The following is a 72,089-nucleotide window of genomic DNA, read 5'->3' as shown; positions in this document are numbered from 1 at the left end:
CGATTGTGCCTGCTCTCAATCGATTGTCACGTCAGATCCCAGCGATCACAATCGTCCAAAGCTAGCAACCTCCATAATAGTCATATCTCAATCGATTGATAAATTGATTGGGGAGGCTTTAATCGATCAACTAATCGATTCATAGCACCTCTATGCTCTTGCAGAAGACTCGGAATCGATTTCGGCTACCTCACAATCTTGCGAGAAATTGGGAGTAGCCCAATTAATCAGCTGATCAATTGGGAACCTTTCCGTGCTCATGAGAATGACTGCCAATCAATCGATTGTCATAGCCTCAATTGATCAACTGATCGATTGAGCCTCCTTTGTTCACAACACTCTCCCAATCGATCGACTGATCAATCGGGCTCTGGCTCAATCGATTACCTGATCGATTGATCAATCATAACTTGCTTAGCTCAAGTTAAGGATTTCCATATCCAATTAACTGTGACCAGTTGGGACTCCTCATTGCCTAACACCTGGTCAACCTTGATCTACTGGGACTTCGCCACCAAGTGTTTGATCAACCTTGATCTATTGAAACTTCGTCACCAAATGACCAGTCAACCCTTTGACCTACATGAAATTTTTTTCTCGTCCCAAGTATCCGGTCAACCTTGATTCACTTGGACTTACCATCTTGTTCCAAATGCTCAGTTCTCTATAACCCACTTAGACTTTTAAACACTAGGTGTTCGGTCAACCTTGACCCACCTGGACTTTTCTTTGTCTGGTTTCACTTACTAGGACTTCTCATCACCTGGCTTCACTCATCAGTATTTTCTTACTGCCTAGCTTTACTCACTAGGGCTTTTCACCTAGCTTCACTTACTAGGATTTCCACACCACCTAGTTTCACTCACTAGTGCTTGTCACCTAGCTTTACTCACCAGGATTTCCATTTTCCTAGCTTTACTCACTAGGATTTTCACTTGGGTTCATTCACTAAGATTTTCCAACTACCTATCTTTACTCACTGGGGCTTTTCACACTGTCCGACTTCATTCACCGAGACTTCCCAACTGTCTCGCTTTGCTCACCAGGACTTTTCATACTAAGTGTCTGGTCAACACTAACCCAGTTGGACTTTCATCTTCTACAAACTTTTCATTGGACTTGTCCTTGTCTAACCTTCAATTAGGACTTCCCAGTCAAGTATTCGGTCAACCTTGATCTACTTGACTTCTAGTAAACCTTTGACCATTAATCTCTATTGAATAATTACATTTGCAATCTCTATATATTGTCAAACATCAAAATACAAACATTAAGACTCAAGCTTAAGCCAACTCAAGCTTAGTCAACTTGGCCAACCTTGATCTATGGGAAATTACACCAGCAATTTCTCCCTTCTTGATGTTTGACAATACGTTTAAGTTAGGCTCACACTAGCCTCAACTTCTTCTTCATGCCAAAGTATGAATGAGAGTTTCCTTCATTCTCCCCTTTTCTAAGATGATAATTTACCTCTTTGGGTAATGAAGGTCTAACTTAAACCTTACATTCTCCCCCTTTAGCATATATCAAAAACTCTTCTCCTAAAGAGTTATCCACATGTTATTTACAACCTCACTTATTGTTCAAAACATTATAATGAAGGTCTCATACTCTTAATTGTCTCCAAATGTTCATCCTAGAGCATATTTTCATCATCCAATGCTCATCTTAGAGCATTCATAACAATGAAGGTTTTCAACCTTCCATTATTTCGCTGTTTGAGGAAAAAATATTCATATCTTTAAGGAGTGGTCCCCCTTAAAATATGCTCTAACTTTCTATCATTGCACTAATAATGACTTAGAATTTCTAAATCTTTAAGAAACCTAAAATTTAAAGTTGAGGTTCAAAATTCAACTTTAAAACTAAACCTCATCATAAACTTCAAATTAGTCTCTTTAACCATTCTATTCTTATTTTCATCAAGAAAACTATCCTTAAATATTTATAAATAAATTTCCTAGGATTAAGGATGGTTAACATGACTAATCATGGCTTAATGGACTAAAATCAGACAACACAGCCAAAATCAACTTTTCTAATCAATTGAAGTTGGGACTTAATCAATTGAAGTCTTTCAATCAATCAACTAATCGATTCAGCGAAGCTCTATTTGCTGAAAAGCACTTGAATCGATCAATCGATCGATCAAGTCACCGGCTAGTCAATCAACGGATCGATTCCTGGAGCTTCTGCTGGTGAAAAACGTAGTTCAATCGATCAATTGATCGATTGAACTCCCTCAATTGATTGACTAATCAATTAGGTTTCTGATTTTTCTGAAATAAGCTTTTGGCCGAATTTCAAAAATACCTAAATAATTCTATAATTTTCTAAAAATCATAAAATTTTGCGTAGACATTATTTGAGTCATATACTTTTATGAAAAAATAGTTTTCTAAGAAAATAATTCCTATTTTCAAAGATTTACACAAAACTTGAAACCATTAAAAACTTCAATGTTTTGCTCTATTTTGTGTCTAACTATATAATGGTGATTCCTATCAAAAGATGGCCTTTACCGAGGTTTTGCAAAAGTATTTTGAAATTATTTTCAAAATGATTTCCAACCATGTTCCTTGGGCTAAATGCACATGACTTGTATACTAACTTTCCCAATGATTGGATGACACATAACTATGTGTTTTAATGAAATTAAAACATAAAAAGATGTACTAAATCGACATCTTGAGTTTTGTTCATCCTCCTAACATCTCACTTGTATTTAATGAAGGATCGAAAAGAATTTATATATCTCCATAATGACATAATATTGTCCACTTTGGGCCTAAGCTATCATGATTTTTCTCTTGGGCTCTATCCAAAAGGTCTCATGCCAATGAAGATATATTTTTCTTATAAACTCATGATCTTTCCCATGTGTTTTCAATGTGGGACTATATTTGTAACCTTACAACTTCAACAATCCCCCCTCAAACAAAGGACCACAGGGTTCCCCTCGAGCATCGAATCACTCTTGACTTGTTCAAGGTCTCCCCTCAAGCATCGGGTCACTCTTGACCTGCTCAGGGCCTCCCCTCAAGTATCGGGTTACTCTTGACCTACTCAGGGCCTCCCCTACTATTAGAATGTATACTAAAAGTCTAGCTTTTTATATAAACAATCATTTTGAAATAAGAATCACATTGGTCAAATGTATACATTTATGCTAAGTGTAGTTGTCCATTTAATTTATATTGTAGATAACATGGTGTGAGGAGACACGCAGAAGATCATGTTATCAGTTCCATATAAATTATAAATAGTTGCTCACAATCAAGATGAAATTGGGCAAACCATTGGAATGGTTGTAGTGTAATTTGGTATGAGTTTATCTTGACTATAAATTATACTAGTACACTCTGAGTGTGTTGAGCAGGACCATTTGAGGTTGTTTATTTTATACTGACTGTTAAAAAGAACAAGACCTCAATTATTATGGAAGTGTGCACTCTTAATCATGATATAATAACAAGCACGTATACTTAATATTTATTTCTTTAATTTATCAAAGGGTGTGATTTAGTTCGTTAAATCAATATGCCCAATAAGTTGGGAAATGATATTATTTATATGGTGTGTTGTTGATTATAGAATGAAACTGTGTCCTAGTAATCTAGGTTGACAATGTCCCCTTGAGGAGCTCATAAGGATTGTTATGTAAACCCTGCAGGTGGACTTAGTCCGACATGATAATAAGGTTGAGTGGTACTACTCTTGGAGCTAAGATATTAATTAAGTGAGTTGTCAGTGACTCATTTAATTAGTGGGCATTCGATATCTTAAACACAGGGAGACTAACACACTTATGATAAGAAGGAGTCCATATTGTAATATGGGATTTGTACGGTAGTGCAATAATAACTCTTTAGTGGTATGAGTTATTATTGATGAACTTGAGTTGGGTGTTCAGGGCGAACATGGGAAGCTCAAGCTCATCGGGAGACCAAAACCAATTCCTCCTCTAGGTGCCTATTGTATCCTCTTATTTATAAAGTCTTATATTCACCTAAAGCCCAACTTCTTACCCATCTTGAAGTGGCCGGCCAAGGCTAGCTTCAAGATCAAGCTAGGGTCGACCAAACCAAACCAAGATGGGAGGTATGTTGTGGCCGACCTAGTTTGGATCCCAAGCAAGGGTGGCCGGCCACATTGAAATTTAGAGGGATTTTTAAATTTTAAAATCTTTCCTTTTGTGGAAGCCATGGTTTTAAAAGAGAGTTTTAAAAATTTAAATCTTTTCTTTTATAGCTTTCTACAAAGGATTAAGAGAAAAGTTTGATATCTTTCCTTATTTATAGTTAAAAGAAAGATTTTAATTTTTGATAAAACTTTTCTTTCTTGTAACCATCCACATGTTTTAAAAGAGAGATTTTAATTTATAAAATTTTCCTTTTATAACCAACAAGCGATTTTAAAAGAGAAATTTTTAATTAAAATTTCTTATCGAAAATAAATAATGAAGTTTAAATTTTGTGTTTAAAACTTTCCTTGTTTGGAGCACAAGGAGATGGCCGGCCATGACAAGAAGAAAAGAAAGTTTTAATTTTTTGTTTTAAAGCTTTCTTTTTTGGTCATTGGCAAGGAATATAAGGAAATTTTAATTATGTTTAAAACTTTCTTTTTTTGCCAAGACCAAGGATTATAAAAGAGATGGAGGGGTGCCTCATGACATAAGACATCTTCTATTCCTCCCCTCTTATTCCTTGTGGCCGACCCTTCCTCTTGCCATATTCTTCTTCTTAGTGGCCGGCGGCATCAACTTCTTGGAGAGACTTTGGTGGTCGGATTTTGCAAGGAGAAGAAGAAGAGAAAGGAGACATTGTTTCCTAGCATCCCTTGGAGATTGGTTAGTGGCCGAAACTCATCATCCTTTGGAGGTTGTTGGTGGCCGAAACTTGGAAGCAAGAAGAGAAGGATTGGGTGGTTTTCATCTTAGTAGATCGTCGCCCACACGACATCCAAGAGAAGGAGAGGAATACAATAGAAGATCAAGAGGTCTATAAGCTAAAAAAGGTATAACTAGTTTTTGTTTCCGCATCATGACTAGTTCATCCTTTTATATAGATCTTGGAAAACCAAACACAAGAGGTTAACAGTTTTAGGTTATCATTTTTGTTATCAATTTTTATTGTTTGATTTCATGTTTCGATATTGTGTTTCTATTGAGGTCTCTATAGTTAAACCTAGTTTACTGTAAGAAGTTAAATATCCAATTTCTTTGAAAGGCTTTGTCTAGGAAGTGGTGGATGATCCCATACCCAAGAAGGCCTAGTGCATCGCCATGTTTAACCTGGAAGTAGATCTTTGAAATAGATATTTGATAACTTCTGTAATATGGTTTAACTTAGGAAGATCACATCGGTTAAACTTGGAGTAAAAATGTTAAGTATCATTTCCAATCCAAGATTAATTTCTGAAGGACAATTTGGATTAATAATGTTAAGCATTGTTTTGTTGGAGTGTATACTGAAAGCCTAAGCTTTGTAAACATTCATTATGAATAAAGAATCACATTTGGTCAAATTATCTACATTTAGTTGTAGTTGTTCAATTAATTTATATTGTAGATAACATAGTATGTGGTGTCACATGTAGAAGATAATATTATCAGTACCTTATAAATTATAAACAGTAACTCACGACCAAAATGGAAAGGAACAAACCATTAGAAGGTCGTAGTGTAATTAGGTGTTAGTTTATCTTGACTATATAATTACACTAGTACACTCAGAGTGTATTGAGTATGACCATTTGAGGTCGTTTCTTTATACTGACTTTATAAAAGAACAAAGACCTCAGTTATTATGGAAGTGTGTGCTCTTAATCCTAATATAATAACAAGCACATATATTTGATATTTATTTCTTTAATTTATCAATGGGTGAGATTTAGTTCGATGAATCAATAAACCCGATAAGTTGGGAAATGGTATCACTTATAGTGTGTGTTGTTGATTATAGAAGGAAAATGTGTCCTAGAGATACTAGGTTGATAATGTCCTCAAGAAGAGCTCATAAGGATTGTCATGTTAAACCCTGCAGGTGGACTTAGTCCGACATGATGATAAGGTTGAGTGGTATTACTCTTGGACTAAGATATTAATTAAATGAGTTGTCAGTAACTCACTTAATTAGTGGGCATTTGATATCTTAAACACGGGGAGACTAACACACTCATAATAAGAAGGAGCCCAAAAATGTAATTTGGGATTGGTGCGGTAGTTCAATAATAGTTCTCTACTGGAATGAATTATTATTGATAAAATTAAGTTGTGTGTTCGGGGCGAACACGGGATGCTTAATTTTATCGGGAGACCAAAACCAATTCCTCCTCTCGGTCCCTATCGTAGCCTCTTATTTATAGAGTACTATACCCACCTATACCCACCTTCTATACCCACCAATAGGGGGCCGGCCAAGCTAGCTTGGGAACCAAGCTAGGGTCGGCCTAGGTATAAATTGGGGTGGCCGACCCTAGCTTGAACCCAAGCTAGAGGGGCCGGCCATATTAAATTAAAAGGGATTTTAATTTTAATTTTTATGTGGAAGATATAATTTATTAAAGAGAATTAAAATTAAAATATTTCTCTTGTAAAAAGATCTACAAAAGATTAAAGAAAGAGATTAAATCTCTTTCCTTATTTGTAGATTGGTGAGATATTTTATTTTCTCTTTAAAAATTATTCACATGTTGTTAAATTAAAATTATAGAAATTTCCTTTTATCAACCATGAAGAGATTTTTGAAGAGAAATTTTATTTTTAAAATTTCCGGAAACAAATTAGGAAGTTTTAATTTGTTGATTAAAACTTGTCTAATTTATTTTTTTGATGTGGCCGACCAATGTAGTTTAATTGGGGAAATTTTATTTTATTTTTCTCAATTAAATCATGTCAAGGAAATTAAGGAAATTTTATTGTAATTAAATTTCCTAATTTGCCTAGGCCAAGGAATATAAAAGAAGAGGTGAGGGTGTCTTCATGATACACAACCTCTATTATTTCTCTCCCTCTTTTATTCCTTGGAGTGGCCGGCCATCCTATTCCTCTCTCCCTCTTTGTGGTGGCCGAAACTCTCAAAGGCTTGGAGCTCTTGTGGCGGCCGGATACTACTTGGAGAAGAAGAAGAAGAAGAAGGAGAGAAAGCTAGCATCTCTTGGAGCTTGGTTAGTGTTTTGTTCTTCATCCTTGGTTAAGCTTTTTGTGGCCGAACCTAGCTAGGAGAAGAAGAAGGTGGTTGGTGGTTTCTCATCTCGGAAGATCGTTGCCCACACAACGTCCGAGGTTAGAAGAGGAATACGGTAGAAGATCAAGAGGTATTTCTAAAAGGTATAACTAGTAATTTTTCTTTCCGCATCATACTAGTTATTTTTGGAAATAATACCAAATACAAGAGGCTTACGATTCTAGAATTTCGAATATGTTTTTTGATGTTGTGTTCTTTTGTTTTTTCTTTTCCTTGTGATTTGATTGTTCTTTTTGGTTAACCTAAAGTTATTTTAGGAAATTAAATATTAGCTTTCTATAAAAGGTTTTGTCTAGTCGGTGGTGGTTGCTCCCATATCCAAGAAGGTCATGTGCCTCGCCACGTCAGTACTGGGAACCGATTATGGAAATTAATATTTAATGGAATTAATAACTTAAGGTGATTTGGGTCGAACGTGTTAAGTTCCGCAGGAGATCCAAGTCAAAACCTAAAAGAACAAATAGATTAAGTTTTGGATCAAACGTGTTAAGTTCCGCAGGCGATCCAAAATTTAATTTAAAAGAACACATGGTAGCTAGGAAAAGGTTCAGACCTTTGTACAAAATTTTTGTACAGTGGAACCTCTAGGCTTTCCGAGTAGCAACCAACAATTGGTATCAGAGCTAGGGTTTTGCCTCTGTGTATTTGGTATTAGTTTAATTATGCACATGTCATACATAATTTAGGCAGGTTAATAGTAGGATGTGCTAACTTTGTGGATGCAGGATCCAACTATTATGACTTTTAGTTATTATGTGTGTGATTGGACCCTTGGACATATCAAGGGCATTTATCTGTGTGTGCATGATTGTATTAAAATACAGCAGGAGCTGTATTTAGTTTTATTAGGATTTTATTTTTGATCTAGATACATGTACATTCCTTTTATGGAATAGAGGATCAAAAATGTAAAATTCTATTTATGTCGCGGATCGAATCTTGCAAAGCGTGGAACCTTCTAAGGACCAGAGGCGCAGCGGAACTAGGAGCAAGATGGATGCGACAGCCAGACTCAGTGGCGTAGGCCAAATATGGCAGCAGCTTGGTATGACAACACACAGAGGACAACTAGAGATAAAAGCCATAATAGTTGAAAATTAGATTTTCTATTTATTGCTTTTATATTGTGCAGTGTGTGCATGTTAGTTTACAAGTTTAGTAGGCTAGCATAAAAAAATTCCTCATTTATAAATAACTAAGTGGGAGAGGGATTTTTAAGTAAATCCCATGGTCTCCATTACTGGTTTGTAAGTGATGCAAACAAGCTTGCGCGTTGGCTCTGAGTGCCTTCCTCCATAACGGATGAGCTTGTTCGTGGATCACTAGAACAAACTTCCATTTTTGGATGACTATAGGAAGTTAATTAAGAGCGTGTGATCTTCCCCAACGGAAGGGGCATAATCTTATTAATGGACTTAGTGTCAAGTAATGATATACACTTAGATACATCTAATAGTATCCTCCCCATCGGAGTCACTACTATTATTTGTGTGACCAAATGATACCAACTATTAATTTTATTTGTCAAAAAGTTAGGTTGACAAGATAATAAAATTAATGGGTTAAAACCCTCCTTTTACAAATGTTGAATTTGTATACGTCCACACTAACGTGGCTTACAAAATTCACGGTGTTATGAGGTGTTGGTTAATTTAAAATAGTATTGTTTGAGGAATCAATATTATTCTAAATTTAGAGTTCTGACCAAAAGTTATTTGTGATTCTTAGGATAACTTTCAACCCACTGTCCATCATACTTTAACAAAATAGACTTACTGGACCTAATTACATAGATTGGAAAAGAAACCTAGACATTGTTCTTACTGCTGAAAGCTATAAATTTGTACTGACTGAGCAGTGCCCTGAAGCACCTACTGGTGAATCTACCCAAGAGGAGATTGAATATCATAGGAAATGGGTAAAAGCAGATGAGATGGCGCGGTGTTACATTTTGGCTTCAATGTCAAATGCATTGCAACATCAGCATCAAGATTTACCAACAGCCTATGATATTATGAACAATCTCAAGGAACTCTTTGGTCATCAGGATAGGGCTTCTAGGCAAGAAGCCATGAGAAAGATAATGAAAGCCACCATGCAAGAGGGTACTCCTGTAAGGGACCATATCCTAAAGATGATGGCTTATCTGAATGAAATACAGATCCTTGGAGGAGAAATTGATGGGGAAACTCAGATCGATATGATCCTCCAAACGCTACATAGAAGTTTTAAGCAGTTTCGCCTGAACTATAATATGAATAAGAGGATTTATTCATTAGGGGAACTACTGACAGAACTTCAAGCGGCAGAAGGATTATTTCGTCACAATTCTTAAATTCACTATGCTGAAAATGGTTCTACTTCTAAACCGAGAGGAAAGAAGAAGAAGAAACAAGATGGCTCAGCAAAGAAAGTGAATAAATCTCAGAGTACAGGATTTAAAGCTGGAGTGAAGAAGCCGAAGGGCAAGTGCTTCATCTGCAAGCAGTCAGGGCATTGGAAGGCGGACTGTCCTCGTAGGAATCAGAACACAAAGGTATATCTCATGCTCTAGTTGTTGAAACATGTTTAGCGGTGTTATCTACCAGCACCTAGTGTGTAGATACGGGAGCCACTGATCATGTCTGCAATTCCCTGCAGGGGTTCCAGGAAACCCGACGACTAACTGTAGGAGAGATTACCGTCTACATGGGCAATGCTACTAAGGTGGCGGCTGTTGCAGTGGGAGACGTCTACTTATCTTTTAGTAGAAATAGAAATTTGGTTTTAAGAAATTGTCTTTATGTACCCAGTTTTAGAAAGAATTTAATTTCAGTTTCTAAACTGTTCTTAGATGGATATTCAGTTTCTTTCAGTAACGATGTAGTTATTAAAAGAAATAAAGTGATTATCTGTTCTGGTGCATTAGTTGGCAATTTGTATACTTTAAATCCAATTTCTTTCACAAAGCAAAACATGAAAATTTATAACTCATCTTCTAACTCTAATAAGAGAAAAGAACCTTCGGAAATGAACCAAGCATATCTTTGGCATCTAAGCTTGGTCATATTAACTTAAGTAGGATTCAGAGGCTTATAGCCGATGGACTTTTGAGTTCATTAGAGTTGGAAAATTTTCCAACTTGTGAATCTTGCTTAGAAGGTAAAATGACCAAGAGACCGTTCAAGGCCAAGGGGTATAGAGCCAAAGAAGTGTTAGAATTGGTTCATTCTGATTTGTGTGGTCTGTCCAGGCAAGAGGTGGTTTTGAATATTTTGTCTCTTTTATAGACGATTATTCAAGATACGGATACATTTACCTAATGCGCCGCAAGTCCGAGTGCTTTGATAAGTTCAAAGAATACAAGGCTGATGTGGAGAAACGACTAGGTAAAAGTATCAAGACACTACGATCTGATCGTGGTGGCGAATACCTCTTAGGAGAGTTTAGGAATTACTTATCAGAGGCCGGGATTCAATCCCAATTGTCTGCACCTGGAACACCCCAACAGAATTGTGTAGCAGAACGAAGGAGCAGGACTCTTATGGAGATGGTTAGATCGATGATGAGTTATTCAGAATTACCAAATTCGTTTTGGGGATATGCTCTGGAAACAGCAGTATACGTTCTGAACTTAGTACCTTCTAAATCAGTTTCTTCTACTCCCATAGAATTGTGGAATGGGCGAAAACCCAGTCTAAGACATATTCGGATTTGGGGTAGTCTAGCACATGTGCTGAAACCAGATGCTAATAAGTTAGAATCCCGTACAGAAGTTCGCGTGTTTGTAGGATATCCCAAAGGAATGAAAGGTGGTTTATTTTATAGTCCTAAAGACCAGAAGGTCATTGTTAGCACCAATGCCCAGTTTTTAGAAGAAGACTATATAATGATCACAAGCCCAGTAGCAAAGTTGTTTTAGAAGAACTTAGAGAGGACACGTCTACTTCAGTACCAACAGTACAAGATGAAGTACCACAAGAGACTGCAACACGTGTCACACATGATACACAACCACAGACAATGCCTCGTCGTAGTGGGAGGGTTGTAAGGCAGCCTGAAAGATTCATGTTTTTGGGAGAGTCTTCGGACTTGATCCCGGGTAAACATGTACCTGATCCACGAACATATGACGAAGCACTCCAAGATATAGATGCAGCATCATGGAAAAAGGCAATGAATTCTAAAATAGAGTCTATGTACTCTAATAAGGTCTGGGAGCTTGTAGAACCACCTGATGGTGTAAAAGCTGTTGGATGCAAGTGGATCTACAAAAGGAAAAGAGGGACAGACGGGAAGGTAGAAACCTTCAAAGCTAGGCTTGTTGCGAAAGGGTACACTCAGAAAGAGGGAATCGATTATGAGGAAACCTTTTCACCGGTAGCCATGCTTAAGTCTATCCGGATACTCTTATCCATTGCTGCTCATATGGATTATGAGATTTGGCAAATGGATGTCAAGACAGCTTTCCTTAATGGAAGTCTTGAAGAGAACATCCATATGAAGCAACCAGAAGGGTTCATTGAAAAAGGCAAAGAGCATCTAGTGTGCAAGCTCAATCGGTCCATTTATGGACTGAAGCAAGCTTCAAGGTCTTGGAACATCCGGTTTAATGAAGTAATTCAGTCGTATGGATTTATTCAGTGTCCGGATGAGTCTTGTGTATACAAGAAGTGTAACGGAAACGTGGTGGTATTTCTTGTACTATACGTAGATGATATTTTGTTAATTGACAACAATGTCAAGGTATTATCAGACATAAGGGTATGGTTGTCCAAACAATTTGATATGAAGGACTTAGGAGAGTGTGCACACATTCTTGGGATCAAAGTGATAAGGAATCGCAAGAAAAGAATGTTGTGTCTATCCCAAGCTTCATATATAGATACAATCCTTGCTCGTTTTAGTATGCAGGATTCCAAGAAAGGTTTCTTACCTTTTAGGCATGGAATAGCTCTATCTAAAGAGATGTCTCCGAAGACATCAAAGGAGATAGAAGACATGAAAGCAGTTCCTTATGCTTCGGCTGTAGGAAGCCTTATGTATGCAATGCTATGTACGAGACCTGATATTTGTTTTGCCGTGGGCATGGTCAGCAGATATCAGAGTAACCCTGGACAAGGACATTGAACTACGGTAAAGCATATATTAAAGTACCTGAGAAGGACTAGAGATTATATGCTAATTTACCAAGCAGACAATTTGCTCCCTGTGGGTTACACGGATTCAGATTTCCAATCAGATAGGGACAATAGTAAGTCTACATCAGGCTATGTGTTTACTTTAGGAGGTGGAGCCATTTCATGGAGGAGTGTTAAGCAGAAATACGTATCGGACTCAACCATGGAAGCTGAGTATGTAGCAGCCTCTGAGGCAGCTAAAGAAGCAGTATGGCTCAGGAACTTTCTAATGGACTTAGATGTGATTCCTGGTTTGCCCAAAATTATCACAATTAATTATGATAATAGCGGTGCAGTTGCAAACTCAAAGGAACCATGAACTCATAAGGCAAGTAAACATATAGAGCACAAGTACCACCTGATACGAGATATCGTGAAGCGAGGAGAAGTTGTCATCGCCAAGATTGCATCAGCAGATAACCTGGCAGATCCTTTCACTAAGGCCCTTCCGGCGAAAGCTTTTGATCGGCATGTGGAGGGAATGGGAATCAGATGTATGATAGAAGATATGACATCTTAGTCATTAGTATAAGTGGGAGATTGTTGAAGTGTATAATGAAAGCCTAAGCTTTGTAAACATTCATTATGAATAAAGAATCACATTTGGTCAAATTATCTACATTTAGTTGTAGTTGTTCAATTAATTTATATTGTAGATAACATAGTATGTGGTGTCACATGCAGAAGATAATGTTATCAGTACCTTATAAATTATAAACAGTAGCTCACGACCAAAATGGAAAGGAACAAACCATTAGAAGGTCGTAGTGTAATTAGGTGTTAGTTTATCTTGACTATATAATTACACTAGTACACTCAGAGTGTATTGAGTAGGACCATTTGAGGTCGTTTCTTTATACTGACTTTATAAAGGAACAAAGACCCCAGTTATTATGGAAGTGTGTGCTCTTAATCCTAATATAATAACAAGCACATATATTTGATATTTATTTCTTTAATTTATCAATGGGTGAGATTTAATTCGATGAATCAATAAACCCGATAAGTTGGGAAATGATATCACTTATAGTGTGTGTTGTTGATTATAGAAGGAAACTGTGTCCTAGAGATACTAGGTTGATAATGTCCTCAAGAGGAGCTCATAAGGATTGTCATGTTAAACCCTGCAGGTGGACTTAGTCCGACATGATGATAAGGTTGAGTGGTATTACTCTTGGACTAAGATATTAATTAAATGAGTTGTCAGTAACTCACTTAATTAGTGGACATTCGATATCTTAAACACGGGGAGACTAACACACTCATAATAAGAAGGAGCCCAAAAATGTAATTTGGGATTGGTGCGGTAGTTCAATAATAGTTCTCTACTGGAATGAATTATTATTGATAAAATTAAGTTGTGTGTTTGGGGCGAACACGGGATGCTTAATTTTATCGGGAGACCAAAACCAATTCCTCCTCTCGGTCCCTATCGTAGCCTCTTATTTATAGAGTACTATACCCACCTATACCCACCTTCTATACCCACCAATAGGGGGCCGGCCAAGCTAGCTTGGGACCCAAGCTAGGGCCGGCCTAGGTATAAATTGGGGTGGTCGGCCCTATCTTGAACCCAAGCTAGAGGGGCCGGCCATATTAAATTAAAAGGGATTTTAATTTTAATTTTTATGTGGAAGATATAATTTATTAAAGAGAATTAAAATTAAAATATCTCTCTTGTAAAAAGATCTACAAAAGATTAAAGAAAGAGATTAAATCTCTTTCCTTATTTGTAGATTGGTGAGATATTTTATTTCCTCTTTAAAAATTATTCACATGTTGTTAAATTAAAATTATAGAAATTTCCTTTTATCAACCATGAAGAGATTTTTGAAGAGAAATTTTATTTTTAAAATTTCCGGAAACAAATTAGGAAGTTTTAATTTGTTGATTAAAACTTGTCTAATTTACTTTTTTGATGTGGCCGGCCAATGTAGTTTAATTGGGGAAATTTTATTTTATTTTTCTCAATTAAATCATGTCAAGGAAATTAAGGAAATTTTATTGTAATTAAATTTTCTAATTTGCCTAGGCCAAGGAATATAAAAGAAGAGGTGAGGGTGCCTTCATGATACACAACTTCTATTATTTCTCTCCCTCTTTTATTCCTTGGAGTGGCCGACCATCCTCTTCCTCTCTCCCTCTTTGTGGTGGCCGAAACTCTCAAAGGCTTGAAGCTCTTGTAGCGGCCGGATACTACTTGGAGAAGAAGAAGAAGAAGAAGGAGAGAAAGCTAGCATCTCTTGGAGCTTGGTTGGTGCTTTGTTCTTCATCCTTGGTTAAGCTTTTTGTGGCCGAACCTAGCTAGGAGAAGAAGAAGGTGGTTGGTGGTTTCTCATCTCGGAAGATTGTTGCCCACACAACGTCCGAGGTTAGAAGAGGAATACGGTAGAAAATCAAGAGGTCTTTCTAAAAGCTATAACTAGTAATTTTTCTTTCCGCATCATACTAGTTATTTTTGGAAATAATACCAAATACAAGAGGTTTACGATTCTAGAATTTCGAATATGTTTTTCGATGTTGTGTTCTTTTGTTTTTTCTTTTCCTTGTGATTTGATTGTTCTTTTTGGTTAACCTAAATTTATTTTAGGAAATTAAATATTAGCTTTCTATAAAAGGTTTTGTCTAGTCGATGGTGGTTGCTCCCATATCCAAGAAGGCCATGTGCCTCACCATGCCAGTACTGGGAACCGATTATGGAAATTAATATTTAATGGAATTAATAACTTAAGGTGATTTGGGTCGAACGTGTTAAGTTCCGCAGGAGATCCAAGTCAAAACCTAAAAGAACAAATAGATTAAGTTTTGGATCAAACGTGTTAAGTTCCGCAGGTGATCCAAAATTTAATTTAAAAGAACACATGGTAGCTAGGAAAAGGTTCAGACCTTTGTACAAAATTTTTGTACAGTGGAACCTCTAGGCTTTCCGAGTAGCAACCAACATGTTTGCAATCCAAATTTAACTTCAGTAGAGCACATGGGTAGCTAGGATAGTTATATGCTTGTACAAATTTTTGTACAGGGGAACTAGGACGGTATTCCGAGTAGCAACCAACACCTACTTCGTTCAAGGTTTCACCCACATGGTTCAATCTTGGATTATGGATTTGGCTCATGCTTCTTCCGGTGGTTAGTCCGGTGAAGAGCAACTTCACTCTAATACCAATTGAAGGATTAAAAAGAATTTAGATATCTCCACAATGACATGAAATTATCCACTTTGGTCCTAAGTCCTCATCGTTTTGCTCTTGGGCTCTACCCAAAAAGTCTCATGACAATGAAGATATCTTTTTCTTATAAACTCATAATCTTTCTCATGTGTTTTCAATGTGAGACTATATTTGCAATCTTGCAACCCTAACATTTAATATGCATTAAGACACATGCAAGTCAACTTATGATCTTTATTAGATGTAGATACTAGCTTTCCCTAATCTAAGGGTTCATGCATATCTATCTAGGTATTTAATTATGATAATCCACCTACGATGTCATTTGATAGCTAATGTCATTGTCCTTAATTACAAGGAATTAAACTAATGTATGATGATTTATGACATACATTACAATGAATAATTTTAAAAAAAAACATATTACATTTACATGATTTATGTATGACATAACATGTGATAGTTTTCATAAAGATATGAATGCAAAATATGATGTTATGGCATATGATGATAAATAATCATGGCAATTTAGTATAAATAATATACTTAGATTATATATCTAAGCATCCATAATTTATTGCTAAATTTAAAGAATAGACCTAAGTTTACCTCTATCTCCTAAGAGAATGCCAAAATTCCAACTTGACATTTCTTTGAATTATCCTATTTATGCCAATTTTAATTAAGTCCAAATCTTTAAATTTTTGACACATTTTACTCTTCCAACAAACTAAATATTTAAACCTATATTTTAAAAGGTTAATCAAAACCTTGAAAATGCCTCCAAGTGTCAACTTCATCAAGGTTGGGTTAACTATCCTTCCATTTAGAGTTGACACTCTTTAAACCCATCTAGGTGTAGAAAACACACTTTTAGGAACCTAAAATCTATTGGTACTCTTTATGTGCTTTAGGTACTCACTTGGGATACCTTTCCTAGTTACCTTCCTAATGACGTTCCTAGGCTTCTTAGAGGCCTTGGTCATGCTAGACTCCTCTAGGTCAACTTTAAGGATACCTTCCCTTATGACATCCTTAGTGACTTTCTTAGGCTTCTTAAAAGCCTTAATCACATTGGTCTCTTCAAGATTAACTCTAAGCAGGACCTTCTTTGTAACCTTGACTTGACCCCTAAATCTAGGGATAGTTCCATAACTATATGGAACTTTATGGTATGAAGGTACATTCTTCTTAGCTCTAGATTTGTATCCTAAACCTCTATGGCTATTGAATGACTCTTTCTTATCTATTCCTAGGTTTTTGTTCTTAGACCCTTGGATACCATTTGCCATCCTCTTAAGGGTCTTTTCTAATTTATCAAGTTTTGACCTCAAGACTTGATTCTCCACCCTTAAATCCTCAAATTTTGATTTTTCATTAAAACCTTGAGTCTTCTTTTTCTTAGGCATATATTTAAAAGCCTTAGAGTTCTTTCCTAAATTGTTATCTACCTTCCTAGTCTTAGATGAGGTAGTTTCAGCATGATATACTACATTTTTTTTTTTAACTCTATCATGCTTCTTATTTTCATGATAAATTGTATTAAAATGATAAATATTAGACTTAGCATATTTTTTTATCATGACTCAAAGGAATTGGATTAATAAATGATACCTTAGGTTTGCTCTTGAGAGCTCCCCCTTGATTTGAGCTCTCTCCCTTGACTTTGATCGGTTTCTTCCCCTTAGGGTATTGACTATGATAATGACCTTTTTGGTTGCACAAGAAACACATAATGTGTTCCTTACCCTTCCTTATCATGGGGAAAACCTTCCTTGGCTTCTCCTTAGCCTTGGGTGCTACTTGACGCTTCTTCTTGGTCAACTTAGGACACTTACTATTGTAATGTCCACTTTCCCTACACTCAAAGTAAATAATGTGACTTTTATTATTTTCAATTGAAATTATTATACTTTCTTTGCTTGTAGGGGTGGCACATGATCCTTCTTTTAATCCGAATGTAGAGGCTTTTTCTTGATCAGGTGCTAAGGATTGACACCCCCCCCCCCCCTCAATTCTTAATATGGATGCCTCTTCATCTTCATCCTTGGATGTTGATAATCTTTTAACCTCCGAATCCTCTTCTACATGAAACAAAGAGTATCTCCCTTTACCTTTGTCCTTGTGTTCTCTTGAGGATGGATCTTCTTCACTCTCTTCTCCTTTGAAAGATGAGCATCTCTCAACCTCCAATTCTTCTTCACGATCCAATGAGTTTCCCTATTTGGATATTTCATGATTTGACTTCATAAATCTTTGCTGATTTACTCCAAAGCTCCTTGGTATTTTCATATTCTCCTATCTTGTTCAAGATGTTGCTAAGCAATAAATTAACCAATAGTTTGGTCACTTTATCATTGACCTCACATCTTTAAATTTGCTCCTTCCTCCATTTGCTTTTATTGATAATTTTGCCTTTGCTTTCCCTTGGAGCTTGAAAGCCTTCCATTAGAGCAAACCATTGCTCTATCTCCACCATCAAGAAATTTTTGATCCATGATTTCCAAAGATCAAAGCTTGTCAACGTGAATGGTGGAGGCATCCGAGTCCATCTCAAAACGCCATCTTGAAGTTGGTCTTGTTGATGACGTCTTGATTTTGTTGAGATTAGGGCTTCAACTTCTTCTTTCTCTAGATAATTGCCCTTTCTGGCGACGAGTATGGTAAAGAGCAGCCTCACTCTGATACCACTTGTTGGGGCACTCCGGAGCTAGAGGGGGGGGGGGGGGGGGGGATAGCTCATGTAGCTTTGTCAAAGATGATTTGAAGCGGATAACCTCAAAGTGAACTCCTCCCATGCTAACAAAAGGATTTACTTGGTATCCACCTCAAGAAGAGGTGACTAATCCAATGATTCATACCTTAGCATACTCTCCACTATGAAAATACTCCTTTTCAGAATAATCTAGAAGTGGAGAAACCTCATACAAGCTCACATACAACAAGAAGAAAAGGAGAAGCTAATACAAATGAAATCTTACAAGATTTACAATAGCAAACCCTTGCTTGCTCTCTTCTTGTTTGGAAGTACCTCTTGATGCTTGGAAATGTAGCAGCACCTTGCTCCAAGAATCTTCAAGAATCGGTGGTGAGTGTCAGAGAAGAATCGTGTGAAGAGTTGTCACATTTGAACTTGTCGTTGCCTTTATATCTATGCTTTTAGGGCTTCCAATCGATTGCCATGTTAGATCTTAGGGACCATAGCCATCCAAAGCTCATAACCTGTGTAACGATCATATCTCAATTGATTGACGAATCGATTGGGGAGACTTCAATCGATCAATTGATCAATTTAGAGCACCTCTGTGCTCTCACAGAAGACCCAGAATCAATTGACCAATCGATTCCGGCTACCTCACAATCTCACGAGAAAACCTCTATCGGTTGATTGATTGGGAACCTTTATGTGCTTGCGAGAATGGTTGCCAATCGACGACGTAAGCCCAATTGATTAGCTGATCGATTGAACAACCTTTGTTCACAGCACTCTCCCAATGAATCAACTAATCGATCGGGCTTTGGTTCATTAATCACCTGATCGATTGACCAACCCTAACTTGTTTATCTCAAGTCTAAGGTTCCCATTTTCAATATTTGGTCAATCGTGACTTGTTGGGACTCGTCATTGCCTAGCATCTAATCAACCTTGACTTTCTAGGACTTCGTCACCAAGTGTTCGGTCAACCCTTTGACCCACTTGGACTTTTCTCCTCGTGCCAAGTGTCTGATCAACCTTGAGCTACTTAGACTTACCATCTCATACCAAATGTCTGGTCCTTCATAACCCACTTGGACTTCCAAATACCATGTGTCCGATCAAGCTTAATCCACCTGGACATTCCTCTACCTAGTTTCACTTACTAGGATTGTTCACCACCTAGCTTCACTCACCAAGCTTTTCTCACTGCCTAGCTTCACTCACTAGGGATTTTTCACTTGGCTTTACTTACCAAGATTTCCACACTGCCTAGCTTCACTCACTAGCACTTTTTACCAGGCTTCACTCACCAAGATTTTTATCTACCTAACTTCACTCACTAGGGCTTTCACCTGGCTTCACTCACCATGATTTTTCAACTGCCTAGCTTCATTCACTAAGAATGTTCACACTGCCTGACTTCACTCACTAAAACTTCTCAACTGTCCATTTTTACTCATCGAGACTTTCCAACTACCTGGTTTCATTCATCAAGACTTTCCACACCAAGTGTCTGGTCAACACTGACCCAGTTAGACTTTTATCTTTTGCCAACTTTCTCATTGACTTGCTCTTGCCAAACCTCTAGTTAGAACTGTTGGATCGGATGAGTGTGATAGAGGGGGGGGGGGGGGCTGAATATCGTCCTTTTAAAACTTTCCTTTTATTTTAGAAAACGGAGTCGTGCAACGGAAAGTAGAATGAAAAACTCGTTCAGTTACTTGGTTCGAAGTCTATGTTGACTCCTACTCCAAGGCCTGCGATCCTTGACCGCACCGATGGACAATCCACTATAACTCTTCTTTCCGAAAACCTCGGAAAGAAGCAGTGCATACAAATGAGCAAGATAGTAATAACCTACTATCTTACTGATAAAGGAATACAATGCAATCTAAAATAATATATCGATAAATGTGAAAGTTGAAGCTTAGTCCAGTACTTCGGGACGGAGTAGCTTGAAGAGTTGTAGATGACTTGTAGCATGAGTAGCTTGCACAAAGGAGAGCTTTGAGATGATCAGTAAGTGTTGTACAATCTCATACTTCGAGCTTCTTTTTATAAGATCGTCGATGTTTGATATATCGATCCCTGGGTTCGATCGACCGAACCAGCTTCCTTTCTTCCTGGCTGAGATCCGATGCTGATTCGATCTTCGGCATTAATTGATCATTAAGGGTTCGGTCGACTGATCCCTTTGTTCGATCGACCGAACAGGCTCCTTCCCTGTTCGTAGAGATTTGGCATGATTTGCATTTACTGCGCCTTTAATATTGATCGTTCGGTCAACCGATCCTTTGGTTCGGTCGATCGATCAGTGTAGCTTCCTTCTGCTTTTAATCGTTGCTGATTAAACTGACCTGTGCTGAGTCATCCTGGTTTGGTCGACCGATCCCTGCATTCGGTCGACCGATCCAACCGAACCTGCAACACAGAGTTAAATAAAGTATCCCTACAATACAAAGGTTAACACAATAATATATAATGCATGAGTAATATTAGACAGTAGAACTGTCTTGATCTCAACTTGGAAACCTTCCCGATTTCTTCAGTTGAATCAGCGACCTTAGGTTGTTCCCTTTAGGAACCCGACCTCACTATCGCTCCTCCAGTTATTTACCTCAACTTACCTGCCAAACATGGTCCTCCAGATATGTTTATACTTTGTCTGCTCAGTGTCTGATCGCCTGATCCACTAAGACCTTTCCTGCAATACTATATTAGCCAACAACAATAATAATGTAGAATACAATGGTAAACCTAAATCTAAATTTATCGAGATCTGCTGGTTCAGTCGACCACGCGTGGTCGACCGGAAACCATCCGATCAACCTTGCTTGGAGTTCACTCCTCCAAGACTTCTCGTTACCTAAGGTTATCTCCCATAGGTTTTTCACCACTTGGCTTCAATTCACTCACCAAGACTCAATATTCGGCAACCCAGGGATCAGGTCCTCCAAACCTATCCACCTGGCTTCCACGATATATCGAGATTTCCCTTGCCTCAGTATTCGGCTACCCAGGGATCAAGTCCTCCTGACCTATCCACCTGGCTTCCATGATTTATCGAGACTTCCCTTGCCTAGCCTGCAACTAGGACTTCCCTTGCCTAGCCTACAACTAGGACTTCCCTAGATCAAGCTCTATTCTTAACATACTTAAACATATTTGTCTAACATTAAAACCTTGGAGGTCAATTGCACCAACAAGAACTTCCAAGTCAAGTATCCGGTCAATCTTAACCTACTTGAATTTTGGTCAACCTTTGAACATCAATCTCTATATAGACAATTGTACCTGTAATCTCCATATATTGTCGAACATCAAAACTCAAATATCAAGACTCAGCTTGAGCCAACTCAAACTTAGTCAACCTGGTCAACCTTGTTCTAGGGAAAATTGCACCAATACTATTCACCCCCTTCTAGCTCATAAGTGTCCTAACAAGCATGAGTGGAAGTCCAAGTGGATCATGGAGGATTGGATACTTAGCACGAGATGGAAACTCCAAGTGGATCAAAGGTTGACCGGACACTTGGTGAAGAAGCCTTGACAGTTCAAAGTTGACTAGATGTTAAGAATCGAGAAGTTCCAACGAGTCATGGATGACTTTAGAGTTGGACAAAGGAACCCTAAACTCAGATTTAGAGTTTAGAGTTGAACAATCGATTGACCCAAAGCAATCAATTAGTGTAATCAATTGAGAGCTTTTCCGTGAAGCACAGATGATGCCAAGGGAAATCAATTAGGCAATGTTTATCTATTAGGGCAATCGATTAGGTAGGATTTATCCGTAAATAGAAGCTTGCTGAATCGATTGGTCCAAATCGATTGGACTAATTGATTGGGAGGTTTTTTTCGTGAAGCATAGTAAGTTGCTGAATTGATTAGCTTAATCCATTCAGCATGGGTCAATCAATTTGGTTAATCGATTGAAGTGGTTTTGCGAAGAATAGAAAGCTTCTGAATTGATTGGAGCAATCAATTAGAAGCTGTCAATCGATTGGTATGCTTTACCAATCGATTGGTTGGACGAAAAAGAATCATTCTATAGGTTTTGAACGGTTGATCTGACGTAACAATTGATTAGGAGTAATGTCAATCGATTGAGAGTCATTTTCCAGCCTGAAAGAAACCCTAGAAAAGGGCTCGTGGACATTTTAAGAGGTTGTTTCTTGGATGTTTGAGAGACAAGTGCTGCTACATTTCTTACCACTAAGAGGCAATTCAAATCAACAAAAGTACAATCAAAATAAGTGATGCAAGATCAATCCAACATGATCCCTTGAATTTTAAAAGGTTATAACTTTTGACTTGGGACTCAAGCTTTATCGGTAGCCACATGTTCAGAATTTAGAGATCTACATGTATTATTAGGGAACCCAAAACCACCAAGTTTCAGGCTCAAAAAATAACGTTTAGGTCCTCATCTGAGTCTTCAAAGATTTTATTACTATTTTTAGTAATTTTTATTTTTATGATATTTAGGATAAATTTGGTATTTATGGGTCCTAATTTCTATATCAGCATCTTGTTATGTTAATTTTAATTTATGTTAAGAGATTTTATTTTCTGAAAAGATCTTTTTTCTTTCATTACAAGATTGAAATTGAGATCCATATATCAGGATTTCTTTCATTTCTAAGTTTTATGATATAGAGTCTATATAAACACATGTTTAGATGCACGAGGATTCAACCCTCTATTAGTAACAAAGTTTTTTTAAAAAAAAACACCACGAGATTTCTCTTTGTCTTCTTGATTTTCTCTTCTTGCTTTCTTCTCAATTTTGTCATCTCATTCACCTGCAGGATAATCTCTATCTTGCTCGGCATTAGGAAGGCTCATATTGTAAAGTCAATTTTTGATTTCCTTTGTAATCTTGTTTGCATTTCTTATTTGTACTCTTGCATTTGAGCTTATACAAGGTTTCTTTGCCTCTGAAAAGTTTTCGAGAAGGATGCCTTCATAGTGGAGGTGTGAGTGTGAGGAGTGGATCCTTTGATTAGTCATCTTAAGGAGATGAATATCAAGTAAAATCCAAGTGTTAGCATTATGAAGTTTTCGCTTCAAGTTTTCTATTGCCATTCAAAATGGAAGAAGTGAAGTGAGCTATTCACCCCCTCTAGCTCATACATGTCCTAACATAAACAAGGTGAGAATTCAACTTTGGTAAGGCTGAAACATAAGTATTAGTCGATTGATATGGTGTATTAATTGACCAATGGACGTAAAACCTAAAAAATAGGGTTGATACAGTAATTATGCTACAATACTATTAAGTATTTTATTGTAGTATTTTGTTACAGTGTAGTCGACTAATGACTTTAGAAGTCAAACTTGGTTCTATTGTTCAATTCGTTGATGACATTAGTCGATTGATGTTTGATATTAGTCGACTGATGTCGATTATAAATTGAACAGAAGCTAGTCAGATTCGACTGTTAGATTCACCTAATGACATTAGTCGATTGATAGTTTACATTAATTAACTAATGTCAATTGGAATTGAATAGAAGCAAGTCAGATTTGACTATGAGATTTGATTGCTTGCGATCAATCAATTGCTTAGATGAATCAATTAACTAAGGTTCAAATTATCGACAAAATGAAATAGATTATTTCAGAAGGTTCAAAAGTCATTCAATGATATGAAAGTTATTGGAGACCATATGAATTGATTGATGGTATTTACCAATTGACTGATGTTTGAAATTAAGTTTGCAATTCAGTTCGAGTGAAGTTTGATATAAAAGGGAAAAAGATTTTATTTCAAGGCATAGTGCTCATCTCAAGCCAAAGTTTTCATGCTAAGTTCTTGCAGTGAAGTTTTAATTTTGAGCTCAAAATCCATCCTTGGTGAAGGATTTAATGAAGAGAAAGTCAAATCCCTCACATAACTCATTGTAACTTCTTCTTGCTTCATTTTCCTATTGTGTATTGTATAATACTACTATAAGAGGTTTTTTTTTTTTTTTGCCTCCTGAAGTATCTAAAAAGGAGAAAATTTAATAGTAATAGATCATTAGGACTAGGTCTTGGATTAGTCTCCTTGAGAGATGTTAATCAAGTAAATCGAAGTAAATCCAAGGTGTTGTGCATCTGGTATCAAATTTTATTCAAGTATTCCGTTCCACATTCAAACGACGAGTCCGTAATCGAGACGAAACGATCCAAACTATTTACCCCCTCTTGCACGGGCCCTAACAAATATAGTATATTAGAAATGATAGACATTTTGTGGAATTTATAAGATAATGGATTAATGTTAAATTACTCTTATCATCGACAAAATTTTCATAATCATAGTATCCTACTTGATGGACCTTGTTAGATGCCTCTTCAAGAGCACCACATATGCGGAGCACACATTTGTAAGCTAAAAAAAAAAAAAAAAAATCATGCTCGAGACTTCTCGATCGTTATGATTAATCTTGTGAACTTTGTAGTGGCCTCAAACCCAACATATCTAGCTAGCTTCAAATAGAACAATATTGCAATAGACATAGGTACCGTAGGATAGAATTAGGATAGATATGAAGGTCCTTTCACCCTCGAACACGCGAAAGATTATCCTATTGATATGTGTATAAAGTTTTAAATTAATAGATCGATATAGTAATCTTAAAACTACTACAATTTTTATTAGCACATAAAATATAATTTCATAGCGCTGGTAATAAATTTTTAACATTTGCAATACAATTTATTAGTAACTTCATTGCACTTACAATAGAACATGATCGCATATATATATATATATAATACAATTTCGTAAAATATATAATATAATTTAGTAAAACCTAAAATGTAATTTAGTAACGTCTAAAATAGAATTTATAAATATAAATAGTTCTTTAAAATTTAACACAAATTTATACATATAGAAATTCATGCCTGATCCTATTACAAATAAAATAAAACTAAAAAATACTATGTTTATTTTACCCATTTTCACTGTATTCCTGAACTCATCAACAATCTATAATTGTGCTAAAGAGAAGAAAACTGTCAATTCAAAATTAATCGGGTAAAACACATCAATTATATATAAAAAACAATATTGATGGTTAGATTTTGATTGGTGTAATTCTCTCTGCACATGACTTTACCATCAGTCCTTTCTCCCTTTCATTACCTCCACCAAAATTTCTCCATTGATCACCAAATCAGGGGGAAACATTGAAAAATAACCAAAGATTCTCCCCTCTTCTTCTCTCACATATTTTTATAAATTATTTCATTCCTATTGTCTCTTATTATTTTGTATTTTTCTACATATATTTTTTTTAATCCACTACTCCTAGAGATGACCGATCTCACCTAATGAAAATTTTTTTTACCGATCACCAAAGTAAATTCAAGAAGTACAGATGAATTCTGATGGGTAACCCGACATTAGTGTGATTCAATTTGATACCGCGGGTGTATGATATGCTTGACACTATGTTTCTACCTCTACAAACTGTGATGCATTAACTATTTAGGTAACTAATGACATCGTTTATCCCATAAAAATTTTTCATCGACCATTAGAGTATTTCCGAAAAGTACAAATATACTCTAACGGGTGATCTAGCATCACGAATGATTCAAATACCACATACGATATATCCTCTGTAAAAAAGGTAGATCCGTTATCTTAGCGGCTCCCCTAGTGTCGGCCCCACGGATATGGAGGGAGGTTCATACAGATATACAAATCATAGGTGCATGACAGGATAAACCCTAGATCATCAATTTCTAAAATCCCCCTCAAATATCATGATAGTCCGTCCTATCTTTTACCATCAAGAGCGCTAATCACTTTCTATTTATTCACCAATCGCACTCTATCCCTTATCATTCATCACTCTCTCCCACTACTGCTTCTTTCTCTCTGTCCCCCAACCTGTCCCTGCTTTATTTTTTGTTTTTAATTTCTTATTGTTCTCCATCATCTCGCAAGGACTCTTGTCGATGAAACCCGACTGCACCTTGTGTCGCTCAGAATAATTGAGTCTGACGCTTACAGTCGCCGGCCATTTGTCACGTTGAGATCCATCGAACAGCCAAATGGAAGCTCCATTTCCAGATCTCTCCCTCCAAATTAGGGCACCCCCCAGCAGGAGCAAGCACTGTGACACTGAGAAGATCAGGAACGCCGAGCCGGCGTGGAGACCCACGTTGAGCCTGGGTCTCCACGCCGGCCAAGCGGCAAAAGCTGGTCATGATCCTTATCAGGAGGCCAAGCGGCGGAGTAGCGGGAGGCGGAGCCTCCGCGCCCCGAGAATGCGGTGGACGACCAGCCTCCATGCCCAGTTCGTCCATGCCGTGGAGCTCCTCGGTGGCCACGAGAGTAAGCCAGCAATTAATCAGTAGAGTACACTTTGATCAGTGAACAAATCGATCTTCTGGATACTGCAGGGGCAACCCCCAAATCAGTCTTGGAACTGATGAACGTGAAAGATCTCACTCTGGCTCACGTGAAGAGTCACCTGCAGGTAGTAATTTAATTAATAACAACAATTATATATATTAGTGAGTGGTCATCTGCTAGGGTTAGGGTTTTGTTAATTAGCCAGCTGAAATACATATGTTTTACACGAACTCTTGCTTCTTCTGTACAAATCTGTGCATGCAGATGTATAGGACAGTGAAGAGCACTAACAGAGGAGCAGGTCGTCATCCAGCATTTGCAGGGGTGGTTGGAGAAGAAGGAGGTGATGAGATGGTAGTCATGGCTTGCAAGAGGAGTAGTGCTGCAGGGGAAGTGGAGGAAGGAGTGGCACTGGCGGCAGAAGCAGGTGATAAAGCTGGAGACGACGATGACTTCCTGATCAGCCATGCTCCTCATGTTTCTCCTATCTCATCAACAACCCCACCAATGAGTAGTGTAACTGCAGTAGCACTACCAGACTCTGCTAGGTCTGTGCCCTCCTCTTTCCTTCCTGTTCCCTGCACTTTTATAGTGTAATTATCATACGTTGCCACCTTGAACTTTGTGCTCCGGATTCAACTAGGAGTCTCGTGCATGCATGCAGTGTACGCACAGCACTGTCAGGGCAAGAAATTATATATGATGATCATTGTTGCAACTGCTCCTGAATATATATGATCAGGAAATTTATCTAGACTCATCATATTGATAACAAATTAATAGTAATATTCTTAATTAAAAATCTCCCTTGAGATTGGGATATAGGCATGTTTAATTGAAAGGATGATTAATTAACCCTTTGAGATAATAAGTTGTTTAGTTGATAAAAGAAAGTTAACTGATAAAAGTGTTTCCCATGGTGCTATATTTTGTTTATTGTGTCAAATGTTGAAAAATAAAAAAGAATCTTAGAAATTAATATATTTTCCATGGAAGAGGTGGTCTCTAGGTTGAATAGTAGATTAGATATGTGCTTGAATTGTCACTTACAATTGTTAATTTTTTTTTTATAAACTTGTGCATTTGACTAATTGATGATGTTGATTACTAGATTAAAATACAAATCATGTGTATTTAGATAATTAATAATATCTATGACTAAGTTATTTTTCTTTTTGTGTTTCCAAGCTTGGGCCTAGTTGAGCCAACTTTTATGTGTATTAATGGATTAGCACTTAGACTAATGAAGTAGATTTTACTTTGTGTTCCTATTTAGTGCTGTAGCAACAAATTTTTTAGGTGTGATGATTGGAGATGGGTGCTAATATTTTTCACCTTGGAAGCATTCTAGAGTCTAAGAATATCTTGTGATACATGTAGGGTAGAGATCAAGGGTGGAGGGAGGTATTAACCTACTTGGGCTTTAGCTCAAGGGTCCATTTATTTTTTTTATATGTAATTGTTCACTCGATTCATCCTAAATTGCCAAAAATAAATTTTGATTAACTCAGGTTTTTTAATATATATATATATGCAACTCCTATTTTCGACTGATCAGTCCAGGTAGCCATTGATAGAGATAAAGTATAGAAAAATTTTCTTCAAAGGAGAGCTTCGGGTATCCAAATTTAATCTATTTAATATATCAACATTGTGAGAGAAGTTTAGATACAATTGTGGGGGCAATTTGGATGACTAGAACCATTTCAACTTAGGAGCATTCCAAAGTTGAGTGGTGTGTGTAGAGTAGAGACCAAAGTGCTTATCGAGCGAAGAATTTCTTTTGAGGGGAACTTCTAGTGCCTAGAAATGCTAAATGTAAAATTTTCATATACAAACATTGCGAAAGTAATCTAGGTTCGATTGTGGGAGTGTTTAATTCATAAGGATAGACAACAAATGATAAGGTTTATCTCAATATGTTGACATCAATTTAATACAATTTTTTTAAAATATCAACTTAAGTTTGTCAAACTAGATTAACATTTGTCAAACTAGATTAACTTTTTAAGTCTTGGTTGAACTATGATACTAGGGATGATAAGGGGCCCTAGGTGAGGTCCGAATGTCAATGGACTAGAATAGATGGCAGTCAAAGTCCAATGTTGGCCAAGCCTGAGTAACTTGTCCAGTGAACTCTCCCCGCTCGAATCGAATAAAAGTCGATTGAACACTTAGGGGATCAACTTCTTGCTTAATTACTCACGGGGCTCTGCTCCCCATTACATCCCAATCGGATAATGCTTATTGGACAACCCAAGAGCCTAGTTCTCCATACAGATACCATCAGGACCTAGCTCCCCGCTCAATTACTCATGGGGATTTCCTCCTCATCACATCCCGATCGACTGATATTGATCAGATAATCCAGGTGCCCAACTCTCCACTCAGATACTATCGGGACCCAACTCCCCACTTAATTACTCATAGGGCTCTACTCTCCATCACATCTCGATCAACTAATGTCAATCGGACAACCCACGAGCCCTTCTCCTTATCACACTACGATCAACTAAAGCCGACCGAACTTCCTAGGGGCCCAGCTCTCCACTAGGAAGTTATCATAGCCCAGTGATTCCTCATGAGAGACTGAGTTTCCTATTCTTAGCCCATCTTTTGACTAGTAGCCCAATAGGTCTTCCGGACCATGAGCTCATTTCTCCATTAATATGGCATATGGGGTTGTCATAAAATCAGAGGGTTGCATCTTTGCACAGATACACAATACTCCACCCATACTTACGATGGGCTTGCTGGATACAATGAAAGCATGACAACTAGACAATCTATCTATCAATGATGTGATGCCTCATTAAATGTGGAGATGACATAGGTATTATAAAAGAGGATCCCTCTCTGCTGGCACAGGTACACGAGTCTACAACCTTTCTTCAATTATTTCACCGTTCTTTTTCTTCCCAAATATTGACTTAATCATCGGAGTAGTCACGCTAGGGACCCTCTGACTTACTTATTGATGATTCTCTTCGTCCTTTTCCTTTTACTTGTATTTGTAGACATTCCCAGTTCAAAGTCTTCTTCTAGTCAACCTCCAAGCCAATTCACTGGTAGTCCACTGCTCCTCGCTTTTAGACGGGATCTTATTTGACACCCTCTGTGGGAACTGTAAGGGATCGGTGACCGGCTTGAAGAGGGTTGGATAGACGGCACCCCCAAATCGATCGTTTCTCCTACAATGTTAGCTTGCGCAGCGAAATACAAACAAAACAAACAAGCTAAAGGCTAAAACTAAGAAAGGAAATGCAACCCGCTAACACGTTCGTTTAACGTGGTTCGGAGATTAGGGCTCCTACTCCAAGACGTGTCCTTGAGGTGGACGATCCCGATCCGTCGGTGGATTAGCTCCTGTAAATTCCGGCTATCTCAAGTAGCTCCTTGTGAGTGGAGAAACCTCACCACAACACTCACAAACACTTGAGAACAAGTAGACTACTAATTAGGGTTTACCACCACTAATTTCGTCAGAGATAACCAAGCTTCCAAGCCTTGGTTATATAGGCCGTGGCTTGAAAACCCCGCTTACCAGTCGACTACCCTATGTGAAAATTCGACCGTTACATCCCAACGGCTCGATACTAGTTGATTGCTAAAACTATCAATCGACTGCTCCACATTGACCGAACGAACAGAAGCATTCTGTTCGCTCCCAGTCGACTGCCCTAGTCGACTACACCAGTCGACTGCTAAAACATGCAGTCGACTACTACAGTAACGCTACAGTACTGCTACAGTAACGCTACAGTAACCCCCTAAAACTAGGATTTTACTCTGAGTACAATCTATCGTGCACTCGTACCCTCACCCTTATGACTCACTTGACGCTTCTTTGCAGCCTTGACATCTTGACTTTAAGCCTATTTCCTTTTGCTCTCGTCCCTCGGATGCATTCAAGCCCGCGGCTTGTCCCCAATGTCATCCTTTGCGTATACCTCAAAGTCGCTTCCCTCGGCCCTTGTCCTCGCTGCCTTGTCCACGGTCCCTCAAATGCTCCATCCTTTACCAGACCCAAAGCCATCAACCTGAGTCACATCTGTATCCTGCAAACCTGCACAGCTCAAATACACATATCAAATACAAGAGTGAACTTAACTTAAACTCTTTGCCCAAATACTAAAACACATGGTCGCACGGACCATTGGGATTGCTCCAACAATCTTTCCCTTTTTGATATTTGGAAATACGTTTAAGTTAGGGAAAACAATAGCAAATAAATATACTAAAACAAATGGACTTACGTTGCTAAGACTACACACTTGGATTTACACCGCCGAATGGACTTACGATGCCAATGCTACACACTTGGACTTACAATGTCGAATGGACTTATGATGCCAAGGCTACACACTTGGACTTACAACGCCGAATGGACTTACGATGCCAAGGCTACACACTTGGACTTACAATGCCGAAATAAAAATGCAAACATGCATTAGAACCTATCTCAAGGCTCCCTCTACACCTATGCTCCCCATTGAGCTAGGAATTTTTCATATAAGGCTTTTTAAGAACCTATCACAAGGCTCCCCCTACAGAAAGGCACTAAGGTTTTCCCAACTAAACCTTACTTCTCCCCCTTTGCCTAACATTCAAAAAGCTTTCGAACAATATCTCAATTGTTGAAAACTTATCATCCAATTGACCCTAAACTCATGTATTTATCCCCCATGGATCTCATACATCTATACGAGCTGACCCGATCAAAATCCAGTGCTGAAAACACTTTCAGACTGGTATCAGTCGACTGCAAGAAGTACCAGTCGATTGACTCCATGAAAACGAGCTTACAGAAACATTCTGTGCTAAAAAATACTGTTACTAGTCGACTGCTAACTGTAGCAGTCGACTGGTACACTATTTATGCAAATATCAACCTTTCTGAGCCAACTTCATAAATGCACCAGAAATTCCACAGACCTCCAAATATTCTCAAATTTTATGGAGAGATCTATTTTATCAATGTCTACTTGGGAAAAATATATATAAAAATATATTTATCATAAATCCCAAGATTGACACAAAATACAAAACTAGCTAAAAAGTTCAATTGAACCTTGACCTAAAGTCCTAGTTTTGGCTTCTTCTTGATGTATTTGTCCATACTAACCCACAAAGCATCCCTAGCATTAGTTTATGTGGCATCTATACATCCAAAATCAAATATCATGCTATATGACCCCAATGTCATATTTCTAAGCATGAAACATAACTCAATTGTGCTAAAACCCTAGATTTGAGACTCAAGTCCGTCTCCAAACCACTTGGCGCATTCCATGGCTTGTCTAGACTCCCAAGTAAAACCCACCTGAGATTCATTGGCCATGAGTCCCAATTTGACTCTTAGAGCTCCCCCTAGAGCTCTTAACCTTAGTCACCTCCCTAGGTGACTCATCCACAATAGCTAGGCCACATCGGTGCACCTCTGGTGACACTTGGCCTACAAAACTAACCTTCTTAACTTTGGACACATTGTCCTTGGTTAATTTAACCTTACCATTAAATGGCTTTCTCTTGCCATTTATTGGCTTCTCCTTGCTATAGTCATATGCAACTCTAGCATATGACTTTCCTTTAGCATTAGAGATACTAGATCGGTATCCCAAACCCGATCTATCATTGTTGGGTCTTTGGCTACCCAACACCATACCTAAACCCTTAGATCCAACATTGAATCTTTCTAGGGTTTTCTCCAACTTATCAAGTTTTGCCTTCAAAACTTGATTTTCCCTTTCTAGGTTCCTAAACATAGAGTCAACATGTCCACCATGGACATTCCTAGACCTACCCTTTCTAGGCATGTGTCTCCTCTTCTTAGGATTAATGCCTTGGGTCTCCTTAGGTCTAACGTTTCTAGATATATCATGAATTGGTTTCCTAGGGTTATGATCCACATTTACCCTACTTCTATCATGATATTTAAATCCAAAATTTTGCATGGCTACATAATGATAATCATTATTTTTCCTAGCATGCATGGGAGTATAAGAATTTGAATTACGATTCAAGTTAGGGTATACCTCCCTTACCCTTGAAGCTCCCCCTTGACACTTGCTTCTCTCCTTCTTCTCCCATTTCTTTAGATGCGCTAGCTTCTTAATCTCTCCCTTCTTGGGACATTTGGTGTGGTAGTGGCTCTTCTCTCCACACGTGAAGCATATGATGCGCATCCTCCTTCCTTGGGTTTCTTCATTCCTACAACCCTTGTTAGTATTCAAATTAACTTGAATGAGTTTAGGAGTTACCTTATTCTTACCCATTGGACACCTACTCTTGTAGTGTCCCTTCTCATTACACCCGAAGCAAATTATGTGATCTTTTGACCTTGCTTCGGTGGAGGTGCTCACTAGGTTGGTTTCCAAGACTTCTTTTCTTCTTCTTCACTTGCCTTGGATTCTTTTTCAATTCTTGAGGATGTTGATGATGCCTCAACTTCCTTATCCATACTTGTGGATGACCTTTCTTCATCATTTTCCTCAAATGTGACCAAATTCACTTCCTCTTCTTCTTTTGATGTTGAATTGGTCTCCACATCCGATTGATCCTCCTCTTGTGTAGACAAAGGTTCTTCCCATTGAACCTTCTTTATTTTGCTCCACAAATCATGAGCGTTCTCGTATTTTCCTACATGGCTCATCACGTCATTAGGCACAATATCAATCAATATAGATATTACCTTATCATTTACCTTTGATCGTGTGGTTTGCTCCTCCGTCCAATATCGTGGTCGGAGCTTCTTTCCCTTCTTGTCCTTCGGGACTTCGAATGGTTCCTTTACCACCATCATGGTGTCCCAATCAGTATTGAAGAACACCTCCATCTTCATCATTCAATACGTGATGTCCCATAAGCCTCTACCTTCAAGCTTTGGCGGTTCTATCAAGCCGATCATCTTGTGCTTCCGTGGCGGTTAGTCCAACGGAGAGCGTCCTCGCTCTAATACCACTTATAAGGGATCGGTGACCGGCTAGAAGGGGGGTTGGATAGACGACGCCCCAAATTGATCGCTTCTCCTATGATGTTAGCTTGCGCAGCGGAATACAAACAAAACAAACAAGTTAAAGGCTAAAACTAAGAAAGGAAATGCAAACCGCTAACATATTCGTTTAACGTGGTTTGGAGATTAGGGCTCCTACTCCACGACGTTTCCTTGAGGTGGACGATCCCAATCCGTCAGTGGATTATCCCCCGGTAAACTCCGGCTATCTCAAGTAGCTCCTTGTGGGTGGAAAAACCTCACCACAACACACACAAACACTTGAGAACAAGTAGACTACTAATTAGGGTTTACCACCACTAATTTCGTCAGATTTAACCAAGCTTCCAAGCCTTGGTTATATAGGCCGCGGGTTGAAAATCTCGCCTACCAGTCGACTGCCAAAATATGCAGTCGACTGCCCTCTGTGGAAATTCGACCGTTACATCCCAATGGCTCGATACCAGTCGACTGTTAAAACTATCAGTCGACTACTCCACATTGATCGAACGAACAGAAGCATTCTGTTCGCTCCCAATCGACTGCCCCAGTCGACTGCACCAATCGACTGCTAAAATATGCAGTCGATTGCTACAGAAACGCTACAGTACTACTACTGTAACGCTACAGTAAAACCCTAAAACTAGGATTTTACTCCGAGTACAATCTCTCGTGCACTCGTACTCTCACCCTTATGACTCACTTGACGCTTCTTTGCAGCGTTGACATCTTACCTTTAAGCCTACTTCCTTTGACTCTCGCCCCTCGAATGCATTCAAGCCCGCGGCTCGTCCCCAATGCCATTCTTCACATATGCCTCGAAGTGGCTTCCCTCGGCCCTTGTCCTAGCTGCCTTGTCCACGGTCCCTCGGATGTTCCATCCTTCACCAGACCCGAAGCCATCAACCTGAGTCACATGTGTATCCTGCTAACCTGCACAGCTCAAATACACATATCAAATACAAGAGTGAACCTAACTTAAACCCTTTGCCCAAACACCAAAACACATGGTCGCACGGATCATTGGGATTGCTCCAACAAGAACTTCTCTGTCTGATCTAGAACGTGAAGATGGACGATGCTAGAAAGTTTAAAACTGTTACCTTGTCACAATAAGACTTAGATTTTCTGATAATGGCCAAAGCACAAGCATTGTCACAAAAGCAACAAGCAGTAGAGCCGCCACTCTTAAAGGTGCCTACAACATTGTCTAACGAACCACAGGCCATTGATAGAAGGTCCAAGCCAAGGCCTTGCTTTGAATGCCCGTAGGAGATTTTGCTAAAGCCAAGCGGTCCTAAGCATCCTTTGCTGGAGATTCACCTCCCCGTGATCTTAAGCGGGGAAAGGCCCCTGCTGCCACTGATTCATTTGAATGACTGAGCGTGCCCTTCTCCTAGGAGATCCTCGAAGATAAGTTTCCCGAGCATTTCTAACTCTTGTCTATCGGAGAATATGGAGGCTCCACCGATTCTGAAGACCATCTTCTCTGATTCAAATATGCCACTTTACTACACTAGTATATTGATGGTTTCAAGTGCCGAGCATTTTTAACAACACTATTAGGCTCGACTGATTCAACTCTCGACTGATTCCATCACATGTTTCAAAGATTTAAAAAGGGCTTTCTGACACCATTTTGCCAATAGCAAAAGGTACCACAAGACCAACTTGAGCCTCTTTGTCCTCAAACATGGAGAAAAAGGGTCCTTAAAGGTTTACATAAGGCGATTCAATCAAATAGGTATGGATGCTCCTTTTTCCACTTTTGAAGTGAAAAAAGGAACATCCATCGTATGCAAGCCTTTTTATACCGGTGAGTGCCTTTTTACAAGGACTCGTTGATGGAAACTTCTTCTATTTCCTAGTATGAAAGCCCCCCAAAGACTTTGATAGTCTATTGGGATGAATGGTCAAATACATAAACTTTGAAGAAACTGAAGCCACTTAGAAAAAAAGAAGTAGCTCCATCCTTTTAAGCTGAGCGCAAGGCCCCTTCACCTCCCATATGTCACAAGGAGCACTACCCGAGTCCTCTCCCCTCGGTTTGGGAAGGGAGGGTGGTACAACATGTAGAAGTGGCATAGAGCTCATTTGTTGAGCCTCATCACTGGATACCCACTTTCTATATGTACCATCGATCCAAAACTCACAATACTCAAGATTGTTATCAGCACGTTTGGGATAGTTGCTGAACGGCTGAGCAAGGATGGATGCCTCCCTAAATTTTTCCACAGCTAATCGGACCTTCGACACCGAGCCCAGCACAGCCTATCGACCAACCAATACATGACAACTACATGACAACCAAGCCTCCCTAATGATGGCACGGAGCCCGCTCAGACTAGGCAGGAAGAAAATTTCAGCAATACTGTTGTGAGAAGGGTCAGTATGATCTCTGGAAGCCCCACTAAAAGAGATTCCAACCAAGCGTGAAAAAGTCATAGTCGTCGACTTAAGATTCATGTAGTTGGCTTCAGCCAAGAATAAGCGGAGGGCCGCCAAATCAACTTTGGGCCCCAAGATCTCGAAATAATAGAGTTTTCCCATGATGATGCCTTGATAATCAAAGCCACCATCACCAATTACAAGGTGACCAGAGTTTTGGTGGACACAAGAAGCTCTATTAATGTCCTTTTCAAGATAGTCTTCGATAAGATACAAATTGACTAAGGTGAGCTCCAACCAATGACCACTGTCTTATACGAATTTATTAGAAACCAAATGCAACCTCTCGGCTAAGTTTGACTTGCCATCTCCTTGGGAGTCAAACCCCTGATGAGGACTCGGAGAAGTATGTTTATAGTGGTGAATGATCTGTCTACTTACAATGTTTCTTTAGGAAGACTCACCCTCCATGAATTTGGAGTGGCGGTCTCTACCTTCAACTAAAAGGTAAAATTCCCTATAGAAGATCAAGTGGGCGAGGTGAAGCGGATCAGCTAGTGACTCAAAAATGTTATGTGGATATAGTCAGAATGGAGGTGCGCAAAGCTCAAAGAACCCAGGCAACAGGAGTGCATGCCATGTGAGAGGAATCTATATCCCAACAGACTGAGGATTGAAAGGAGGTACAAATTCACCCCGATCGACAGAAGGAGTCACTCGGATTGCAGCCGATCTTCCTACATAAATTAAAGAGAGATTGATGGCGTGCTCACCTCGTAACAGGGATGCCTTTGCTTAGTCACCACGAAAAATCACGGGCATCGCTATAGCTATGATAGAGCATAGACTCCACATTCCTCCAGATGCCCGACCTATTAAATAGAATAAAAGGAACTTCAGGGTGGATCATAACAAGATCATTCGAATGGAAGTCAACAAATTGTTGAAGCTAGGAATATTTGAGAAGTTCAATTTCCAGCCTGACTTGCCAACGTGGTGTTGATGGTCAAACTTGACGATAGGTGGCGAGTCTGCATTGACTTTCAAAACCTTAACTAAGTGTACCCCAAAGACTGTTACCCTCTCCTCCACATCGACCAGATAATTGATTCTACCTTTGGGAGTGAATTTATTTGCATGTTAGACGCCTATTAGGGATACCATCAGATCCCTCTTGCTTTGGAAGATAAAGAAAAGGTCAGCTTCATTACTTCTAATGGTACATTCTGCTATAATGTTATGTTGTTTACGATAAAGAATACGAGAGCAATTTACCAAAAGCACATGGACAAAATCTTTCGACAGTAGATCAGAAGAAATATTGAAGTCTATGTGGATGATATTCTGATAAGTCCACCTGAGCAGTAAACTTAATTCTAGATATTAAAGAAATCTATTGTATCCAATGGAAATATAGGTTTAAGTTAAATCCAAACAAGTGCTTATTCGAATCAAGAGGAGATCGGTTCCTTGGGCATATCATCACTAAGTGAGAAATTGAGGTCAACCCAAAAAAAGTCCAAGCACTCAGAAATTTGAATGCCCTGCAAAATCATAAAGAAGCCTAGCAACTAGTAGGTCGGATAATTGCACTCTCCATGCTTATCTCCTGGTTAGCCGACGAGACCCTTCCCTTCTTCAAAGTACTTTGCCAGGCTACAAAAATTCTAGTGGGGTGAAGATTATGACAAAACCCTTGCTGAGCTCAAGGAATACCTAGGGACGTTGCCATCCCTTTCCAAGCTTGTAATCGGAGAGCAACTATGACTTTACTTGTCCACTACTAAGGAGGTTGTTGGATCAGTACTAGTTAAACAAGATAATAATATATAACAACCTGTATATTTTCTGAGTCATCTATTAAAGGGTGTTGAGTGTTAGTATACTGCTCTCGAAAAACTAGCTTATGGGCTAGTTTTGATCGTCCATTGTCTACGACTTTATTTTCTCTCTCAACGCATCATATTCCTCACTAATAATACCTTGGACAAAGTGTTTATTAATTCGACGACTTCAGAGATATTGATCAAGTATACTATAGAGCTAAGCAAATATGGTATACAATATCAATCCCGAATGACTATTAAGGCCCAATCCCTCATCGATTTTCTAATTGAGGTTCACAATTTAGAGCCCAAGGGCATGTACAAAATTTGTATGAATGAATCCTCCACTTGACAAGGCAGCGAAGTGAGGATTTTATTAATACCCCCAGGAGAACGTAATGCAGTTGTTCATTCGGCTAAATTTCGTGCCTTTAATAATAAAACTGAAAATGAATCTTTGCTGGCCGGGCTTCAAGTAGAAAAACATATGGGGGTGACTTCAGTGAGCATCCACTTGGATTCTTAGTTAGCAGTCCAGCAATTTACAAGAAATTTTGAAGTCAACAATGAGTGGCTCAAGATGTACATAGGGGCCTATGGAAAGATAAAGGCTGGTTTTCTAGAAGTTACTTTGTACAAGATAGCCCAACTGTATAATTAGAAAACAGACGAACTAGCAAAAATAGCCAGCTCATTATCCATCTGGGTTCTAGACAAATTCGTGGCACAAACCCTGCTGATAGCTCAGATTGAGCTACAAACAAACATAGAAGAACTAATTGATTAGCGAGTCTTGATAATTTCTTATCTTTAGCAGGGAGGTTTGCCAATCGATGTAGAGCAGGCTTGTGATGTCAAGAGAAGGGTCAGTCATTTCACTCTAATAGGGGATTATTTATACAAACGAGTTTTCTTGCGCCCATTACTCAAGTATATCAGACCAAATGATGTTAGCTATATTTTACAAGAAGTTCATCAGGATTACTGTGGAAGTCATGTGGCAGGCCGAACGTGGACTCCGAAAATATTATTAGTAAGGTACTTTTGGCCCACTTTACACTTCCTATCAAAGGGATCAGAACATTCTTCACTACCTGACCGAGTCCTTGAAGATATATATAGTCTCTTGTCCCTTTGATTAGTGGGGGTGGATATTGTGGGTCCCTTCCGACCACCTTTGCTAAGAAAAAGTTTATACTCATGGCGGTAGACTATTTTTTTCCAAATGGATGGAGGCTAAAGCTTTGGCTAGGATCACATAGCAAGCAGTCATCAAATTCCTATGGATCAATATCCTGTGTTGATTCGTAATTCCATACAAACTCATCTCAAATAATGAATGATAATTCCAAAGACATAAAATTCGAGAATGGTGTGAAGGTTTTGGTATTCTCCAAACTTTTACCTCCGTAGTGTATCTGTAGAGAAATGGCCAGGAGAAGTTACAAACCGAGAAATTATTCGAGAACTCAAAACCAAACTCAATCATGTGGGCGACAACTGGGTAGAAGAACTACCAAGTATTTTATAGGCGTACCAGATCACCCCTTGGGAGATCACTGGGATGACGCCTTTCCACTTAGTTTACGACAATGAAGTGGTTGTTCCCATTGAGGTAGGTGAAGAATCCACTCAGAGGTTGTTGCATGATTAAAGTAATATCAATCAACGTCTCCTTGAACTTGACTTCATCAACAAAAATAGAGAAGGGACAACTGCTAAGTTGATATCCTACCGACAGAGGATGAGATAACTATGATCGCATGTTATCCCCTGGTTTTTTCAAGAGGGTGATTTAGTGTGAAAAATAATCAAGCCGGTCGGAGATGTCAGCAAGCTGGAACCCCAGTAAATCGGGCCTTATAAAGTTATTCAAAAGCTTGTTTCGGGTGCCTACTACCTTCAAGATTCCAGTGGTAGGAGGTTGGATTGGCCATGGAGCGCCAACTATCTGTAGCACTATCCAACTTGAGGGTATTTCTGCATTTATGAGAAAAATATGTGTTGTCGCATATATTCTTTTTTCACCCTTTAGTAGAAACATAAAAATGCTTGCTCAACATTATAAAAACATCCAGACTCGTGCGTCTCTTGATCGAGTTATAAGTGTCGTTCCTATGCGTCCAACGACCTTCCAGTTGGAAAAAACATCCAAACTCTCGCATCTCTCGATCGAGTTATAAGTGTGGTTTCCAGGCACACAATGACCTTTTGGTCAAAAAAATTATCCAGACTCTTGTGTCTTTGGACCGAGTTATAGGCATAGTCCCTATACACCCAACAACCTTGCGGTTGAGAAAAATACCCAGACTCTCGTGTCTCTTGACTGAGCTATAAGGGTGGTCCCTATGCCCCCAACAACCTCCTTGTCGGTAAAAACATCTAGACTCTTACGTCTCTTGACCGAGTTATAACTGTTGTCTCCACACGCCCAATGAGCTTCTGTTTGGAAAATACATCCAAACTCTCGCATCTCTTTATCGAGTTATAAGCATAATTCCCACGCGCCCAACGACTTCCCAATCAGTAAAATATTCAGATTCTCGCATTTCTTGATCGAGTTATAAGCGTGGTTTCCAGACGTCCAACGACCTTCTGGTTAGAAAAACATCTAGACTTTCATGAATCCTGACCGAGTTATAAGCGTGGTCCCCAAGAGTCTAATGACCTTTCGATCGAAAAAATATCTAGATTCTCGTGTCTCTCGACCAAGTTATAAGCATGGTCCCGACGCATCCAACGACCTTTCGATCGACAAAAACATCCAGACTTTCGCGTCTCTTGACCGAATTATAAGCGTGGTACCTATGCACCCAACGACCTTTCAATCAGAAAAAAAATATCCAAATTCTCGTCTTTCTCAACCGAGTTATAAGTATGGTCCTCACGCACCTAACGACCTTTGGGCCGGCAAAAACATCTATGCTCTCACATCTCTCGATTGAATTATAAGAATGGTCCCCACACACCCAACGACCCGTCGCTTGCTTGGCACACATACTCCGCTGCTTGTTTGGCACCCACTTCGCGTCTTGCTCGTCACACACTCGGCCGCTCGCTCAACAGCCACTCCACCGCTCACTCAACACCATAATAAATCACTCGCTCAGTGGCAACAGTTCATAGTCACAGATTCTAACTTAGTGACGAAAAGTGAAGATCCAAAGTTCTTCAAACTTCCTATTATAAAAAACCCAAGTACAAAAATTGCCAAAAGTTACAAGGGTTAGCAGAAACACAAATTAAGAAAAATCGTAAAAGGAATCATCTTGGATGTCATCAAATATCTTTGGCATCTTATAAAATTTACAAGGAGCTCCACTATCAGATACTCGGCCTCATGGAGTTGCTTTATAGCTCCATCAGCCCCATAGGAGAAGATTTTTATCATCCTCCTACATAGAAGCTCATTGATTTCTTTGGAACGGAGGTATTCGATCTTCTTGGCCTCAAAGCGCTCAGCTTATCTGGCATGGTAGCTTGCCATTTCGGCCTTCAGAGCCTCAAGCTCAGTCCCCCGAGCCTCTAAAACCTTTTGTTGCTCTTGGACCATCACATCCTTAGCTGCCAGCTTGACCACCTTCCCTACCATCTCTGAAGTGTGAACAATGACAATCTCTTTCAACTTGATAGAAAGGGCTTTTGTCTCAACGATTTTCTTATCCAAATCGGATAAGGCCCTCACCTTTCTAGTGCTATTCGAATTGAACCGGGATTTACAGGTCTATAAATTGGCTTGGAGCCTTTCAATGGTTGTTGACTGAGTGACAATCCTCTCCCTCTCCTTAGTGAGGACCTTCTCGACTTTTAGTAACAGCTTCACCTGAGCTATAACCTCTTCCTTTAGCTTAGCTAGCTCCTCTAAGACCTGATCGAGAGGAGCTTGGGTATATTTTAACTCCTCCACTCATTTTTTATGTCTGGTTCACCCAATCCAGATCCACCAACTTGTGATAGAGGGTCATCACCGTGGTTTAAAATTGGAAAAAAATATAAAATATTAAGGTTGTCCTTAAAGTAGAGACATTCTATTAAATCAAGCACTTACCCCAGTCACATCATAGCCGCATCCGTCCACCAAACCACTTGGTGATAGGTTGGCATGTTGCCCCATGTCATCTTCCCTTGCCTCGACGAGTTTTCCTCTTAGACTTATAAAATGTAGGGGGTACCAATGGATTTGAAGGGGGCATGACCGACCCCTTGTGGGATGGTACCTCAAATGTCGTGCTTATTTTTGTTGAGACTGGCCTATGAGATGAACTGGGCTTGGATGTGGACGCTCCCAGAATTGGGCTAGTCAAAGGAGGTGAAAGGATGAAAAGGGGTTGGGCGGCAATAGGGCCGGTCGACCGTGAGGGCAATGGTTGCTCGATCAGAAGCTGGTTGTCGAAGGGATCGGCCAGGGTTAGGCCCAGTTTGCTTACTTGTTGCTATTTTGGAGACGATGTTGAGGTTTCTCCTCGAATGGATGGTGGGCATGCCAGGGGGGCCTTAAGGGAGAATGAGTGGAGGGTCGTCGATCGACGTCTCTTGCGTCAGATCCTATGGGCTCATCGGATTCAATGGACTTCGAAATATCCACACAGGCGGCATTGAAGGCGGGGGTGGTGGTAGTTCCCCCATAATTACTGTCGTGTCACCGCCCCTTGCCCCACTGGCCACCACCTCACTTGCATTAGCCCCACTAGCAGAACTGGTCGATTGGTGGTTATGCTTTTCCTGCTCAGCTTCTCTGCACTAGTTTAGCTCATCCTCGTCGAGCTTCAAGGTCTCAGCCATGAAGGTTTCCCACATGGTCCTAGCTGTTAAATGGAGAAAGGACCTCAGTTAGCTATAATGTAAGATTAAGATTGTATTCCTTACTAAAGCTAAAGGGTCGTCCAACCTTGATTGGACTCAGCCCAAATATGCAGAGAATGTCCTCTTGGAGCAATTTGTCGATGTTGAACTTCAGGCCGACCAATGTCTCCAACGCTTAAACAAAAGTAGGCTCCCAATGGTAGTCTCCCAACTTCGGAACGCTGAGGGGGGGGGGGGGGGGCAGATCCATTTGTCAGTCGGTCAACCAAGATACGGGCAAGATTAGTCGGACAAAAAAATAATGGGACTTCCATCTTTTATTAAAAGAAGACATCTTGTTAAAAAAGATAACCTTCGATCGAGCTTGAAGAATGAAAACCTCCGCCTCCAATTTATTGGGTTAATAAAAGTAGTGAATGACATGAGGGATGATGGAGATGTGGTACAATCAGAATAGGATGATAACTTTGTACAGTAGTCGAATGAAATTTGGGGCTAACTGTTGAAGAAGAATGTGAAAATATTGAGATATCTTAGAGAAAAAATTGGGAATAGGAAAGCGAAGACCTCACATAAACTGATCCTTGAAAAAAGTAATATAACCAATGGGAGGAAGATAGGACTGATTAAGAGTGTTAGGGATGATTATGTGATGATCTGTAGGGATCTCAAAGGTGAGCCTAATCTGATCTATGTCCCAATCGTTGATATCAAAGGGGGTGGAGGTGTACCACAAGATAAGAATGTGCAGGGGGTGCCAAGGGCCATGGTTCGAAAAAAGCCACGAAGTGTTAGGGAGAAATTTACATACAAGGAAAGTTGAAACCTAGGGAAAAATTGTCAGAAACTGTGAACAACGAGCACTAGAGAAGAATGTGTGAGCGGCACACCTGGGCTAGCAGCGCTCTTTAACCTCAAAGGTGTGAGGGCATAGCCATTCGATCTAGAGAACAAAAAAGGTGGGCTAATCACCATAGCCGTCCAATTGATGAGCCAAAACCGCCAGAAGCCATACTATCAAATGTCTTTTCAAGAATTAAAAACTATGCATGGGTGGACCACGTAGCGGCACCATAGAAAAAGACATTTATAATGGATGTGACAAGGGAATCGTGACCTTGATACGCCATTATGTGTATCACCGCACATTATCGTGCATTTATGACACTTGGCACACCCCTTTTCAAGGCAGATGACATTAACAACAAACTTAGCAAAGTGACATCAGCTAGGGCTAGTGAGCCGATCGAAAAACTAAAACTTGTGGGGGTCTAGTCAGTCAATCCAGGGTCTCCTTCGACCAGACTTGTGATACGTCAGATGATGAGGGGCCCCTAGTGGAGTCTGAAAGTCAATGGGCTAGAATAGGTGGTAGTCAAAATTCAAGGTTAGCTAAACCCAAGTTACCTACCCGATGAACTCTCCCTGCACTAATTGAATAAAGGCCGATCTGACACCTAGGAGCCCAGCTCCCCACTTAGATACCATAGGGGTCCAACTCCCCACTTAGATACCATCGGGGCCCAACTCCCCACTCAGATACTATCGGGACCAAACTCCTTTCCCAATTACTCATGGGGCTCTACTCCCCATCGCATCCTGATCAATTAATGTCGATCAAACAACCTAAGGGCCCGACTCCCCACTTAGATACCATTGGGACCCAACTCCCTACTCAATTACTCATAGGGCTCTAATCCCCATCACATCTCGATCGACTAATGTCAATCAGACAACTCAGGGGCCCAACTCTCTATTTATATACCATCAGAACCTAACTCCCCACTCAATTACTTACGGGGCTCTTCTTCTCATCACATCCCAATTGACCAATATTGATCGGACAACCCAGGAGCCTAGCTTCTCACTCAGATACTATCGGGACCTAGTGCCTCACTCAGTTAGTCATGGGGCTCTGCTCCCCATCATACTCCAATAAGCTAAAGTCCACCAGACTTCCTAGGGCCCCTACTCCCCATTGGGATGTTATCATTGTTGATACAGTCTGACCTGACTGTTGTTTTGATGTTGACACTGATTTAAGTTTGTATCAGATATTAATTAAACTCAGACTGATTGATGATCAAGGTTGATCATGAGGAGAGGAAAAGTCCAAGTACAGATACTTGGAACGCAAAGTCGGAGAGGGCTCGGTAGCTCGTTCTCCGGACTAGGTCAGAGAGGGCTCGGTAGCTCGTTCTCTGGACCGGACGAAGTCGGAGAGAGCTCGGCAGCTCGTTCTCCGGACTAGGTCAGAGAGGGCTCGGTAGCTCGTTCTCTGGACCGGACGAAGTCGGAGAGGGCTCGACAGCTCGTTCTCCGGACTAGGTCAGAGAGGGCTCGGTAGCTCGTTCTCTGGACCCGAAGTCGTGAGAGTAGGCAGCCTTGGCACTCGAAGTCAGAGAGGGCTCGGTAGCTCGTTCTCTGGACCGGACGAAGTCGGAGAGGGCTTGGCAGCTCGTTCTCCGGACTAGGTCAGAGAGGGCTTGGTAGCTCATTCTCTGGACCATGAAGACATTAGGGTTTAGGGCTGGGAGGCTCTAAAACTAACACAAGACATTGGATCGGTCTGTTGACCGATCCAGTGATACTCTGGTTGTATGGATCGGTCGGCAGACCGATCCAGTGATACATAAGTCACCTGATCGGTCTCGTGACCGATCAGTGACCACACAGAAAGTCTCGGTGGGTTATCTGATCGGTCTGGGGACCGATCAGTAACCACACAGAAGCATTCTGTGGGGTATCTGATCGGTCTACATACCGATCAGAAAGAAGCGATCAGAAACGCTGGGACTCAAAGAGAGAGGGGGGATCGGTCTGTGGACGGATCCACCCATAGGCTGATCGGTCCACAGACCGATCAGACTCTTCCCGGACCAATCAGGATGAGTCCTGATCAGTCCAGAGATCTATGGATCGGTCTGTTGACCGATCCACAACTTGTCGTTTGTTTCTGCTGCTTCTTTGATTTTTCTGATTCACTTCTGATTTACCTGATCAAATCATCTGCTGTGAGATTTTTAAGTTACAGGTTGCAGGTATCGTGCCATTGGTTAATTTCAAATCAAGCTCCATCAGAAGAATAAGAACAAGTTCCCTTTATGCTGTATTTCACTGCAAGTGATGCAATTCGGGCTTCAACGTTCACTGCCTGCGATCAGTTAGACTCTTGCTCATTGGTTCGAGCTCAGAGACACCAGTGAAGACCATGGATGGTATTGGTGTGAGTTCAGAGAACCAGATGAGAAGGAAGAGTGATTGGCGACACCTGAGTTGGTTGCAGCGATTCGACACAGGTGACAGCGATTCGGGACAGTGAGAAAGCAGAATAAGAAGAAGGAAGAAGAGAGGTTCGCTAAGGTTCTGGAAAAACTCTCTATCGATCAAGAGGCTGTGTGTGTTGTTGAGCTCTTGGCTGATTCCTTCTGTCTTTTCATTTTTGCTTCGTGGTTGTAAGTTCATCTGTTCAATCCTTTAGCCACACTCTGTAAGTCATTGTGCTTTACTTTCAAATCTATTCTGTGATCTGTGTGGAGAGGTTACTCCACCGAGAAGGAGAAACATTTAGCCGAAATTTGTCCGGGGTGTGATCTACCGAACGATCAAGGGATCGTCCACCTTACGAACACACCGAGGAGTAGGGGCAAGTTATCCCCGAACCTCGTACATACTTGTGTAAGCTGTGGGTTGTTCTTCTTTCCTTGCATCAGTTTTATTTTTGTTTATTTCCGCTGTGCTAACAAGCTTTTGTGAGGAATTGATTGAGTTTTTAGTGGAGGCTATTCACACCCCCCCTCTCTAGCCATCCGAAGATCCTAACAAGTGGTATCAGAGCGAGGCGCTCTTCATCCGGATTAACACCCTAAAAAGCAAGAAGATGGCTATGAAGGAAGGTTTTAGTACCAATCGCCCACCCTACTTCGATGGAGCGGATTTCCAATATTGGAAGAGTCGTATGGAGTATTATCTCAAGACCGACATCTCCATGTGGTTCTCGGTCAAGGAAGGTTTCACACCTCCGAAGGATGAAGAAGGTAAGGAACTAGAGTCGTCGAGGTGGTCCGCCGAGCAAACTCGCAAAGGACAAGCCGATGCCAAGGCGGTGGTCACACTACAATGTGGAATAGCCAAAGATCAGCTTGTCAAGGTAGGTCCATTCGTGAGTGCAAAGGATTTGTGGAACAAGCTCATCGAGCTCCAAGAAAGAACTCAAGACTCTCGGATCGCCAAGAGAGACTTGTTCCTAAACCAACTACAAAATCTCACCATGAAGGAGAACAAAACGGTAAGTGAACTACACGGAAGGTTCAAGGAGATCATCAATGGTCTTCATTCCGTGGATGAACGCGTAAAAAATCGCGATCTCGTAAGGTACGCTCTCAAAGCTTTTCCAAGGAATGCCTTGTGGTCATCTATGGTAGATGCCTACAAGGTCTCCAAGGACCTCTCAATTGTTAAGTTAAATGAATTCTTTTGTGAAATGGAACTTCATGAGCTTGCTAACAAGGGTCAAAAAGAGAAAGGTATTGCTTTAGTTGTAGGAGAAAAGAGCAAGGATGGAAGGAGGAAGAAAGAAAAGAAGAAGGAGAAGGAAATTCCTACATCCTCATCCTCCTCCGAGTCCGATGATGAAGGAGGATCATCATCAAGCGAGATGGCCAACTTCGTGAGAAGAATCATGAGAAGGAGCCGGAGATACAAAGGGAAGGGTAAGTCTATTGATCAAAATATTGATAAGACTAACGTTACTTGTTATGAGTGTAGCAAGAAAGGACACTATCGGAGCGAGTGTCCGAAACTCAAGAAGAAGGAAGAAAGGGCCAAGAAGAAGAAAGCTCTCAAAGCTTCTTGGGATGAATCCTCCTCAAGCTCATCGGAGGAAGAGAAGGAGAAAAGCACTCGTCAGTTAGCACTCATGGCAAGGGAGGAATCGGACTCCGGAAGTGATACTTCAGCCGCGGCTTCATCATCTTCGGATGATGAAGAGGTAACCTCTCCACATTTAGAAAAATGCTATAAGACTATTGCTCATTTATCTACACTGCTTAAGAAATCAAAAACTGAAATCAAATTATTAAAAGAAGAAGTAGAACACTTGAAGACTCTTAGGGAAGATGAGGTTGATGACCTTCATCAAGAGCTTCTTGAGGATGAAAATAATGCCCTAAAGAGTGAAGTTGAGAAACTCAAGAAAATGCTTGAGAAATTCTCAACTAGCTCTAAGACCTTAGATATGATTCTAAATGCCCAAAGGGCGGTCTACAACAAGGCTGGATTAGGATACCAACCTAAGGAGTCTAGTTTCGTTTCCTTAGTGTCTAGAACCCAATTTTCATAGATCACATGCTTCTAGGGTTCATGAGACTAGGAAGGGTGTGACCAAGGCATGGGTTCCTAGGTCTTTCATTGTAGATGCATTAGGTCCCAAGATTTGGGTACCTAAAACATCTATCTTTCGTGTCTTGTAGGCATTTGTCAAGGGGGAGCATCTATCAACTTGGTTTGTTGATAGTGGATGCTCCAAGCACATGACCGGGGACAAGTCACTCTTTACCACCCTTCAAAACAAAAATAGAGGTAATGTGTCTTTTGGTAATAATGGTAGCCTTAAGGTTATAGGAGTTGGAGATATTCAAATATCCGAATGTCTCCAAATCAAAAATGTCCTTCTAGTTAAGGGGATGACTTTTAATCTCCTAAGTGTCAGCCAATTGTGTGATACAGGTTACACAATTGAGTTTCATTCAAGTCAATGTCTGGTCAAACACATTGACACACTTGACACGGTACTAGTAGACACAAGGGTAGATAACATTTACCAAGTATCCTTTAAAAGTGCTACTAATACCTCTGCTAAGTGTTTCATGTCAAAAGAAGAAGAATCATGGTTGTGGCATAGAAGATTGGCCCACGTAAACATGAAGAATATTCGAAAGCTGGCCAACAAAGGATTAGTACGAGACTTACCAAGCATCAAGTATCAAAAGACAAAACTATGTGATGCATGTCAAAAGGGTAAGCAAACAAAAGTGGCTCATAAAGGTAAAAGCGCTGTAAGTACATCTACTGCTTTAGATTTATTGCATATGGATTTGTTTGATTGCAGTAATGTTATTTCATTGAATGGAAGTAGATACTGTTTAGTGATCATTGATGATTTTACTAGATATACATGGACTTTCTTTTTGAAAAATAAGGATCAAAGCATAGATGTTTTTGTTTCCTTTTGTAGAAGAACTGAAAATGAAAAATCAACAACAATTAAAACAATTAGAAGTGATCATGGTGGAGAATTTCAAAATCATAGATTTTTAGAATTTTGTCAAGAAAAAGGATATAGGCATGAGTTCTCTACTCCAAGAACCCCACAACAAAATGGGGTTGTGGAGAGAAAGAACCGAGTCTTGCAAGAGGCTGCACGAAGCATGCTCAATGAGTACTCATTACCGAGCTACTTATGGGCTGAAGCGGTAAATACCGCTTGCTATGTGCAAAACCGAGTCTTGATACATAGGTTTTTAGGAAAGACTCCCCATGAACTTTGGTTTGGGAAACCCCCTACAATTAAACATCTTAGGGTGTTTGGTTGTAAGGTGTTTATCTTGAACACCAAGGATCATCTTAGAAAGTTCACGGCTAAGGCTGACGAAGGGATACTAGTTGGGTACTCTCTAACCAGCAAAGCCTATCGAGTCTACAACATTAGGACTAAGTTGATTGAAGAGTCCTCGGATGTAGCATTTGAAGAAATCCCTAAATCGAATGATCAATCAAAGGATGTAGGAGAAATTCAATTTGAACTTAGAAATCTAAGTTTAAATGATCAAAACATAGAAAGAGTCGAAGTTGACTCCGATGACGATGAGCAAAGGCAAGAGAGGACTCAGTCTGATCCTTTACCTGATACTGAGCCCTTGCCTGTGTCTAGTGAGACCATTCATGAGGCACCGCCAACACCAAGGCAATCTAGGATAGCCTCTAGTCATCCCCAAGACCAGATTGTGGGAGACATTCAACAAGGGGTTAGGACTAGTTCATTCTTTAGAAATGAGTCTAATGAGGTCGCCTTGATCTCAGAAATCGAACCAAGATTAGTTGATGAGGCATTGCACGATCCTGATTGGATCATAGCTATGCAAGATGAGTTAGGTCAATTTGAAAGGAGCCAAGTGTGGGACTTAATTCCTAGACCTAAGAAGACCACCATTATTGTAACCAAATGGGTCTTCAAAAATAAGTTAAATCAAAAGGGAGAAGTAGTAAGAAACAAGGCAAGACTTGTAGCCAAGGGCTACAGTCAAGTCGAAGGCCTCGATTATGATGAGACTTATGCTCCCGTGGCTCGATTAGAATCCATCCGCTTAATGCTAGCTTTTGCTGCACATAGAGGCTTCAAGCTCTATCAAATGGACGTCAAATCTGCCTTCTTAAATGGTTTCATTAAAGAAGAGGTCTATGTTGAACAACCACCGGGGTTTGTGAATACCGAAGCTCCAAACCACATGTACAAGATCAAGAAAGCTCTTTTTGGGCTTAAACAAGCACCTCGAGCTTGGTACGAAAGGTTGTCAACTTACCTATTAGAAAAGGGTTTTGTGAGAGGTCAAATAGACCCAACACTATTTCTACGTAGAGATGGTGAAAACATATTTGTAGCCCAGGTGTATGTCGATGACATAATTTGTGGCTCAATTAACAAGGGTTATTTGAATGAATTTATCACTCACATGGAAAGTGAGTTTGAAATGAGTCTGGTGGGAGAATTGACATTCTTCCTTGGACTTGAAATCAAACAAACTCGAGATGGCATTTATGTCCATCAAACAAAATACACTCAAGAGATGCTCAAGAAATTCAAGATGAGTGATTCTAAGGAAGTATCCACTCCAATGGCGACAAACACTCGCCTTGACAATGATGAGAGTGGAAAACCAGTTGATCTAACGCAATATAGAAGCATGATTGGTAGTCTTCTATATCTCACAGCTAGTAGGCCGGACATACTTTTTGCTGTGGGCATGTGTGTTAGATATCAAGTCTGTGCCAAGGAATCTCATTTAATTGCAGTTAAGAGAATTCTGAGATACCTTAAGGGCACAATTCGAGTAGGTCTATGGTACCCTCACACGGAGTCTTTTGACTTGATAGATTATACCGACTCCGATTACGCTGGGTGCAAATTGGATCGGAAAAGCACTAGTGGGGGTTGCCAATTTTTAGGTTCATCATTAGTTAGTTGGTCAAGTCGGAAGCAACATTGTGTTGCTCTCTCCACGACCGAGGCTGAATACATTGCCATGGGAGAGAGTGTGTCACAATTGTTGTGGATGATCCACACTCTAGAAGATTATGGACTTTCATATAAGGGAGTGTAAGTGTTGTGTGACAACATCAGCACAATAAACCTAACAAAAAATCCAGTCCATCATTCAAGGACCAAACATATTGAAGTGTGTCACCACTTCATTAGAGATCACGTAGCTAGGGGAGACATTGCACTCACCTATGTTGAGTCAAAGTCAAACCTAGCCGATATTTTCACCAAACCTCTTCCGGAAAATGAATTTAGTCATTTGAGGAGAGAATTGGGAATGTGTTTGGCTCAATAGGCCATTAGGACTTCATCATGATCAATAAGGACAATTAAAACAACAAGAGAAATAGGGAAATTAATTTGGGCAACTTGGGAACATCTCACACAAACTATAAGGTTTAACAAATGATTTTTGTTTGCTAGAAATGGGGTGAGATGCTAGGATCAGCCGAATTATTCAAAATATATCATGCATCCCTTGAATAATTAGGTTGAAGAGACAAAAATTGAGTATGGGGAAGACCATTACATAATTCATGTGTATTTGGTTCCTAGATCTTACTCATATATTCCAACCAAGGAAACTTGGTTGGACCTTTACCTAGAAATTATGTAACTTTGGTTGATGGACTGTTTGATACACTTGAACGATGCTTTTCATGATTTTGGTTGAAACTAGGACAAGTCCTTGAAAGAATGATAGCAAGTTGGTTATATTTTGACAAACTTGAAACTGAACATAACAAAGGTCAAAATTTCAGTTTTCAGGCCTTAAGTTGTTTGTTGTCTAAATGTCTGCAACTTTAGGGCTATAAACAAGTTCAGACCATAATTTTTAGGTAATCGTTATGCTTGTAGATCCTCCAGGTTCTAGGTTCTGAACTTGGAAGTTTTCCTAGAGAAACTTCCACGAACTATCGAACATCTCTATGAATTTCAGTTACTGAAATTACTGGAGAGATCTAAGTATCAGACACCGATCGGTCTACGGACCGATCGGTCGACTGGCATGCTATCGATCACTTTCGATCGGTCTGCACCGATCGGGAGTTCCGATCGGTCCGGAGACCGATCGATCAATCGGCATGTAAGGCCTCTGATTCCTCGATCGGTCTACCGACCGATCAGAAGTTCTGATCGGTCCATGGACCGATCAGGGGCTCCGATCCCTGATCGGACAGCCGTCCGATCATTTCATCAACTGTACACCCATCAGAAAATCCTTAAAACTTCCCGATCCTTTCTTTTCCCTCTTCACGCGGAAGCCCTAGCCGACTCTTCCCTACACCTCACCTCTTCTCTTCTCTTTGCACGCCGGAACCCTAGCCAAAGCTCTAGCCAAAACTTCAATGGCACCAAGGTAACTCTTTACTTCTCTAGAACTTGGCATTTCGGTCTCATTTCTCACCATACATGTGGTTTTTGTTTCGGGTGGCTCCGGTGCTCACTTGCCCCATTATATCACTTTGTTAACTCTTAGAAAGAAACCAGTGGGTGAGGGGACCTCTAAGTCACCTGAGAAGTCGAAGTCTAAGGGTCCTTCCCGACCTCAACCATCTGTTTCCGGGAGATTCTCGAACCACAATTTTGAGGAAGTCTTTAGACAAAGGACCTTTAAATTACTCCCTTGTAGGTCTGTAGATAGTAGATTCATGGACAAATTTTGTCCAACTGTGTCTGAAATCATTGCCTACTACAAACTTGACTCACTTGTCTACTTAGAACGGGATATCAACTATGACTTGGTCTCTGAGTTTTATAACAACCTTCATCAGACTAATGATGCAGGTTATAAAACAAGAGTTGCTAAGCGCACTCTTGATTTCGGTTTCTCATCCTTCTTTGATTATCTCGGTTGTCGGAGGTGTTCCGGTAATGTCTTTTCGATATTTCCTGATCTACTAGATCCTTTACCTCCACCCTTTGATATCTCATCTGATGATATTTATGAGTACTTCTTCAGACATCCTAGACCAGGTGGCCTTGATGAGCTAGATGTTGACTTTCCTACTTTTGCAGCCTTGAGATTATCTCCTCAAGACTACATTCTTTTTAAAATTATCACAAACTGCCTTCTGCCTATCACATCTAAACCATTGTCTGAGATCCGACCATATCATTGCCTGATGCTCTATGGATTGCGTCGGCGTCTCGACTTTGACATCATATCTAGCATCTACTCTTCGATCATCTCCTATAGTGAGCCGAGCGGCTATACTGTTTATATGCCTTATGGGCATATAATTACAGATTGGCTCGAGACCCTTCAGATTGATGTCTCTAAGGGTAGAATAGTCAAGATGGTCAGACAGGATTGCAGACTTGGGAAGCGGGCATTTTCCAAGTCTGGAATCATAGGACAAAATGGGGATGTTTGGTGGAAGGATGGGAGGGCTCTAGGTGAGTTACCTCCACGACAGGTTTCTCCTGTTGCTGCTCCTCCTGCTGCTGACGATGGAGAGGCCGATCCTGATCTGCGCTGGCAGATCGCCGAGCTGGAGAGTCGCTTTGATCGACACGATGAGCTGCTGGTTGCTGAGCTTCACGGGCTGCGCGTCCGGATTGACCATCGCTATGATGATTTACGCAGTCAGCAGCTGGCGACACATCAGGTGATTATGGATTGGATGGCCAGATACCCACCTCCGCAGGATTTCCCGGGCTATCCATCCTCGAGCAACGACATGCCACTTCAGGGACCCATTCCTCCCGTTGATGATCCTGATGCTCCTCATGATGAGGAGGCTGATTGATATACATTGTTCTATGATGACATTTTGACTGTCTATGTTTTGGATGTTGGTTGTTGGTTATGTATGTCTGTCCTGGATACTTACTGATTTATCCTATTTATGCTGTTTATTTTATTTCTTTATGTTTCACTCCTTATTGGTTTTTAATATGTTGTTCATATGCCATGTATTGTATGTCTCTTATTTCTTTATCACTGTCTTATAATACATTTAGAGGGTGTTCTAGGTGAATTAAGAAAAAGACAGTATGAGTTAAGGGGGAGTCCTTACCGTTCTCTTACCTAATTCGCACCTTTTCGGTGTTTGACAAAGGAGGAGAGAATAACTAAGTTTAGAGATAAATGAAAGTTTGGCTTTAGGGGGAGGACCTTGATTCCCCTATCCTTACATGGTGTATATCTGTCTTAGGGGGAGGATCTTGATTCCCCTAAAATTAGGGAAATATGGAAATATGAACATTTCTGATCTAAACTTAAATCGTGTTGTCAAACAACAAAAAGGGGGAGATTGTTGATACAGTCTGACCTGGCTGTTGTTTTGATGTTGACACTGATTTAAGTTTGTATCAGATATTAATTAAACTCAGACTGATTGATGATCAAGGTTGATCATGAGGAGAGGAAAAGTCCAAGTACGGATACTTGGCACGCAAAGTCGGAGAGGGCTCGACAGCTCGTTCTCCGGACTAGGTCAGAGAGGGCTCGGTAGCTCGTTCTTTGGACCGGACGAAGTCGGAGAGGGCTCGACAGCTCGTTCTCTGGACCAGGTCAGAGAGGGCTCGGTAGCTCGTTCTCTGGACTGGACGAAGTCGGAGAGGGCTCGGCAGCTCGTTCTCCGGACTAGGTCAGAGAGGGCTCGGTAGCTCGTTCTTTGGACCGGACGAAGTCGGAGAGGGCTCGGCAGCTCGTTCTCCGGACTAGGTCAGAGAGGGCTCGGTAGCTCGTTCTTTGGACCGGACCATGAAGACGTTAGGGTTTAGGGCTGGGAGGCTCTAAAACTAACACAAGACATTGGATCGGTCTGTTGACCGATCCAGTGATACTCTGGTTGTCTGGATCGGTCGGCAGACCGATCCAGTGATACATAAGTCACCTGATCGGTCTCGTGACCGATCAGTGACCACACAGAAAGTCTCTGTGGGTTATCTGATCGGTCTGGGGACCGATCAGAAAGAAGCGATCAGAAACGCTGGGACTCAAAGTGAGAGGGGGGATCGGTCTGTGGACCGATCCACCCATAGGTTGATCGGTCCACAGACCGATCAGACTCTTCCCGGACCGATCAGGATGAGTCCTGATCGGTCAAGAGATCTATGGATCGGACTGTTGACCGATACATAACTTGTCGTTTGTTTCTGCTGCTTCTCTGATTTTTCTGATTCACTTCTGATTTACCTGATCAAATCATCTGCTGTGAGATTTTTATGTTACAGGTTGCAGGTATCGTGCCATTGGTTAATTTCAAATGAAACTCCATCAGAAGAATAAGAACAAGTGCCCTTTATGCTGTATTTCACTGCAAGTGATGCAATTCGGGCTTCAACGTTCACTGCCCGGGATCAGTTGGACTCTTGCTCATTGGTTCGAGCTCAGAGACACCAATGAAGACCATGGATGGTATTGGTGTGAGTTCAGAGAACCAGATGAGAAGGAAGAGTGATTGGCGACGCCTGAGTTGGTTGCAACGATTCGACACAGGTGACAGCGATTTGGGATAGTGAGAAAGCAGAATAAGAAGAAGGAAGAAGAGAGGTTCGCTAAGGTTCTGGAAAAACTCTCTGTCGATCAAGAGGCTGTGTGTGTTGTTGAGCTCTTGGCTGATTCCTTCTGTCTTTGCATTTTTGCTTCGTGGCTGTAAGTTCATCTGTTCAATCCTTTAGCCACACTCTGTAAGTCATTGTGCTTTACTTTCAAATCTATTCTGTGATCTGTGTGGAGAGGTTACTCCACCGAGAAGGAGAAACATTTAGCCGAAATTTGTCCGGGGTGTGATCTACCGAACGATCAAGGGATCGTCCACCTTACGGACACGCCGAGGAGTAGGGGCAAGTTATCCCCGAACCTCGTACATACTTGTGTAAGCTGTGGGTTGTGCTTCTTTCCTTGCATCAGTTTTATTTTTGTTTATTTTCGCTGTGCTAACAAGCTTTTGTGAGGAATTGATTGAGTTTTTAGTGGAGGCTATTCACACCCCCCCTCTCTAGCCATCCGAAGATCCTAACAATCATAGCCTAGTCACCCCTCATGAGAGACTAGGCTCCTCGTTCTCGGCCTATCTTCTAACTAGCAACCCAATAGACCTTCTGGCTCATAAGCCTATTTCACCATTAATACAATGCATCATTTCGTCAGAGAATCAGAGGATTGTATCTTTGCATAGATATACAATACTCCTCCCATAATTATGATGGGAGTGCTGGATACAGTGAAAGCATGATGATTAGACATACTATCTAGCATTGACATGATTCTTGATTAAATACGGAGATTATAGAGGTATTATAGAAGGGGGTCCCTCTACGTTGGTGCAAGTATGCGAGTCTACTACCTTTTTTCGATTATTCCAGTGGTCTTCTTCTTCCCAAGGATATTGACTTGATTGTCGGAGTAGCTGCGTCAGGGACCCCTGACTACTTACTAACGATTTTTTTCCTCTTTTTTTCTTGTTGTGCTTGCAGGCATTCTCAGTTTGAAGTCTTCTTCCAGTCAACCTCTAAGCAAGCTCATAGGTAGTCTACTGCTCACCGCTTTCAGATGAGATCAAACTACATTATGTTTTTCACAAAATAGAGTTCTAAATAGGTTTATTTATTAGAAGTTCCAACATTTGAACTAATTGCTAAGCTTCCAACTAATAAGAAACTATCATATTGAATATCTATGTCATAGATAATTAATATAATTTTTGTTTTTTCACCAACCATATTATGCAGAGAACAGTATCCATCCGGAGAAGGGAGTGCAAAGATACCATATTGGTTTCGACAAAATTCCAAATTTCACAATATTCTAACTCAAGAGTTAAGTCAGGTAATTACAATTGCGATATGCACATGTACAATTGTTTAAGGAAAAATGTTCCTGTGGATTATTAAGATAGTTTTAATTTGTTTTTATATATAGGCACAATCTATGGATCATGAGCATGATGATTCAAACGCCAGAATCTTATCAATTCTTCATGGTGACAGTTACAGTTACAGTCTCCATCTGTAGCTCTTCAGCTGCGCAATGAGAAAGAAAGATTATGCAGAAATCTTCAAATGAGTCGAGTCGGCTCTTTCTGTGTTTGTGAGATTTTCTTTTTCTTTTTGTCTTTTTTTGTTCCTTTAAGATAACAAATAGAAAGAAAAACTGGATTGGGAATGTTAGTGCAGCCCTAATGGATTGGTATTGGCTTGCAAGTTAGTTAAATCTGTATGAGTATCACTATTTGCTATATATATGGAAAGTAATCAGAACATGTTACAGTTTCAGAGCTATAGACCAAAGCAGTCTGCTAAAATGGACACTGCAGTCTCCTCCCCAATCCCTTCTGCTTGCTTCTGGGGCTTAGCCTGCCGGTGTTCACCTTCTCCCTTTTCAGGCTTAATGCTGGAGCGGCGCTCCTCGCCATGAATTGATCCAGCAGAATGTAGGATTGAGCTGCATTTCTCGTGAAGCCTTTGCAGCCCCGCTTGGCAAATCTCTACCATGTTTGACATCTTTAATTGTATCAGTGGCACAAAGCAGGGCTAAGTTTGGAGGAGGCATTTATGAGTAAAATAGGGGTGATGGTTGATGTGAAGCTGCTTCTTCTTCTTCCCCTTGTTTTTGATTTCAGTGGATGGTTTTTTTGTGGTTTTGACTATATTTCTTCTATTGTTTCCATCGTCGATTGGATCACTGACAACTTTTTGATCTCTGTCCATGGGCCGAGAGGAAAAGTGAGTTGTCTAAAAAAGGGGTTTGTTCCATAGATTTCCGCGTTTACGTGTTCTGAAATAAACCAAAACGGTGTGAAAGTGGGAAATAGAAGCAGCAAAACGGTGGGTTTGCCTCCTCGCTTTCAATACAGAATCTTTCATTCTTTTCCTAATATTTAATAAATATTTATTATATTTTTAAAAAGTGTATAAAAATAAAAAAAAAATTATTATCTTTTTTTTTTTTAAATGTCAATTTCATTTTAAAAAAAATAGAAAATAAAAAAATGTCGTTTGCATCGGGAAACAACCGAAACTGAAGCAACATTGTGTTCCCTGTTCTCCACCTTCCAGGCCGAACCAAGCTAGTATATGGAGGAAGTATTGCATCCACTGCCATCAACGGAGGAAACTGCACCTTTTCTCCTACCATCGTGAAGCTGCTCGGCTAACATCAGTTGCACCTTTCTGGTGCTCGCTCAACGGGAGGTTCAGGAAGAGGACGGGGTAGAACGTAGGCTGTCCTTAAGATGATTATTGCGTTAAATCCCGGAATGGGATTTCAACGTTTGATCTGGATCCTCCTTCCTTGAGCAGGAGCAAAACCAACATTAGCCATGGAGACATGGCTTTACCCTTAATGCATGCAATTATTAGATATTAAAGAGATCAGCAAATCATAATGGTGAAAGGAACTCTTGTCTTGCAGTATTCTTCGATGTCACCATACGCCAGGAAAGTAAATGCAGATTAATAAACCTCATGAAGTTGTTGGAATGCCTAACGTAAAGGTTTCCATAGAAATTCCAACATGAATTAGTAGCTTACTTACCGGACGAAGTAAATCAAAACCGTATGATGCGAACATCACTAGTGCCCCACCAAATTTATTGCCATAAGGACCACATTCTTTGATTGCCCCACAAGATATTTCTTCTTTGTAACATGTGGCCTCTGACCTCAACCATAATTGGAAAAAGAGCATAGGAGTAGACGACTCAGCTTGTAGACAGTTTGAGATCACGCAATTCCATGACAATATTTTTCTTATTAATTCCGTCGAACACCTCCCTTGCCTCTTTCGTACAGGCTTAACAAGCTTCATCTGTATGAAACCTTGAAGCTTACTAATTCGGCAGAATACAACGAGCGTTCCCATGGATGATACCCCTTTTGCCAAACTACCAAAATAATGCCGCGGAGGCTAACGGACATGATGGGTGAGAAGATATGATATTTAGGGATAGAAGAGGAGTCTAACAATTTAGAGGAGGAACATAGCTAATCAAGAATATAACTTTTTCTCCTTATATCTTTTTCATGATACAACTTAGTTTATATAGTCATGACAAAGCAAGTCCATAAACAAATTTGCTTCTTCCTACATTAATACATTATTATATAAAATACATGTACTTGACAATTTAACTCATTATACTAACTTAATTAGAGACTAGATAATTCAATCCAACTTGATTTGATGAAGACCAAAATAATTTGGTTTTGGGTTCCAACAATATAGTTTGATTTAGTCTTCTAAGCATGCAATTTAATTTAGACTTCCAACAATGCCTCCCATAAACCAAACTTGTACTTCATTCTAAGCTTGTTGTAATTTTTGTGAAAGTAGGTCTTCCAAGTGGTTTAGTGAAGATATAAACCTTTTGTTCATTGGTCCTGCAAAATTCAATATGAATAATATCTTCGTTCACAAGCTCCCTTAAGAAATGATATTGAATTCAAATATGTTTTGTTTTTTCATGAATAACTGGATTCTTCGAAATTGAAATTGTTGAGTTGTTTTCACAAACAAGATTGTTGGATCTTCTTGATCACGCTTAAGATTTTCCAAAATTTTATGCAACCAAAGTAAATGACATCCTGTAAAAGAAGCAGCAATGTATTATGCATTTGTAGTAGAAAGTGCAATAATAGACTGCTTCTTTGAACACCTAATGTTAAATGTTATTTTCATTTTTTTAATCTAGTACACACAAATAAAAATTTATTCGTTTCCAAATAGGTTTTTATTTGATTCTATCCAAATCCAATTTTCAATTGGATTTGGATAGAAAAGGATAATACATTTACATATTTACCAAAGAGAATCTTTTTTTGCACCTAAAAAGATTCTGTAAATTTCTTTCTAGATCGAATTGATACACAAGTAAATACATATTATATTATGTTTATGTACCAAAGTAGCAAAGTATAACATATATCCTTCACTTTTCATCTACGAAAAATGGCATGTGAATATTAACATGTGACATAAAGTATATCAAATATACTATTAGATAATTAGATAATTCTAAATCGTGTATACATGTCTATCCTCAACATACTGAAATTATTACCATTATTGGTATCAAACCAATAGCGATTCATACAAGCTAAACTTCTAATCGATAATTAGGCCAAAGGCCATGCTATAGCTCTACTTCCAAGATCAAAAACATAATTTGATGTGTTGTTACTATCATTGATACTTCCTACTAAGTCACTATCAATATAACCAATAATATTAACAAATACACTTGCTTGATAGAAGATGCTATAATTAAGAATTCCTTTCACATATCTGAGGATTCTTTTTTGCCATCTCAACAAACTTACAACATATGTAATATTTGGCCTTGTAGCAATCAAATACATTAAGTTTCCAACCAAACTTTGAAACATAGTTGGATTAACCAATTCTCCTTCACCATGCTTGCTCAAATTTAATCCTACAACACAAAGAGTTGAAATAGGATTTGCATTCTCCATTCTGATTTTTTTTTTTTAATTTCTTTTGCATAACTCTCTTGAGTGATGAAAATTCCATGCTTGGACATTAGAACTTCAATTCCAAGAAAATGGTGTAACTCTCCCAAATCAGTCATCTCAATTTCGTTCTTCATTGAGAGTTTGAAATTATCTAGCATCTTCAAATCATTACCAGTAAAAATAAGATCATGAACATAAAAACTTACAAATATAAAGCCGCCATATGAATTGGATTTGGTGTAGTGAGTATGCTCTAATGGGCATTTTAGAAAACTATTCTTCTCAAAGTAATAATTGATGCAACTATACTAAGCCCTTGGAGATTGCTTTAGCCTATACAAACCTTTTTTCAACTTGTAGACTTTATCTTCTTCACCGTTTTTAATAAAACCAAGAGGTTGTTCAAGATAGGCTTCTTCTTGAAGAACATTATTTAGGAATGCTGACTTGATATCCATTTGAAAATTTTTTCAATTGTTTTGAGCTGCAAGAGAGATCATTAATCGAATAGTATCAAGTCTTGACATAGGAGCAAATACCTTTGTAAAATCTTCTCCTTCTTTTTGCTCGTATCCTTTTGCTACAAGCCTTGCTTTATGCTTGTTGATTGAGCAATTTGTATTCATTTTTATCTTGTATACTGATTTAACACCAATGGAATTTTTATGTTAAGGAAGAGTAGTAAGCTCCCAAGTTCTATTTTTTTCAATGGTAGCTATCTCCTCTTTCATGACATTTCCCATACTTCTTCCTTTTTGCATCATTAAAGGAAATTGGTTCTTCTCCTGCAAAGAAATCAAAGACTACAAAGTCATCATATTCAATAGGCTTGGTTGAATCTAGGAGTTCTTGTACACTTCGCATTTTCCTTGGGGGAGGACTTGTTGAAGAACTTGGTGAATTTTTTAGTGAATGAGAAGAATTGTCTTCTCCTAATTCTTGTTCACTAAATGAAAGAATGTGGATCACCTTTGCTTTGCCTTTTGGATCATCAAAACTTGCATTTTCATAAAAAAGAACATCACGACTTATCATAATCATTTTGGTCTTTAGATTATATAGTTTGTTGGCTTTGCTTCTTTCACTGTATCCAATAAATATGCACTTTTCATATTTGCTATCAAACTTGTTTCTGTTTTCTTGAGGAATGAGTGAATAAGAAACACTCCCAACCACCTTAAATGTATGTTTTCTTGAGGAATGAGTGAATAAGAAACACTCCCAAAGAAACACTCCCAACCACCTTAAATGTATGTTTTCTTGAGGAATGAGTGAATAAGAAACACTCCCAACCACCTTAAATGTCGAATGTTAGATTTTTTTTTACCATATCATGCCTCATGTGGTGTGCAATCTTTCAAGCTTTTTATTGGAGAATGATTAATAAGATAACCTACACAAGAAAAAGCTTTTGCCCAAAATTCATTTGGTAAATTTTTATCTTTTGAGCAGACATCTCATACTTTTAATAATAGTTCTATTATTTCTTTCACTTATACCATTTATCATGGTGTAAATCAAGCTGTCCACTCATGCCTTATATCATGTTCTTTAAAATATTTCTCAGCTTCATTTGAAATATATTCGCCATCACGATCAATTCTTAAAGTCTTGATATGAAGCCTAGTATAATTCTCAACTTCAACTTTAAAATCTTTAAAAGCTTGAAATACTTGTGACTTTTCTTTGAGAAATTTAATTCATACCTTCCTTGTTAAGTCATCAATCAAAATAATAAAGAACTTACTCCCACCAAGTGATTCTGTTGATATATTTCCACAAAGGTCAGAATGAACAAGCTCCAATGGCCTTTTTACTCTTCAAGTTGCTTGTTGTGGGAATGGAACTCTATGTTGCTTTCCAAGTTGGCATGTTTCACAAACTTCTTCAATTTGCTTAATTTTTGGCAATCCTCTAACCATCTCTTTTGTTGATAACAACTTTAAACTTCCATAATTCAAGTATCCAAACTTATCATGCCACAACTTCAAAACCTTTTTTTTTTTTATCAACAACAGCAAAATAAGATAAATTTGTAGTTTTAAGTTTAAGAGGAAATAAGTTGTTAGAGGTCACACCAATCTTTGCAATAACCTAATTGCCTTTTGATATAGTGCAAGCATTATGATGCATATGCAAATCATACCTTTTCTTCATAGGATGATCAACACTGAGCAAGTTGCTTTTAAACCAGGAACAAAATAAACTTCAGGTATTTTCTCAATATTTCCAAACATAGTTTTAAAGAAAATCTCACTAATTGGTTTAGTTTTATGAGTACTAGCATCACCAATCATCACTTCACTGTGATCAATTTTGGATAAGCTAGAAAATAATTTTTTATTACCTATCATGTATTTGCTATAACTTTGCTTAAATAGCTATGACAGAGGAAGCCCATAAATAATTTGGTTCTTCCTACATTAATACATTATTATATCAAATGTATGTACTTGACAATTGAACTCATTTTGCTAACTTAATTAGCCACTAGATAACTCAATCCAATTTGACTTGATGAAGACCAAAACAATTTGATTTTGAGTTCTAATAATACAGTTTGATTTAGTCTTCCAAGCATGCAATTTAGTTTAGACTTCTAATAGGATAGGCAATGAAAACTGAGAGGGTGGAAACTGAGAGGTTGCTGGTTCCACATCGGTGGAGAAGGAAAGCGCAACGATAAAGGAGGTCAGCCATCGACCATAATTTTGGAAGTCTAAATGTCACATTAGCTTCTACAACCCTTCTAATCATATATCGTCGAGTGCTTAATGGAGCCACCATACCGTTTACAACCAGGGAGAAATATTTTTTATCGTCGACCACCATGACCAATAATCACAAGAAAATTGAACAACAATTTAAAAACTTAGAAGGGGAAATCCCTACCTCTCGATCTTTACATTTTTGCAATAGTATATTAAAATATTAAGAACATGATATGACGATTTGAAAAAAACATAGCAGTAATTGTTATTGTTCTTTCTTGTCTTCCATGTGCTTTATCCATCTCTATGCCTCGGCTTGGATTTACCACATGACACCAAAATATTCCAATATGAGAATGAGGGTGAGTCAAATCCCATGAAACTTGCTTCTGTTAACTTTCGTAGAGTTTGATCAGCTTTTACAAATTAGTTTCAGGTGAGATGTGGTTGATTCTTTAAGAGAATAACACGTATCAGAGAACTCATCGGGAGTCTAATGTCTAAGTCACCATGGAGCCTCAAATATAGTAATAGAATAGAGAAAAATGAAGAATAGCGATAGTGTAGATGACGATAGTAGAGTATACCATATGATATCTGATCCGGTGATAAGGAGGGGTCCCGATCAGCAGGGTGGTCAATGATATGGTGGAGGTCAAAATCAAATTGGTCAACGCCCCGGTATTACCGTCCGATCGGGTAACCCCCTTTCCTGACTAGGAGGAAGAATCGCCGAGCCTATATGAAGCAGATGTTAGCACAGCTCGGTCATGTACCGAGCTTCCGACGCTCAAACAAACAAGTTATGTGCTGAGCGGCCAGCCCGCTCGGACTCACATCGGCAAAACATTGACAACCGAGCAGACTACATTTAGACGTAGCTCCGACCTACATAACATGGAGCCAGGGACAGTGGGATGTTGGCCGAGCGGCCATTCCGCTCGGCCCGAGGACAAGACCCGTCGAATGGCCAAGGGCTGGCTGAGCGGCCATCTCGCTCGACCCACTAACAGACAAAAGGAGGATCAGTCGATATCCTCATAGGGACTCGTGCCATCGACAGACGGTATGGTTGGCGGCATGGACAAGCAGAGGATCGTACGGCGAAAGCTTCCATTGTCCTATCAGAGAAATGCTTGGGTCGTTAAGGTATGGTGTCAGAGATACTTTTCTGACACATCTTTTCAAGGTATGCTTTGAGGAGTTTGCACGCCTTGAGGAGCGTGCACGTGCTTCCCCAGAGCCCTATATAAAGGGCTCCAAGCTTTGACGGAGGTATGCATAATTTCTACTATATCTACTGTTACTCTGTCATTTTGCTTCCTCATTTCTTCTACATCGCCGGTGTTTGATTTGAGCGTCAGAAGGTCATAACCGAGGAATCCCTCCCTGGCTTGGCACTGACGTTGCTATGGTTGTAGGCTTCATTGACGAGGAGCCCACCAACGGTCAACAGGAGTGCCACATCCCCAGCATCCATTGCCTCGACTCTCGGACAGGATCAAATTTGGCGTCGTATGTGAGAATAACACTTGCATTCGAGCCAAGAAGATGGATGACGCTGGATGCACTACAAGAAATTTGTGATTTAACAACGGTTTTCCACCGTTGTTGTAGGGCTTAAAAAACTTTTGTTAAAAGCCATGTTGTTAAAGGAGGTGCTCAAAGACAACAGTGAAAAACTGTTGTCATTGACGAACGACAACGGTGAAAAACTGTTGTCTTTTTTACTCTATCAACAACAATTTAACAATGGATTGAAATCGTTAGTCTTTTTACTTGATCAACAACAATTTAACAATGGGTTTAAATCGTTGTCTTTTTTACTCGATCAACAACAATTTAACAATGGATTTAAATCGTTGTCTTTGGGTCCTTTAGACAACAATTTGACAACGTGCTTAAACCATTGTCTTTGGATGCTTTAGACAACAATTTCATAACAAATAAAAACTATTGTCTTTTGTTTTACGTAGTTTGATAACAACAAAAAATCATCGTGTTTTCAATTGAAAGACAATAGTTTCACAACATTCTAAAATCATTGTCTTATTTAAAACACCTCACATCAAAAAAATATTGAAAATTAATTCAACAACAACAATAGCATCATAAAAAGTGCACCTCGCATTAATAAAAAGTGACAACAGTAATTATCCATCTTATACTACAAGATATTGTAAATACAAACAGACTTAGCAAAAGTTGTGGCTTCTCTTGCAGAGACAAATTGGAAATCATTCTCAGTGTTATGGCTTCAGGAGTAGAGTTGAGTAAGTTGTCATGCATGGCATCGCAGAGCTAGTCATCAGTGGCAATATGGACCAACTGCCTAAAACAATAAATCCAATCATAAATACTCATTCAATAATTATGATGAGGAAGGAATGCTTTGCTAAAACTTGAAAGAGAAGAAATATAGGGTAAATTTGTAGGCATGGATATATTGTTGTAGCACAAGCAAGCCGACTAAAAGTAGCACATTCAATATCAATCTAACATAGCAAAAAAAAAAAATATCAAAGGTCAAAAGTAATCTACTTCAAATATATTATTGGAATTTGAATATAACTAGCCAACACAGATGTGGATGTAAGTGTGAGGCTTGCACTGGTATCATTATAATTAACTAATGAAAATATAGAAATTTACTTAGCTGAAATTAGAAGAATATATGCAGCTCATTTTAAATGCAATAAAATGAATTCATGTACATACCTATTCATAAATATGATCTTGTATGCATTCGACTACCTCAGAGCATACTTCATCAATTTCTTCTTGAGAGTACTCTACTTTTTTAAACTGTGAACACACATAAATTATATGATCTTAAAGAACAAAACATAATTAATTGGAAAAAATGAAAACTAAATAACTTCTAATTATTTTAGATAATAAAGATAATATTACTATTGATGGCAGTGCATCCCCCTCAATCATTGCAACTTCTTCGATGATTTGTCTCATAAATCTCATCACATAATAACCACATTAGTTCACATCTGACTGCTTAGGAGCCTATGTTAAAAATATCAAATTGTTAATGACTAATATACACATTAAAATATTTGATTGAAATAGAAGTACACATACCTTGATTACTTCCCATTGTCATCACTATCAGACATGATTTTACGCTTTCCAAAGGATGTTATAGAGTCCAGATTTACTCTGTTGATTAAAAAAAATGAAAAAGCATATCAAAATTCTAGTAATGGATATGTTGAAGTTGGCCATCTATTCCTATCTAAATGAGTAGTATAGTAGTATATGAAAAGAGTGCTACTGAAAAGAAGATGCAATACCATAGTAGTCAAATAACAGAAGTGAAATACCATAGCAGTCAAAGAAGATGCAATACCACAACAGTCAAACTAAACATACCACACAATCATGACTTATGCAATAGCTAATTGTATAAGACCTGAATAAAAGGGCCAAATTGGACATACCAAACCATCAAAAGTAAGAAAACACCCTCTTTTATCTGGAATGTCTCACGCAAATAATGTAACCTAGCAAGCAAAATTCTGGAAAAAACAAAAGGAAGTTATTTGAATTCCTCAATGACATTAAAAAATGTTAATTGAAAATAAAATAAAAACAAACAGAACCACAAGCATTGCAATGTTAAACTACTGTTTCCAACTATTTTTCACTCTTTTCCCCTGTTAAAACCATTTTGGAAGGAATCAAAGGTGAGGAAAAAAGAGCCAAGTTGTTCCCTTCTCTACCCTTTTTGTCCTACCACCTAAGTAGACAAGGGAAATGATTACTATCCCTCCTCCCTTGCGTCTATTTAAGCTCCCATCTTCTCTAGTAGAGACAGCTTTAAGGTAGCAAACAAACCGTGCAAGGAAAATAAGAATAGGAATGACCTCAATAAAGAACAAAGTGTCAAATTAGAAATATTGCCAATGAAAACTATCACTCCTTAATTCATAACCTTAATTCATACAACATCTAAAGTGATGATTGAGCAAAGGTGTTTCAGAATTTCCTCATTCCAATCAATCAAACTAGAGAAGCTAGATGGGAAGGATCCATATTTAGTGATGACATGATAATTAACCTTAAGATTACCTGCTCTGTGTATACTGGAAAAGAACCCTCAAACATGATAACAAGTCTTCCATAGTGTAGATCAAAATCTATACCTTCAGCAACTTTACCCTGCAATAGCATATTAATTAACTCTTAATATTGAGTTCTTAGTACGGATACCAAGAAGAAAACATACACTGGAGCGTGCATCTGAAATAAGACAAAAATACAATAATATATAATTAGATAGTTACTAGCAAAACCTAATCCAAGAAGTTGAAAGTTCTCATTAAATGACTTGATTTTTCCACATAGGAGATAACCTAATATGTATGAATTTCTGTAACTATGATATTCTTTATTTATCTATTATGTATTCATACTGACAAGGTTGTTAGCATAGATTATTACCTTCTCCACAGAATTAGCCCACCACAAGAACCCGAGGATGATGATGAAGAAGAACGACCCCAAAGATACCAATCTCTCCTCGATCCCAAGAACAACCGGCGCAGAGAAGTGGTGGAGGAGGTGTTGAGGAGGGATAGAGGAGTGTTTTGGTGGAGGAGGCGTAGAGAAGTGCAGGCGGCTAGGTTTTGGCGGAGGAGGCGTTTTGGCGAAGGAGTCGCGAAGGAGAAGTTTTGGTGGAGGAGCATTGCTTCGTAGAGGAGAGGAGGAGTCGAGATGCTTGGAGGAGTCGCGAAGGAGCAGTGCTTGGAGGAGTAACAAATGAGGAATTGTGAAGGTTTTTGTTCGTGGAAGAGTGCGCAGAAGTGGCTAGCCGCTGAGTATAATTTTTAGGTTTTGAGTTTTTTTCATGAAGTTTAAAAAAATCATGGTTTAATATCATGTTTATAGGATTCAACAATATTTGATAGGCTACAGTTTAATAAAATTATTATATAAGCAATGCTAAAAGATAATGATTTCAATAAAATCATTGTCTTTGACCTACATTAGACAATAATTTTTTAAAAAACCATTGTCATTTAAAAAGAAATATGGTGAACAACAACGGTTTTTAATAAAACCGTTGTTAAATGGTAAAAATGTAACACCATAAGATCCCTAGCAATTTTATGAATTATTTTCCCATGATTAAAATAGGCTTTATGTAGATTTTTTGAAAATAAAAAGGAAATAGAACCAAAAAGAGGCATAATCAAGGTTTGAATCTTGGACCTCTTGTTAGATGCATGTATGTGATAACCAGTAGCCCCAGCAGGGGTGTTCTGTTAGGAAAAGAAGGGAGATTGTAGTTAGGGTGAAGGCCCTTTCACTTAGAAGGAGACTTAGAAGGAGAAGTTTGAGTTTTCTTCTTCCTTCCCAATGAGAAGATGGTTTTGCCTTCTTCCTTCATTTTGGCATAAATAAGAGAAAGGAAGGAAAAATTTCATTTTGTCTTCTCTCTTCCTCCTCCTTCCTTCCTCCACCGAACCTAAAGCTCTCCTTTTCATTTTGCCGAATCCAAGCTAAGGGTTTTCTCTTTAGGAAAACTTCACAAGCAAGGTCCCTTCTCTTAGTGAATCAAGCGAGAGGATGTAAGTATTCCCTCACCTGCAGTACAAGTAGTTCTCGTATGCTTTATGTTTAAAGGTTGTTTGAAAAAAACTTAAGGATTTCCTTGCAAGTTTGGGCCAAGATAAGGATTTGTGGTCACTTATGGTCGTCAAGTTTTCAATTTATGCTTCATGTAGTATTAAAAAGTCTAGAATCTCACCCTTGAGTTTTCAGCCAAGATTGAATATAAGGCTTGGAACAAAGTTTTGAAATCTAACCATGCTTGTTTATGCTTCTTCATGATGTATGATCTCTTATATGTGATTAGTTTAAATTTTCATACTACATGTGGTATAAAAAGCTTAGAACCTTACCTTTAGGTTTCGGCCAAGGATGGATACAAGGTTTAGGGATAAGTTTTAAAACCTAATCATGCTTGTTATGCTTCTTCATGATGTATGATCTCTTATATGTGGTTAGTTTAAGTTTGTCATGCTACATGTTGTACCAAAAAGTTTAGAACCCTACCTTTAGGTTATGGCCAAGATGGAATATAAGGCTTAGAGTGAAGTTTTGAAATCTAATCATGTTTGTTTATGCTCCTTCATGATGTATGATCTCTTATATGTTGTTAGTTTAGTTTTCATGCTACATGTTGTACCAAAAAGTTTAGAACCCTACCTTTAGGTTTCGGCCAAGATGGAATATAAGGCTTAGAGCAAAGTTTTGAAATCTAATCATGCTTGTTTATGCTTCTTCATGATGTATTATCCCTTATATGTTGTTAGTTTAAGTTTTCATGCTACATGTTGTATTAAAAAGTTTAGAACCCTACCTTTAGGTTTCGGCCAAGATAGAATATAAGGCTTAGAGCAAAGGTTTGAAATCTAATCATACTTGTTTATGTTTCTTCATGATGTATGATCTCTTATATGTTGTTAGTTTAAGTTTTCATGCTACATGTTGTATAAAAAAAAAAACTTAGAACCTTACCTTTAGGTTTCGACCAAGATTGAATATAAGGCTTAGAGCAAGGTCTTGAAATCTAACCATTCTTGTTTATGCTTCCTCATGATGTATGATCCTTTAATATGGTTAGTTTAAGTGTTCATGCTTCTTGTTGTATTAAAAATTTGAGAACCTTACCCTTAGGGGTTGGCCAAGATTGAATGAAAGGTTTAGGGAAAAGTTTTAAAACCTAACTATGCTTGTTTATGTTTCCTCATGATGTATGATTCTTGATATATGGTTAGTTTAAGTTTCCATGCTTTATGTTGGGTTAAAAACCTAGAATCCTACCTCTAGGTTTCGGCTAAGTTATGATTTAGGTTTTGTAGGAAGATCAAAACCCTAACCATGCATGATAAAGACTTCTTATGATGTGATATGGATTTTATGTTACCATGTTATATGTTATGTACACTTGTGCCATCATGTTATGTTTTCTCTATGATATGCTAAATATTATGTGCACTTATGCCTTCATGTATGTTTTCTCTAGGAAATGCTATATGTTATGTGCACTTTATGTCATTATGTTATGTAAGGCTTATGTATGATGAAAAGCCTAAGAGATGCTTCCCTTAAGTTGGGACTAAGAGCACTCTTCATGATATGACAAGTATATGATATGCCATGATATGACAAGAATATGATACGCTATGATATGATATGAAACATGATATGTTATTTTACTTTGTATGGCTTGTACCGGGGATGAGCTCCTAAGTTGCCCCTAGGTCCATGGTCAAAGAAACGAGCCTAGTAAGGGATGAGCTCCTAAGTGCCCCTAGGTCGATGGTCAAGGAAACGGGCCTAGTTCCTAATAGGTTCGGGATTAGCTACCTCGGATCTATTTAGGATGCGCGCAAATTCATGTATGTGGTACAAAGCCGGGCCCTCATGATGAGATTATGTTCAAGTATTTATATGATATATATGTTTTCAAAGGACATCTTGCATATACTCATTTCATGATACATGTTTTCAAAGGACATCTTGTATACGCTTATTCATGCTAAATGTTTTCTTTATGTTTTAGTAAGATGTTTATTTTTGAAAAATATGTCTATGATGCCTAGATGATCATGCTACTACTTTATATATGAACTCTCATGTGCTATGTTATGATTTGCTTACATGAGTATGACTCTAGTTTATGCTAGCATGCAAATTTATTTCTAGATGTTGGTTAAATTAACATGTCACCACTTTATGTTTAGATGCATGATTTATGTTTTGTGAGTAGAAAAGAATCTTACTAAGCCTATGTGCTTATAGTTTAATTTCCCTTGTACTGCAGACAAAGGAAAATAATGGTTGAACTAAAAGGGAGCAACAGGAAGGGCAAGAATGTGTGTGGCAGTGGCATGGTAGAATAGATCTGCTTATTACTTCTATGTTCTAAAACTTTACGCGTGATCTTATTTTGCTACATAACGTTTGATGGATGATATTTATTGGTGTTTACTCACTATGAATTTATGTTTTCATATTCCCTGATAGTATGCTTTATTCAAGTAAAATGTCATGCATCACGTAGCAAGTAGTAGATGTTAGATCAAGTTATGAATGTTAATACATGGTTCACATGATATGTTTGGATATATGCTCTATGATAATGAACATGCTTCTATGATAACATGATCATATGCTTTAGTTAGTTTAATTTGTTTCAAAGGAAAGAAAAAAAGATTTATTTACTTCCGTTGCCTTATATGCATGTATGTATGTTTCAAGTAACCCCGTCCTTTCCCCCTTTCTGAGTGGTGGAAAGGGCGGGCGTTACAGTTTGGTATCAGAGCAGGTTTGCCTTTCCACTACACACACATCGAGCCTCCATCCTGCCGCTCCAAGTAAGAATCTCTATGCTTACCCTATTTCTTTTAATTATGATAAGGAATGCTTTAGTATAAGTATGCATGCTTACTCTCTTCTTTAATTATGATAAGAAATACTTTAGTCTAAGTATGCATGGATATAGGTTAGAATGGTGATCTTATGCTAGCCTTGTTGTTGTTGATGAAGATAAGGAATGACTAGAAGACGCAATACCAGAGCTGATGAGATAGTACCCCCACCTGATCTGATGGATGTAGTTACCGAGCTCCAGTGTCAGGTTACAGAACAACAGCAGGTGATTAATGCTCTGATGAATCAGCAGGTGAACCCTGCTACCCCACCAGGAAATCAGAATACGATGCCAGTCGTACCTACGGCTGTGTAGTACCACCAGCATCAGTACCACCCGTGGGCCCTGCTCCAGTGGTTAGATAGGAGGCGTACTTGATTCAGTGGTAGAGACTGAAGCCGGAAGCCTTCTCTGGAAATTGTGAACCATGGGACGCTCAAGCCTGGTTCAAAACTGTAGAAAGTATAGTAGAGCTATTGGACTGGCCTGAATATGAGAAAGTCAAGTGTGCATCGTTCTGCCTTACGGGAGATGCCAGA

General features: G+C 39.1%; 1 protein-coding gene across 2 annotated transcripts; it reads left to right on the top strand.

Annotated features, from left to right (window-relative positions):
- Positions 1-26,122: 26,122 nt before the first annotated feature.
- On the top strand, positions 26,123-57,300 carry LOC122001318 (transcription repressor KAN1-like). Of its 2 annotated transcripts, XM_042555998.1 has the most exons (6): positions 26,123-26,609; positions 26,678-26,754; positions 26,895-27,178; positions 56,386-56,436; positions 56,641-56,737; positions 56,831-57,300. In XM_042555998.1, the coding sequence occupies exons 1-6, from the start codon at positions 26,327-26,329 to the stop codon at positions 56,921-56,923; spliced, it is 885 nt and encodes a 294-aa protein (XP_042411932.1). In that variant the 5' UTR covers positions 26,123-26,326; the 3' UTR covers positions 56,924-57,300. The 2 variants fall into 2 exon arrangements, with proteins under 2 accessions (XP_042411932.1, XP_042411934.1); XM_042556000.1 differs by lacking the exon at positions 56,386-56,436.
- Positions 57,301-72,089: the final 14,789 nt, after the last annotated feature.

The sequence above is a fragment of the Zingiber officinale genome, chromosome 7A (genome assembly GCF_018446385.1).
Source record: "Zingiber officinale cultivar Zhangliang chromosome 7A, Zo_v1.1, whole genome shotgun sequence".
Classification (NCBI taxonomy): domain Eukaryota; kingdom Viridiplantae; phylum Streptophyta; class Magnoliopsida; order Zingiberales; family Zingiberaceae; genus Zingiber; species Zingiber officinale.
Note: the sequence above shows the minus strand (reverse complement) of the source record. Positions and strands in the feature narration are given on the sequence as shown.

Bases quoted from the DNA above. Each gene is read 5' to 3' on its own strand.
- LOC122001318 (XM_042555998.1), top strand. From the start codon at position 26,327: ATGGAAGCTCCATTTCCAGATCTCTCCCTCCAAATTAGGGCACCCCCC. The intron at 26,610-26,677 runs GTAAGCCAGCAA...TGGATACTGCAG, and splicing joins GCTCCTCGGTGGCCACGAGA to GGGCAACCCCCAAATCAGTC. The intron at 27,179-56,385 runs GTCTGTGCCCTC...TTGTGCTTGCAG, and splicing joins GCACTACCAGACTCTGCTAG to GCATTCTCAGTTTGAAGTCT.